A 64,682-nucleotide genomic window follows, 5' to 3' on the forward strand; every position below is an offset into this window, starting at 1 on the left:
TTCTGGAATCGGAGTATAAATGGTCTTGTTTGAATATAAGTTGTTTGCTAATTCACTTGAATCGAATTTGTATGATTACTAGAATGCCCTTTATTATAAATAAATATTTTATAAGAACTTATAGGAAATCAAGTCAATTGATATAAAATTAAAAATAAAAAACTAACCCAAACCCCAACCCAACCGTTCTCTCTATCTCTGCCTCAATCATCTTTCAACAATTTGAAATTCACAGTGGGTTTGAGGCATATGGGAAGTGCTGGCTGTGGTGATGTAGTTTCTTTGAAGTTTAGTTTACGGGGTATTTCATGTTGATTTGAATTTGCGGAGTTTGGTTTTTAGCATTGTGTTAAAAAGAAATAACTAAAATGGGTTCTTCTTCAGCTTTCGCTTGATCTTGTTTTCTGGTTGTCGTTGTTGTCTAGGAAGATGATGATGGGTATGTGGCCTTGGGAAGACAGGAAGGGGGCGGTAGTGAGGGAGAAGGAAACAAACTAGCACTAGGCACGGGTGCTGGTTTTATCATTGGAATTTCAGCAATTATGTGAGGGCATTATGGGTATGAAAAATGGATTCCCCATTCCCTCATTCTTCCGGAACTCAAATACCACTTACTATCAAGGGATCCAATTCCTCCAAAGTGAGGAATTGAATTCCAAACTTTGTGTGAGTCCCACCATATTTTTGATTCCTTAAAATTTAGTAAACACAGAAGTGGTCCGTAATCGGAATACGATTCCATGTTTTGATTCCCATTACGTGTACGTAAACGTGCTCTTATTGATTTAAAGAATGTTGTTTACAAAGGAAAACAAAATCGTATGTTATTGTGAGATTGGAACTCCCTTTCTGACTGTTAGGTGGATTCTCCTGTTCTATACATCAAGGCCAGTAGAATTATCCAGATTAAGTTTGCTCTTTAGGCCACGGAAGGGACCCTGGATAAGGAGCTGACCCACAATATCTGAAAAGACCTTCAATTTCAGGACACCCATTTGGATAGGGAACCGACCGGTGAAACGGATCGCGCCCTAGTTTTTTACGGTAAAGTGAACCTCGACATCCATATGGATCTTCTTGGAATTGAGTCCGCACGACTGCTTCTCCTTTCCGGGCTGCTTCTTTTGCAGTAGAAATTGCTGGGGTGCCCACGTAGAAGAACCTTGACTCGGGAAAGCCAATTGCAGCCCGGTGTAGATGCGCGAATCTCTCCTCCTTGAAATCATAACTTACAACCTGGTTTGAAAACAATCATGTTAGGTTATAAAGCAGGAGTCCTGAATTCGAATCCTTGCACTTGCAATGCAACCTCCCAATATGAACATGAATCCTACATGTTGGGTTCTAGGGGTGTAATGAGGCCAAACTGAGAAAATGAAGTGCTAGACTATAAAATATTTGTCGTAACAGCTTGAGCTTTCGGTAATAGTGGCAAACCATCAAATTCAATCAAATCGTAAAGATACTACGAAGCTTAAGAAAATCCCAAAAGGAGCTTAACATGCTTAACATATATTGTGTTTTCAAACCAATATGGATACAATGCTTAACATGCTTCATGGAATACTGATCATGCGGAGTGGTCCTTTATGTGATATTCAAAGTAACTCGTATAGAAATTATATATTTTGTTTCAAACCTAAGAGAAAAGAGTATGAATGAATGAGCAATCACAGTTTTGTTCTCCTCGGCAACATACCATAAGTATTGTCAGAGAGAGAGAGAGAGATGTCTTTTGCATATTTCTATTAGATGATGCATATACTGACTTGTTCTAGTGTGCAGCTGAATGAAAGTTGTATAGTACTCATAATCACATACATATATACGCTCAGCCTACGTTGTCGTTGTGCTCAACTGTTTCTCTATGACAAGAAACAAGCACACCATACTTGTATTTTAGATTCAAAGATGACGAATCAGATTGGGTAGAATGGGCTTACAGTTATATTTTGAGGATATTTGCCAGTAAGTTCTCGGAACCGGCACACACTGAAGAGAAGATTCTCAAAACTGTCCCTTGCATGCTCTTCTGTGAGTGTCCTCGATCGCAAATCTTCTTGGCCTAAACAAACCATCATGGCATAAGTTTTATATGAGTTAAAGGCCAGTAAAAGATAGTTCAGACCAACATGGATGTAAATTAATGCACAATCATGCTTTATTCTCCCTTACAAAAGAAACTAAGATTTTGACAATAAAGTGAGGGGAGAAGAGGTAAAGGCAAAAGGAAGAATAAAACATTACAATAAGTAGCAGACCAGAAACAATGTAAAAAGCATATGACATGAAGGAACATTTAAATGGTAGCATAAACACAATCAGCTTAGCATAAAACAAAAACGAATTTAAGTACTTCATGCATAAAAGATACTGAGAGAAGAGAAAGAGAAATATATCAGAGAGAAAGAAACAGAATAAAGAGGGAGCAAGATTACAGAAAAGAATATTCGGATGCACCAGATCACTCCACGATGGTATATGATTTGCCAAAAAAACAGGGGTATACCAGCTTCCTTATTTATATGCCACTAAAAACAGGAAAAGTACTTCCATTGAACACAGAATGATGAAATGGATGAAAGACTTGAAGAGATACCATTTTTTTTGTTATAGTAAATTCAAGAAGTGAGAATAGTGACAGGGAACAACGGTGGACCAAAGTGAAAATTGACTACCATTTAGATTAAACTACTTATACTTCCGATAAACTTACCCCTTGTGTAAACGACTTATACTTCAAGGATTTATCATTTCACAACTTGTGTAATTTGGTTTATCTTGTTAACAGCCTTGTCAACAAATAGAAATCTTATGTGCGGTTATTAGATTACCCAATTATGAAAAACAATCTTTAAAATAAATTCAAGTTCACCAAGGGTTTTAAGTGGAAGTGATATCTATGGTCAACATGGAGACTGTGTCATGAATCACCATGCTTCAGGAAATTCAGTCAATATATTTATATCTGTCAGCGGTAAACTTATCAATTTGACATTTAAATTGTGTGTGTATTGCAACAAACTACATTAGTCAACCTTTCTACTTGGGCACTTCAATAATAATAATTAAAAGTCAACACCACCAGAAAGAATTAATTTTCTTTTTTGTAAGAACTCTTCTAACGAAGGAGTACAAAAGCAGATCATCTTTTCTTTCTAGCAAAGTAATTATTGGCACAAATACTGTAGATTCAATGCAACCGCAGAGTGCAGAGAATGGCGTAAGACAAAATATTGTAAACAATCAAGTACATGAGAACTAAACAGCATCCTACATATCATTCTTCATATAATCGGCATTCAATCGAGTCTTATCTTAAAAATGAATCATATGTAAAACAAGGCAGGCCAAAACATGTCTAATGCAATAGAAATAACAGACTCACCAAACCATCCTTTTGATTCAGCAACTGCCCAGTAACTCTGTGCCTCACTGCGAGGACCGGCATCTCTTCGAGTCTCTCCACCACTAAACAGAAGGAGAGCTCTATTGTCTTTGGCCGCGACTTCAATTCCTTCTTGTATATGAGCCACGAAAGTAGCAGCCTGACCCGGATTCTTTTGGTAGGACTCCAAAAACCAAGAATCCTCCTTATCAACTTTTCCACAGCTACTACTAGTATAAACTGAATGCCCGGCAACCATGACTAGATTCTGGAGATTCGGGAGCGGATAACTAGAAGAACCCACGTCATACTTTTGGTAGTTGTTCGTCATTTGATACCGGCTCTCATACAGAGACAAAAGTATGAGAATTGAGACCCCAACTGACAAGGAGAGGATGAAAACTAAAAGGGGACGCAGCTTGCAATAATACTGCATTCGGTTTCCGATATACCTAATCATTTTGATGGGAAGCAATGGTGACCTCCTATGCTTTCGGGGTTTTCTAAATGTTCCAGATTCTAAATCAAACTCACCACTCGGGTAGGCTACGAAGGACTTAGGACTGCCGGGCCGAAACGGATTATTGCTCATTATAGTACAACAAATCCAGCTTACGCGGATTAAATTGAATGGAACTATTCATACCCAGATGAAAATTTACAGCAAAAAATCAATGGGGATCATAAATTCTACGATACAAATACAGAATAATATGAAATACGGAGATCAACCCACTTCTGTATACAAATTAACATACATAAAGTTTGCAGCTTTCAACGAGAATCAGACGGATTTCCGAACGAATTTACAATTGAATCGAAGCAAAAGGCTGAACCGGAGATAAAAAGCTCACCGAAACTCCGTGGAATTGCTGTGTGCGCACTCTGCTTGTAAGGGAGAAGAAGAACGCTTCAGGTGCAGAGGATCTTCTATTTTTTAATTTGATTTTCCCCAGATTTGATACATTTTTATTTTCTTTCTTTTTGACAATTCAGATTCGCTGTTATAAAAACCTCCGTCTAGTACCGTTTAGGGGCTAGACGGTTCATCGTCGTTACGATTAATGTCTAGACATTTGAAAATTAAGAAATAGTGCCTAGATTTGCTAAAGCTCCTACCTAGACAGTCTAAGTACCCATCTAGCCAGCCCAGATCCACCTAGGCACCCGCCTAGGTCACGGCTCACTCAGACAAAAAATAGATAACTTTCATTTTGCATTTTATTTTTTATTTTTTCAATAATTCGTAAAAAACTTGTTACATACTTAAATGAACACGCATTACATCCTTGTTCCCCAAGTTTTCATTATGTTCTAATACTTCATAATACATATGTCATTATATTTTGTAGTTTATGATGAAATATATATACTTTAAGTGCACACATACACTTATTTACACGAAATATAATCTATTTACTTAAATCTACCTAGTCCGTCTAAGCGCTCGCCTAGCCGCCTAGGTGCTAGGCCCCAGCCCGCCACCCGAGTAGCTTCTAACGTCTTTTAGAACCTTGTTTAAATTTGAGTCATTTGTTTACAGGTTGTGCAATCCACACATTCCTTTTTATTTCTCATACACACTTGTTAATTTGTGTCCTCTAAAGTCAAATGTTTGGTAATACATCATTTACTATGGCAAAGGTCTAAATTTTGTAATACTACTAAACCTTAGTAATATATTTCAAAAATATGGCACACACCGTATTGACTGCTCTTGCATGATGTGAGGTGCATGTTTACGGGTCAACAAACGCATCATGCATGATCCATTTTATGATTGTATTCCCCTTGTATGTCTCCATCCTTAAACTTTCTTTTATTTAATTGAAAGTTTTTATGATTTTTGTCGTCAAAATGTGTTAATTAACCCATCTGCAAGATCATGAATCTTGTACTCCAAAATCCGAGTGGTTGGGTTCACTGTACGGCATACAATGTGATTCCTAACAATCACATTATTCATTGATTTAAACGCATAATCCAACATACCTATATCTCCAATATGTAACCGAGCTGCATCTCACACATCTTGCCGGCAACTCATCCACTGCTGGGCTAGTTTTTTGTTCCGTAAAATTCTGCTAGGTTGGTTTAGGATAAATCAATGCAGCTATATTTTAAATATGACGGTGGAGATGAGACAGCCGGGTATTACATACCAGATGAATTACATTTTGGTATGATTATGGCTCAATCTCATGTTAAAATTGAGTCTTGAGCTCTTGTTTTTAGGTGAGCTATCCTAACCTTTCTTTTTTAACAATCGACATTACGAGAGCAAAAAAAATGTTCAAGAAATATTTTTCATGTTGTTTAATTTTTCCATTAAAGCGTAATTATTAATATTTTGACGATCATATTGGTTGCAAACATGTGTGGTATTTCTGTGTCCCGACATTTGGAGGGGATTGCAGCTTCAACCGACAGAATATTTGGATCCGGCCAAGGGAGAATGCATGTCATGTCACAGTTGTCCTCTTGAGGGGCAACTTCCATCTTCTAGTGTGTTCTCCATTGTTTTAAGGGAGAGGACAAAGGAGGTGGTATACTCATTCTTGTTCAAATTTTAGAGCCAACTATCGTTTGTACCACTTTTGTCCAGACAAAGTTTGTCTCTCACCTTAAAATTTATTTTATTTAATTGAAATTTGAGATTGGATGTTGTCAATAATCTATTGATTAGTCCACTTGTCTGCTTGTCACTACATGTCAATTAGTTGGTTTGTTAATCAACTATTTAGTTTATTAAGTAGTTGAATGGTTGCAGTATATCTACTTTGAGCAAGTGAAATATAATGATTCGTGTTATTTGTTGGTAAGCAATCGCACACTAAGTATAATCTACACGAGCACAACTGGCCGAAATAGATTAAAATTTCAATATTAAGTACAAGAAGTCGGATCGACCTAACTCAGCACGAGCACGATTGCCCTAAAGTCACAGTTGTAATCATGAGGGATAACTCAAAGTCAAAATGTGTTAGTTATTCCAGGTAATATATACATGTCACAGGTTCTGTTCAATTTCTACGATCATGCCAACTCATCTGCTACTCGGCTAATTTCTTGTTCTGAAAAATTCTGCGAAGTTGGTTTAGGAACCAAATGCTCACATCGGATAAATTAATGCATCTATAATCACATCGGAGAAAAGGAGGAACTGGAAAACGATTACCACGGTCGTGGAACTTCAGAAACAAGAAGAAACGACGAACAAAACACGTTTGTCATAAACAAAACGACGACAACATACTAGTCACACAACATATTATCCAAAGTAAATTGCCCAATTTCAGCAAAATTTCAACACCAGATTGCACAGGTTAACTATACAACTTGGTAAAACCAGAGCTAATACTATTTAAAAACTTTGACAAGAAAGAAAACAGGTAGCATCCATGAGTTTTACTAGCGCAGAGATTGTTTAGACATAGCTGTCAATCAATGATTTCCTCATTTCATCCACAATAGCACTGGGTTGAGCTTCCCTCAACTTGAAAACACTTTCAATAACTGAGAGTTCTGTGGCAGTGGTGTCTAACCCGCAGAATGCTGTCCAGTCGTTCACTATCATGCCTGCACCTATCACTTCACTACCACGGTTGACTGTTCCAGCAACAAGAGGGACCTGAAGGAGCGTTGACAGTTCATCCAGATCTTCAACAGATGTGTGGGGATGGACCTATACAAGTGTTTTTACAATTAGGATTGAGAATGGGACCAAAGGAACAAAAAAGATGAAACAATGACAGTAGAAATCTTTCAAAAAAGCCTCAGAAACAAAAACTCAAAAAGATGTATTCTTACCAAGCCACCTCTGTTGGTGAAGGCACAGAAGCTGCCAACAAGTATATTACCAGCAATCGTCTGCCTAAAAACTTCCACTCCAAGGACATCTGCAATCATCTCCTCAGTTTCCTGAAAAATAACAAATAAAAGGAAATGAACAAAATGCATGGATTCAAAGTTTAACGTCATCTGCGAAATGGAAAAGAGTAGTCTACGTTCATGTAAAAACTAAAGTTCTGCTTGCAACATGCACATTCGATTCCTCTTTAATTTCTGAATACAGTTACATATATATTATTCTGAAGTAAATTCAAACTATATGGTGAATAGTCATGTTATGCATGATAAAGTGACTCTTCCCAACCATTCAATTCCTGATTAATTTCTGAAAAAAGTTATATTACATATGTATCAATCTGAAGTAAATTCAAACAGTTTGGTGAACACTGAAAGTCATGTTATGCATAATAAAGTGACTGTCAACAATCAGATACGGGCGATATAACATGGAAAAGCAGGACAACCATGACGTGCATGTGTGGTATTGACCAAATCATCATTGAGTTATATTTTTCATTTAAAGCGGGTTTTAATATGTTCCGCAGTACAACCTGTGAATACTCTTACATGCTAAACCAGGCACATCTTGTGATAGATATATGATGTCTTCCTAATTTCCTAAGATTTCAAAGATGTTGGGCACTATTTGTGAAAATGAGCTTTATGGGTTACTGACATTGAATTCACATAACACAATTGTGCTTTTTTTCCAAGGGAAAACAAAGACTGCACAGGATACAATAAAAAAAGCAATTTCGAACAAGTATAAAAAGCATACCCTGTCAAGATCAGTGTGCGTAAGAGCAACATGATCATTGCAAGCGATGCAGTTACCAAGAGCCGATAGTCTCTCTTCGATACGCTGAACAACAACCTGATCAGGTAAGCTGTTCCTCAAGTGCTGGAGTTCTTAATTTTCAATGAATCGAAAACAGAAGCTCAATAAGTCAGAAAAACCGAAACGCAATAACCACAAACATAAAATACCCAAAAAGAAAAAGAAATCGGAAGAACAAAAATACCTTGGTCAGTGGTGGTGTGAGGCACAAGAAGCCCGTTTTTGTTTCCTGAAATCGAAATTTCAACAAATTTTTTTTATATTCCTAAAAACACATCGAAATTATAACCCTTGATTGATACCGCAAAGAAAAGAAATATCGAAGGATATCAAATTGAAAACAATACCAGCACAGAGGCGACCGATGATGCGAGTGCCGCCGATGGAGGTTTTCACAACGGGGATGACATCAGCCAACTCCCCCTCAAAGGTGCTGTAGAAGTTCTCAGAGCCGCCGATGGCGACCAAACAGTACGCGTTCGTCAGCTTCGAAAACACCCCAACCTCGCACGAGTTCTCGAATTGCAATCCTGCAAATCCCCAATTAATTTTTCAATTTAATTTGATTAGAAACAAATACGAGAACAATAATCGGAGAACGAAGAAGAAGAAAGCCTTACTGGTTGCCATGGATTGAGGGCGACGCCTGACTGCAAATTACGAGTCTGGGAAAAGCTAGGGTTTTGGAGGTTGAGGAAGAGGAGGCGATTAGGGTTTTGGATTTGTATGCAAACTGGTCAACAACAACCTTTTTCTCCCGTTCTTGTTTTTATACTTTTGAGGCGTCCGAATTAAATTCCAACAAAAGAAAAAACATTGTCCAAATTAAAACGATATAAATTGTAAATTAGAATTCTTATCGATAAAGATATATATTGACAAAAGAAATCGAAAAAGATATAAATTGTAAATTATAACTAATAAAATAAAACAAAATAGTATAATATAAAAAAGAAATAAATAACAACTAACCCTTAATCAAATGATATTTTGTTTCAAATCCGAATACTCATAAAATCGTACCATATCCAACAAAATAAGGCCAGACCTTGATTATAAAAAAAAAAATAAGATCACGCCTTGTTGATTAAGAGGAAAACATATACGATGGTTTCAATATTCATAGAAAAATTAAAAGAAACACTTAGGTAACAAACAGAAAAATTAAATTTAAAGTATATAATCTTATATTTTACGAAAGAGTTTTAGTTCAATAATTTTTTTTATATTAACAAAAGAGCAGTAGAATTTCTTCAAATTCTAACTTTTATTGTTTTACTTACACATAAAAGAATAAAGAAATAATTCATTTCATAGTTCAATATCTGAAATACAAAAATTACGTTAAATAGGAGCAATCTCCAAATTCATTGACTTCCCTTGACTATAAAAAAAATTAAAACAAATTTAAGATTTTTAGCCTTTTTATTCTCTTGGGCCTCGTATTTTCAGGCCGCTCAATGTTCGGTCAACAAACTTTGAAGTCTTTCGGGCTAAACATAACTTCAACTTCGGCATATCTACGATATATCAAAATTTGAGGGTTCATTTGCAAATGCATTTAAAATGACTAAAAATATTTTCGAGGGAAATATTTTTAGGACTAAACTTAGTGAAAACTCAAAAGAAATCTGAAAAAAGGTTTAAAGTGCTCTCTCAAAGAAGCACACACTGAAACTTCTTCTAAGAAATATTTCAAGAGGTTTTGAAATTTAAAAATATTTTCTTCAAAAACATTTTTAGTCATTTTAAATACTTCTAGAAGATCCTGAATCGTTTACTCATTAGTAAACTTAACACAAAATTACTCAGGCAAAAACAAGTGCGTGAGTAGAATTAGTTAACCATTGACACATACCTCATAATTCACCAAATATCTTCTCTTTTGCCACCGTTCTTTTCCTCTCTATCTATAATTTTTTAGTAAAATATACTTAGAATTCGTTTGAATATACTTTTAAAATGACTGAAAGCGTTTTTAAAGAAAATGTTTTTGGTTCCAAAAGCACTTAAAGTGCTTTATACAAGAAGCACTACTAGTTACGTGTTTCTTCCAATAAACACTTTAAGTGTTTTTCCATAATTTATTTGCATTTTTACTAAGGATTGATTCTAAAAATATTTTCACTAAAAACGTTTTCAATCATTTTAAAAGTACATCCAAATGAGCTATTATAACATAGTGTGTTTCTTATGTGTGTGCCATGTAGGCGTCAGGTGGGCAGAAAAATAATATTTTTTTAAAATATATTAACCACAAATTAACAATGAATTTCAACAGTAAACTGGGACACACAAACATACAAAGAGGGCAAAGTGAGAAAATATAACTATCATGGGGTAAAGTAATACTCAAAGACACTTTCAGGGCCACTAAAGTAATTAAGTCTTTTTGTTTTGACCCCGTACAAAAACGAGTTCTTCTGGTTGTGGTCCGAACACCAGTTTCTCAAACCCTTCGTCTCCTCTCTCTCTCTCTCTCTCTCTCTCTCTCTCCCCCGAGACATGGTGGCATCGTCCTCATCGTTGTCTGAGTACTCCTCGGACTCCTCCTTGTCATCTTCGTCTGCATCTCGCCGTCGACATCGTCGCCACAACCGCAGTCGCCGAGACAAAGACCAGGAGAAAGACAAAGATGCCCTCAAGATACGAAAAAAGATCAGTCGTTCCAACACCAAACGACGCCGCAGACACCGCCACCGCTACTCCTCGTCGGATTCTTACTCTTCCTCCTCTCCTTCCGATTCCAGGTCAATTGACAAAACCCTTCTTTTGTTTTCTGGGCTTAGATGTAAATATTTGTAATATACGATGGCTTTAATTTTGTTTTCAGTTTTATCCTCTGTTTGATTAGGGTTTTGAATTTTGTGAGTAGTTCTGAGAAACCCTAATTGGGTTATTTTATTCCGTGTTTAAGATGGTTTTTGTAATTTATTGCAATTTGTATGCAATTTGGTGCGTTGTGTAGTTCCTGTAGCTAACATGGAAAGTATCGAAACGACCCAGATGGGAAAATTCGTTTGTTTTCAGCTCAAAGTTAAGGTCCCTTACGTTTTAATTTAGAAAAAAAAAAATGCATCAGTTGATTAAAATCAATCATGTTAAATTGAAGCATGGTTTTCAATCCGGAACTTTAGTTGTCAAAGGGAAAGTAGTGGATTATATCGATGATGTGCGGACCTTGTGAGGTGCGTCGACTAAAGGAAATTGATAAGGGGTATATGGCAATTAGGCAAAGATTTTGAGTTGCTTAAGTGAATCATATGCTTTGTTATTGGTTTTTCTGCTTTTAAAATTTCAATTTGAAATTATTATGTTGCTGGGCAGTGCGGTTTAGACGCATGTTAGAAATATTAACGGGCGACGATTGATGGCTCTGCTTTTTGACATATTTCTTTGTTTGTTTAATGCAGAAGTGATAGTTCTTCGGACAGTGAGCTTGAAACATCTAGTAAGTCAAAGAAGCGCAAGAAGAGTGACAGACATAAGAAGGTGCTTGTTTGGCATTTCTTTGTGACATAATTATATTACTTTTACATTACACTTTCTGCTTGTCCTTTGGTCTCATTTAATTGATCCTTTCTATCTAGAGCAAGGAAAAGGACCAGAGCAAGAGTCATCGCCATAAACATCAAAGGAAACTCAAAGAGGTAGGCCAGTATGTTTTATGTTGCTCTCTTGCCTTCATATGATTGCTCTGTTAAATTGTCTTAAGGCTGTTATCATCGTCCTTTTCTAGCTTATTGCTTAAACAAATTATTTATTGTCAACTCTGCACCATTTGTTAAAATTGCTGTACATCCATTGTGCTCCAACTTCAGAGAGTAATAAAAAGATTTAGAGACAGTAAGACAAGACGTGGAAGTTGACCATGCATCTTGCCTCCATTTGATTTTTTGCTAAAATTTGTGATAATTTGATTCATTATATGTTCCGGACCATGGCTTAACTAAGATATATGCAGGAACTCTAATGCATTTATTTATATAGTTCTGGATGCATCTTATCCAGCTTCAGAGAGTAGTAGATAATTTTAGGACGACTAAACAAAAATTGCATGAGGAAGTTGTACATAGGAAATTTTCTTTTCAAACTTGCCTGTTCTGTTCTGCTAATTAAACTGTGACACGCACACACGGTTTCTTGCATTCAGTGTTGGGCACTGGATGCATATGATATTATGTTTCAATTGCTGAGGTGCTTATAGTACTTTCTGCCTGTTTTATGGATTGGCTCTTCCAAAATTGGAGCTGGGGTCTGTGGCATGGTGCTGGGTACTTATTGGCTTGCCTGGATAATGTGTCTGGATTGTGTTTTTTCCTGGCAATGGGAGCCATATATAGAAACAGAAGAATGAGAGAAGTAGCGGCCCTGTTCAGCTTTCAAAGGTTTTCATTTCACTCTCTTACAATTACGTCTTCGATATTCTTTTTTATTTTAATGTAGTTTGTTTTAATAATTTTTCTATCGTTGAAGTAACATTTTGCTTCCTACAGTTATTGGGGCGTGACAAAGATGATGGAGTTCGTCGCAGTGCTGTCTCTGGAAAAAAGGTAAGACTTGCTCGGTAATATATATGTTTACTGTTGATCAAAGATTTATTAGAGATCTTAGGGGCATCTACGCTGGTCTATCCCTTGTTCTTTTGTCGTGGCTAAAAATAGAAAGAGAAATCCGTGTTCTTTCTTTTTGCAGATTCTACTGAAACTTGAGAAGACAAAGGAGGACAAGGCGGCTGAAGACAAAAGGAATGAATTGCTGAAGTTCTTAAATGCTAGTTTTGATTGATGTTGTGGAGTCCATGCATGGAATCAACAAGTGAATGAAGGAGTTGAGTAAGTTCCAGCTACTCGCTTATATCTTAATGATTTTGAAATGATTTTCTCCGAGTTCGAAGCGCAGTCATATCTTGTACTTGTGTTTGCCAATTAGAGTGGTTGAAAAGCTGTGGTTTGGGCGTTGTATTAGTATTCATTTGGTACTTGTCATTATATATTATTTTATATCGAGGATTCACCGAAGTAAGCTTTCAAATTTGATCAATGTAGCAAACTTATTAACTCTCCTTGATGATTTGCCTGTGCAGCATGCTACCAACGAGATTAATTGATGTATTTGTAAGGAGTACTTTACCGACTTCTATTATTTCTAGCGATTTGCACTACCGGTTGGTGAAACTTTTCTGGTAGTTCGAATCGCTATGCTTTGCTTGTTTCTATATGATAATACTTGCCTTGGTTGCTGCGATCCCTGCGGATAATATAGAGAGTGAAGAATGAACGTCCTCTAAACAACAATGTGATTTGAGTGCGACTCTAGTGTGTGAGTGAAAGGCGTGACAAGAGCAAGTTGGACTTACGAACGATCGACAAGTGGATGACCGATCCGTTTGGGTCAATACCGAGAAAACTCAATGAAATTAGAGGTTTTTCAACTCATGCAACTATGTTTTAGTTTTAGTGATGTCAATGTTCAACAAACATTTATCATGTATTCAAAATATGTACTACCGTCTAATGGACGATTGTCACGCAAAGAAATAAGTGGTAGTCCACTTGGTTCGACGGTAGCACCCAAACTTCCAAACCGGCACTTCTATTTTTTCACTTTTGCTCTCTTCGACGTCTTGGGGAATCGTTCTTCGGGCTGTGAAACAACTTCATTCTGCATCTGCGACCAAAGAGATTCGAAGTACTTGGGGCTCCAGCTCTCAAGAAATCAGTCTAGGATTTCTGTTTTCAATTCGCCGGCGTTCTCTTTCCACACCTTTCTTAACATAGCACATCTGTCTATCTTTTTCATTCTCAGCTTAGCCAAAAGATTACTTACCCGTGCTTGACCTGCTGCCTCTGGCCTTAACATAATATGCACCTTGGTTGCTGCGATCCCAGCGGATAATATAGAGTGACCAACGAATGATCCACCAAACAAAAAAATGATCGAGTCTGACTCAAGCGAGTGAAAGGCGTGACAAGAGAGTGGGCTCGACTCACGAACGATGGACAAGTGAAGGATTGATCCTTTTGTGCCAGTATTGGGAAAACTCAATGTAGAGAGATTTCTCGTCTCATGCAACTATATTTTAGTCTTAGTGATGTTAACGTTCAATAAACGTTTGTCATGTATTTAAAATAAGGGTTTTAACGAAAAGCCCACGGTACTGTTCATTTTAACGAAAAACCATATTTTTACACTAAAAAGTCAAACCTGGTACTATTCATTTTACCCTTTATTTTGTCTTTATCGTTAAAACTCAAAGTTTTCAAACCATTTTCATTAGTTTTTTTTTTTTTTTAAATACGTGTTGTTTAAATATGTGGCACATAGTTCTTCTCGGAATTTTATTCTCAGTGAAAATTGGTTTCAGGATTTTATTTGTGCGTAAATCGAAATATCCTTTCTGCTAACCTTCTCCTTCCAATGGAGATGTGTTCCAATGTTTATTGGATTACAACTTTTATTCTTTCTACATTTTTATTTTTTTCCTTTTACCTTGAATTCTTCGTTGCTACCATGTTTTTTCCTTCTTTTTTTCGCAAAATATTCTGCTTCCAAGATTGTGTTTGCAAGAACTAAAATTATCATTATTTTTTATTGGGAGATTTCATATGAGCAACTACTAATTCATCTTGCAGTTTCTTGATAGGAGGATTTTTGTACGGTGAAACTAATATTTGGACCACAATTGTCCAGCCCAGGTTTAAAAAAGGTGAAAAAGAACAAATTTGGTTGGACGAGAGTTAAAGGAGATCCTGAACTAATTGTTATTTTTTCGAATCCCTCTGTCTGGATAGTAGAATAATTTGCATAAGAAAAATACTAACGAGAGACCCTCCGATATTTTGTTTTTTGCACAATATTTTATAATATTGGCACGAAAAACATGAGACGGCAAAGAGTTTATGAATTTTCTCTTTTGAGAATCTTCTTAGTATTTCTCTTTGCTTAATTCTAATCCAACCATCCCTAAATTATAATTTTCAATAGAGACGCTAGCTACCTTCCTCATTTGCCCTTCTATATCTATTTTTCCTACTCATCACTTAACACGTGTATTCCACTAATAAATTAAACTATATAATTCATGCTTTTAAGGTGGATAGAGTAAAACACAAGGTTTATTTTAACATTTAAGCCTTAATAGAATACACGTGTCAAGTGATTATTGGGAAGATAGATAGGGTGCATTAATTATGTTTTATTAATTGAATGTACGTGTGAAGTAATTAGTGAAGAAAGTAAATAGGAAAATGCATATGGAAAAGGTGACTAGCATTCAAAGAGAGTGAGGATGGGACGGGACGGTTGGATTAGAATTCAATACTAAAAAATGATAATTGCTAAAATAAATATTAAATAAACGTTAACACAAATAATTATTTACAATAATTATAATTTAAAATGTATAGTTTGAATATTTTAAGAACCGACTCAAATTATATTTAAATGAATTTAGAACGTATCAAACAAAATTTCGTATTGTTCATATCTAGTCTCTATCTAATGACTAGTGAATTTTGTACCCGAACCATATGTTACTAATTAACACTAATATAGGCTATTATATTAATGGAGATATTTTTCAATGTAATGAACACGGGAAGGTACGCTGTAGGCTATTATACAAGTGGAGATAAGTTTTTTTCTTTCGAGTATCACTTCACTTGTATAATGCCATAGAGTGTATGTACCAATTTTTCAAGCCCACTGAAAAATCTCTTCAATGTGAGAGCTCAGCAGAAATTAACACTAATATAAATTAATAATTGACTACTCGCTCCATAACATATCATGAGAAAAAAGTTTATTGTATTATATTAGTACTTATGTATATGCCTGCCATGGTATTCCTTTCCATGGCAATGTAACAGTACTAAACTTCTAACTACATAGGAACAAAAATTGTAAATTAAATGAAATTGACAACAAATAATTAATCAAATGCTTGTAAATTTGTATCCACTTAAGATCGTGAGAAAACTTCAAACCCTGAAAATTCAAAGGAGCTCCAATTATCGCCACACAAATTGGTTGATATCTTCATTTGATCATCGTCGGATGGTAGTGAACAGTCCAACTCTTGCAGATCCATCATAGGTTGCCATGTAAAACTAGCAGTGCTGCTCGTCAAAGACGTCGTTGCATCATCGGACCAAAACACATCTTGCACCACTTGTTCATCATCGCCTAGTAAACCCTGTAACTCAAATTCATGAATGTTCATATCATCATTGTGATTAATTCCCATAAAAGTTTGAACATTTTCTTCTTGTGATTGATGTCCTTCAAGTAAATAATGATGACCAACTGCTTCAACAAGATCATCAGCAGCCTTTGAAGAATTATGCGAGCCGTCACGATCGTTCAATGCTGAACTTGAAATTACCAAGTTGGGGTCATGGTCATGACCATCAGGGGTAGTGGAATTGTGGTTCAAGAATTTGGCAAACACCACAGCTAAATCAATATCTGGTACATTAGATCCACCTGGCTGAGTATTTCCGGCCAGATCATCTTCAGTAGTAGTTGATGAGTTGTGATGCTGAAAATAACTTAATGAACCGCGGTCAGCCTGTGAGAGCCTGGCTGCCTTACCACGGCGGTTCTTGCGGCAGCCACCACCAACGGGGACGTTGCGTAAGGAGCCGCCTTTAGTCCAATATCTCCTGCACCCTTTGCAGAAGTACCTTGGCTGTGAGAGGCTGTAGTTGTTGTAGTAGCAAAATTTTGTGTTGGAAGAGGCACATCGAGGGCAGTTTGGAGCAATCTCAATATGGGATTTGTTCCATGGTGTCTTCATCTCCATCATCATGAATTGCTCTTGCCCAGAGGGAGGGCATTGTAGTATTTGTTTAACGCTAGGAGCTATGAACATTTTGCATAACCAGTTGTGATCACAATTTGGAAGTGGGGTTATGAGGAGAGAGTTTTGGGGGTATATAAAATATAAGAGGGTTTTGGAGTTTGGAGGGTATGTGTTGGAGTTAGTGCAAAAGCATATGTGTGCGTGTGTGTGGGAGTGAAATTTGTATATGAATCTCTTACTAATTTGGAAGGTGGGGTTGGAGATGAACGTGGGCGGTTGGGGAAGCGTTACGACCAAGGAAGGGTGTGAGATTGAGATTGTCTCTAAAATCATGATCACAATCACAATCACAATCTCAATCTCACGTGATTAATATGTTATTTTTTTTAATATAGGAAGTATTTCATCATACATTGATAACCGAATAATTTCTCTTCCCATGTAATTCTGATACCATATAAAGTGATATCGTACTTTTGTTCTCCGAATCAAAATGATATGCAAAACAAAGCATGTGACCCAAAAAAAATGCATACCTTTAATTTGATCTATTTCCCACTAGATCAACTTCATGGCATTATGTAGTTATATGGCTCGTTTGGAAGTATTTTTAAAATAACTAAAACCGTTTTTGTCACATCTCGGCCCGGGTCCACCACATCCTGAGCCTGTTCCACCACCGTAGCACGATATTGTCCGCTTTGGGCTTACCATTCCCTCACGGTTTTGTTTTTGGAAAACTCACGAGCAACTTCCCAGTAGGTCACCCATCCTGGGAGTGCTCTGGCCTCTTTCTTGCTTAACTTCGGAGTTCCTACGGAACCCGAAGCCAGTGAGCTCCCAAAAGGCCTCGTGCTAGGTAAGGAGGTGAATATACATATAAGGATCACTCCCCTGAGCGACGTGGGATGTTACAGGTTTTGGTGGAAATGTTTTTGGAATTAATTCTTAATAAATATGCAAGTGCTTTTAGAACCCAATAACATTTTCTCTAAAAGCGTTTTCCATTATTTTAAAATCACTTCCAAGCAAGCTCACAATTCTATTGAAATTATAACACAAAGTTTATTGTGTATTGATAACCCTAGAAGTGAGGCAAATCAACTATGTTAATATCACATATTATAACACTTAAATAATACATTACATTACAAAGTATTCCTTATACACATAACAAATTATCATGATTTTGATATTGTGAAGTGAGTTAATTATCTTCATGTTTACATGCATGTTATGGTATGCTCTTTACTAGGCGGGTTAGTCGTGGTTCTTTTGGACCCATGTGTTATATCTTCATTGGGGAGTTCATATGAGGGTGATTGAGGTTGATGAGTCAAAGCTTCTTCTTAGTTGTCATAGTTAGCTGTGTCTCCAAATTATAAAAATGGCCTTGCCTTGCCTCAATAACGTATAGAGAAATGCTAAAGAGACTTTCTGTGAACTCTTCACCACCTTATGTTTTTGGCACAAATTTGTGCCAAAATTATAAAACATGAGGTTGTAAATAGTCCATAAAGAGTCTCACTTTGAGAAAGTCTCCTTAGCATTCTCTAACATTTATTATATGGTCCCTAGGGATTAGAGAACTTGGAATTAGGGCAATGAGTTTGAGGAATAAATGCTTAAGTATAACTTAAGAGGGTGAAGGTTATTAGAAGCATGATTAACATGAGGAGCAAAATTACAAGTATACCTAATTAGCTTAATTAATTAAAAAGGATGAGGGTTATCACTAGCTTTAATGATAGGAATAAAGTTACAAGTATACCTAATTTGGCAGTGTATTTTGTTAGCATCATGTGGACCATGACATAAACACAGTAATTGAATTCAATGGAGGCAATATGATTATGGTTATTACGCATATTCAAACTCAAAGCATTTGATTCCTATATTTGTATATAAATCAAATTCACTGTGAAAGACCTCCTTCAGCAACGTATAAACTATAAACAGGGTGACTAAACTAAATAGTCATGATTTTTTTTATTTGTATTTTATCCCTCTGAGTTTGTAAAATCAATAAAAATAATTCAAATAATATATATATACATATATATATATATATCAATCTTAATAACATATGTGTGTGTTTTTTTTTAACAAACGATATTATTTACACTAAGGAAAAGAGGGTGAACTTAGCTTCACAATGTGGTAACAATAATATGGTTCAAAATAGCATGCATGCTTAAATGTAAGAAAATGTTGCAAATGGTGAAATGCTCTGATCTGATGATTATGGCCTTTTTCTTTAATTATTGTGTTTCAGGTTCAAGCTTTTTCTTAATTAGATTAGTGCATATTATTGCTTGTATTTAAAAAACAAATTGTAAAAAAAGTTAAAATTAAAGTTAATATGTATTAAAGAAATCTTCATCAAAGTCAACAAATTAATTGTCTGCATGAAATGCATGTATGGATTATGCAGTGTACGTTGCTTTGCTTCTCGTGATTAACGAGGAATGAGTGCAACTGTGCAAGGAGATTTCCCTTTCATTGATCAAATCATAATTCATAAGGCTAACGTCGCGGGTGCGTATCTTGCACATACGTTGCATTTCACGTCCCATAACCCACATGCCCCACTCTGTTAAGTGGCACCATTTCATTTCCTCTCAAATTTTTAATTTTACGTTAATTAATTAAAAGCATTAATATATTAGGTCATCTGTATGTGTTGGTCCACAACTTTATTTACGATTAATCTTTTAATTTCATAATCTTAATCACAGTCAACGTATCTGCTGCTCTTTATATATACCAGCCATGCATTTCCTTAAGTAATCTAACTACCTTTAGTTGCTACTGCTGATAGTTGTTTGTATATTAGCTAGGTGTGCTTCATAAATTTCAAGTAAACATATTATATAAAGGGAAAATAATGAAATTTACGAGTTTTTGTTAATGCAATGGAAGAGAAACGATCAATTTTGTGAGTTTTTAATAATGCAAGGGAAGAGAGAAATCGAATTTTGTATCTCTTCCAATATTTGGAACTGAAATATAACCAAGAATTAGTTGGTAACATTTTTTTGAACAAATTTGTAATTAAGTATCACTAGGTAAGAGCTAATTTTAATTAGGATATCAAATTGCACTCATCATGCATCTAAACTTGCAATTCTTTTGCTAAGTTAGAAATCAACCTTGAACTTATATATCATTCTCATTACCCCATCCTCCCTCGCCAATACTTGAAATTAATATCAAAGACTTACGCATTCCTTTCCAGTGTTCGGTGCCAACAATACTTCTAATTCAAACTAACAGTGTTATAACATAACTTTTGTGCACATAATCAGAATATAAAAGAACATTACATAATTTAGGTACATATATATATATATATATTTCAATATATAATCTCAATTCTTTTTTTGTTAAGTTTTTAGTACCTACGTGGAGAAGGCCATTGGCCCAAACCTCCATATATAATGTTCCAAAAAATTTATACATGTAGAAATATAGAGAAAGTTTTAGAAACCTACACTGGTCCCCCAAATATGACAGTATCTGCATTATAGGCATCCCTAAACGTATAATGCAAAGACTTTCAAGAACTTACATCATTTGACAGCATATGCCTGCCAATGTTCACACGCGCGCGCATATATATGTGTGTGTGTATATAACATAAGAACACAACTTCACATCCTTCGATCGCCTTTAATTTCCTCATTTGAATTTTTCACAAATGCTATTTCTAATTTGAGTTGTCCAATTTCCTATCAAGCACATTCATTTCATTTTCATGGCCATATACATAACATGCTGTATTATAATATTTTGGGTAGTGTTATCCACATACCCATTTTTACTTCTTACACACTCCTCTCAACTTTTGGTCCTCAGATCGAATGAATTAAAGAAGATCAATGACCAAAAATTTAACAAAGAATGTGTGAAAGGTAAAAATGAGTTTGTGAATAGCACTATGATAATATTTTACGTTTAATTTCATTAAAGTAAAGATTTGACGGGGTTTCATTTGAGAAGAGATTTAAAACTTTTTACGGTATTCATGCATGTATCACATGATAATTATACTTTGTTGATGCACAAAACCGGAGGTCTTGGAACAACGTAAATCCGACCGTGAATCTGCAAGAAATGTAAATAACACAAGATGTATCGTGGTTCACCCCAAGGTTTAGGCTACGTCCACACTGATTATGTATTTATCTGAGAAGTGAGGGAGAGAGATTCAGAGCCTCTGAGGGAGAGAGTGAGGTCTCTGATGGCCTAGGAATTGGCCTCCCCTAATTGTGAGGGTGAAGAGTCCTTTTATAGAATAAGGGCTCCTCACTTATTACATATTTGCCACTTCCTTTATTATATAATTACATTTAAGTCCCCCGAGTATTTGTACGAGATCTAAATACAAAGGCCCTAAATATGGTATAAACAGTAGTCCCCCAAGTCTTCAGTCAAGAGAGTCTTTTGGCTGGAGACTTGAAATTCAGTCCATGTGTGGGTCGAAGTAACTAGATGTTGTCTTGAACTGACGCTCGATATTAGGCGGTGCTTAATCTGAAATGATGCTCAACTAGAAGTAGCACATGCTGCGAGGCTGCTCGGCTCGTGGCTTATGTTGCCTTGGTTGGCTTGGCTTGTGGCGTTGAAGGTGAGGGAGTCCCTTTTATAGAATAAGGGCTCGCTTCTCAATACATGAATGATGGGCTAGAGTTGAGGCTCTCTAATGATGGTGTGGGAGTCCCTTTTATAGAATAAGGGCTCGCTACTCATGAGTGATGATCAGTACATGAATAATGGGTTAGAGTGATGCTCGCGGCTGATGCGATTGCTCAGCAGGCGGCGGTGCTCTCTAATGATGGTGAGGGAGTCCCTTTTATAAAATAAGGGCTCGCTCCTCAATACATAAGTGATGGGCTAAGTCCCCCAAGTATTTTTCATGAGGCCCAGTTGAGGCCCAATATATGGTACCTAATGTAGTCCCACAAGTATTCGGTCAATAAAGGCTGTTGGCTGGAGACTTCAAATTGAATCCATGTATTGGTCGAAGTGGCGGTTGTTCGGATGCGGTATATGTATACCCTGCACTGAAGTTTTGCAAGTGAAGCTTTGAAGCTGGAGCTCTGTAAATGAAGATTTTGAAGCTAGAGCTTTGTAAACGAAGCTTTTGAAGCTAGAGCTTTTGTAAATGAAGCTTTTGAAGCTGGAGCTCTGTAAATGAAGCTTTTGAAGCTAGAGCCCTGTAAATGAAGCTTTTGAAGCTGATTGACATAAGTGATGCTCATGAATGTTTATGTTGATTGACATGAGTGATGCTTATGGATGTTGACATGAGTGATGCTCATGAATGTTGGCATGAGTGGTGCTTATGAATGTTGTCATGAGTGATGCTCATGAATGTTTATGTATGATTGAATGAGTGATGCTCATGAATGTTTATGTATGATTGACATGAGTAATGCTCATGTATGATTTGGGAGTACTGGACGTACTTTTGATCACCTGGTTGGTGGTAATAGCGGTAGGTTGCTGAATAATTGTGGAGTACTGGGCGTACTTTTGATCACCTGGTTGGTGATAATAGCGGCAGGTTGCCGAATTTTGGGCTTATGGGCCTTCACCTTCTACACAACATTCCACCCCATTTATTTTGGACTTTGCCGTTTTTTTTAAACCCTCTGATGGGGTTTATACAGATGTCTCCGAAAGATACGAAAAATAAATTACATGTTTTTAGCACGTTGATGGGCATCTTCCGGTCCAACAGAAAGTGGAGACGGGAAACCTTGGTGGGCATCTTCTTACCTTTAATCATGTTATCCCGTGGGATAGTAGAGTAGTGGAATAGGGGAGCATTTTCTTTTCGGTTTTTCCTTTTCTGCTTTCTGCTTTTCTTTCTGATTTTCTTTTTGTCTCTTGACCCTGATGAATATGGCAGACAAGAAATGATAATAGATTTAATAATAAGAAAATAATCTTATCTTCGCTTTTGCTTTGCAAAAGCGCTTCTTTTCACTTTCCTCTCTTTCTGTCTATGAGCTGTCATGCATGTGCACCCTTGAATCTGCAGGTTGGCCACGATGGTGATGCTTCATATTTTAGGGACAAATCTGCAGACTTCTCACTAGATTTTCTGATGAGTTCGTTCCTTTTCTCGGAAGTTGATGCTGGCAGATTAATCAGTTTTTCCATGCTCTTTTCCATATCATATTCGCAACCATCAAGAACTTGCCGAATCTGATCCCTCTTTAGCTTGAACCCAACTCCAACCATACTGAACAGAAAATCCTCCATGCCCTGGTAGAGCCGTTCATCCCTTGAGGAACAAGAATGAGCATGGCATCGGGAAGGGCGCCGAGGATAGGAAGGAACAAGCCTCCGATGATACCGGGGCCGAGAATCTCGAGCAAGAGCTCGCTGCCAATTCCTAATGCTAAACCAAGTAGAGCTCCAATAACGACAAGTGACTTGAGCAGCATTTGAGCCTTAGGCAAACTACGCTTTACTCCATATATTAACTCATGCATAAATGATTGTGTAGTTTGAGAGATAGGTTCACCCCCCACTGTGCAAATGAAGAATGTTTGAATCATGACCTGATGAGCAGCAATGATGTTTGTTTATACCACCTGTAGATAGGATTCTAAGTTCTGGTAACTCGAAGCAATGGTAGCAACAGATGCATCAGTGATTTCACACCCAAGGACAAGAGAAAGTATTCTCAACCCCCTTAGCTTTGTCGTTGTAAGAGCAAGCACAACAGCGTTGGAAAGCCGGATTGATGCAATGTGTATGTTTTGTAACCTTGGGCAATTCCTTCCCAGCACATCAGCCATGGTAACAAGTTCAGTATTAGCATTTTCTTCGTGAGAAAAGTCATATGTTCCACCTGAGGTTGTTGCTCTGCGGGTGCTATTGCATCATGAAAAAACCATGGATCCCGAAATGGGATTTGAAAGTAGGCAAGCTTAAAACTGGGAGAAGATGCACCTGATTTCCATCTTTTGCACACTGAAGTAAGGCGGAAGAAGGCAAATGTTGGTAGTCTCGACAGCACCCTTTCGAGAAGGTCTTAACCCATCCTCGCCATGGCCCCTCCGCAGTGTTAACATTAGTAGACATTGCGCCACCTGTCTAACTCATTGACACCGTCGTTTAGCTGGAGAGATGAGATTCCTTCGTCGACCTAATTGACAGTGACACCATTGGAGTGCAGCTGGGAGTGGATCGGGACAGCTTCTTTTTCGATCTGGTCTTCGTTGTCTTCAGAGTCGACGGCGGAGACTGGCTGGTAGAACTCGACGGCAGGTGCATTGTCGTTGTCGTCGATGTTGGTGTCAGAATCGCTCCCGTTCTGGTAATCTGTGACTTGGATGACGTCAGGCGGAGCTGTGGCGTTCATCGTTGTGGTTCCAACTTCCAGCGGTGAAGAGAACCAAAAATCTGAGAAGAGTGAGAGCGTTTTGGGGGAAATGGATTGGAAACAAAGCCTTTTTTCCTTTTCCCCCATTGCAGTGAGTAGCGGATGCTCTGAAGCTCAGATCTGAACCAGAACCTCTCAACTAAAACGACTGAATGGGACTCCTCTCACTGAACCAACTTTTATATCTATACATAAATATATAATTCGGTGGAACAAACTACAAAGCAAAGGGAAAGAGAAGAAGAGAGGAATATTTGGTTAAAGAATTATGACAAATTGCTTCTTAAGAAAGAGTGAGTAAGAAAGAGGAGAGAGAGCTCTGTGAGGATGAGAGCTCTCTGAATGTGAGTTCTCTATGTCTGTGTCTCTGTGTGGGTTTTTGCAGATTCACGGTGGAAGTGAAAAAATGAAAGAGAACCGACACAACTTTTCTTATCGATTCCCACAGACGGCGCCAAATGTTGATGCACAAAATCGGAGGTCTTGGAACAACGTAAATCCGACTATGAATCTACAAGAAATGTAAATAACACAAGATGTATCGTGGTTCACCCCAAGGTTTAGGCTACGTCCACATTGATTATGTATTTATCTGAGAAGTGAGGGAGAGAGATTCAGAGCCTCTGAGGGAGAGAGTGAGGTCTCTGATGGCCTAGGAATTGGCCTCCCCTAATTGTGAGGGTGAGGAGTCCTTTTATAGAATAAGGGCTCCTCACTTATTACATATTTGCCCCTTCCTTTATTATATAATTACATTTAAGTCCCCCAAGTATTTATACAAGATCTAAATATGGAGGCCCTAAATATGGTATAAACATACTTCACACAAAACTGGCACTCTAACAATTGGCATTTTTGTGTTAGACAACACTATTACGCACTGGTGAGGCTAGAAATTGTTAGGCAGAGGGGCGGGATTTTAAAGGGTTGGCCTAAAAAAATTTAGACAACCAAATATTTTTAGATAATAGACAATATTAATGTCTATTATAACTCATACCTAAAATAAATGTTTTTAGTGTGAAGTGACCAAAATACGCCTGGTGAGAGTGTCTTGAATAAATATAGGTTGAGTTGTGATTTTTGGGAAGAGCAAAGGGGCGGACCGTCACTCATGGGCTTGATTTCCGGCGTAGCTTCGCCACACCTATTACATGAAATTAAAAATTAGCATTTTCATGTTATCTAAACAGCATTATTCTTTATGTACATATATCAAACTAAATCTTAAATGGGTTTTCATCATATGTGATAATATATGAAATAAATAATATGTTTGGGACTCTGATGAATAAAATATTAATTCAGGGTTTAATGATTTTATTGCGATACGTGTGTCATAGCTGACAGAGAGAGTGATGAACCCGTCCATTTACCAGCTACAACTTTGTTTGGCTAATAGATAGTGATCAACCGGTCCATATACTGCCTAGATTTTTGTTTATAAGCCATGGAAAATCCTAAATAAAGACCCGCAAATGCAAGTAGAAAAATTGGATTAAAATTTTTCAAAACAACAATGCTAGCCAAGAAAACAAACAAAGTCAATTCAGATGACGTCCTCGTGAAACATTCTGCATTTCCTTTGCATATTTTAATATTCCCCTCCCTCCCCCCCCCCAAAAAAAAAAATCAATACAGTTGAATGTCACTATTACTGCAAAACTTAAGTTTAATTGTGGGCAGCTATCAATCTCACACGATCAGGAATTGCAATATATCAATCAATTCTATGGGATTCAAACCTTTGATCGTGGGTTAAATCACGTGGGGGGTTTGGCGTCGCTTTCACGATATAGATGCGAAGTAGAGGATCAATAGCTTCCACGTCTCTACCTCTCCTTAGTTTTTTTATTTTTCAGATACACAATATCACAAATGATCACGAAACAGAGTGCTTCATATCTTCCTCGTTGCAAGTTGCCAAGGCTGAGGGGAAGGATTTATATATCGTGAGCAATACCATTATCATGATGTTCCGGACTAATAACATAATAATAATATACATAAATTTTTATTTATATGTCTTTACATTATTAATACGGAACACGTGCATGCATATCATGAAAGTTGTTGTCGATCCTTCTTTTAAATTAATAAGAGATCATGATCAATGTGCCTTAAACTAAACGCAGCTACAACCGGCGGAGTAGCACGTGCACAATATAACAATCTGTTGCATGCATGACCCGTATGACTACAGTTCAAGTAACCTGTGTGATGATGATTCATTATCTTCTATATATGAAAAAGTAGCTAGACATGTATGCATGCTTAACGCAAGCCAGATATGTTAGCCTTATAAGGTTATACAATTAAAACACAAATGAATGAGTGACTGACCTGATTCCAATGGTAGTTATCGAAGATGCAGTAGCCATGCAAGCAAGACGTGATCGATAAAACTCCAATCTTTATGTTTGCCGTGACAAACAGAAAACACCAACTCTTCTGTAAACTCCTAGCTTTATGACAATGCTCTATGGGAAGCCTTAATTGTTGTGTCTAGGGTTAGCAGGGACCGGTGTTTATATACTAGCCAAAAAGTCTTAGATTCCGTCCATAAGGGAAAACTAAAACTCTCCTTTCTTGGCTCTCAAGTAAAATATCATAATCATATATTATTAAGGATTCCATCAATCCTATTTCCAATATAAGACACCTTATATAGAATTAATATCTTTAAGAGATTAAATCACAATTAACATTATTCTCCAATATTACATTCCTATTACATGTAGTAGACCACTTAAGGTTGATTTATATTGGATAAATCCAACATTCTCCCACTTGGTCTACAAAATGTAACATTCATGTTTATACTTGAGATTGGAGATTAATGTTACTTTAGTGGCCATGTAACTGTGATTACATCTCGTCCTTAATGCAGCTTCTGTCAAATGCATTTCTTAACATGGAACTAACAAGGTTGTAGGATTGACACAACCCAGAACCTTCATAATCACACATGCTAAGATCCTCATTCACATGAAACACAAATTATGATCAAGAGATGAAACTTTAAACTAAACTTTAAATTAATCAAAATGTCTTACTTTATATCATCTCAGGTCCACCTTATTGTAACTCACAAGTTACACTTTATGCTTCTTCGAAGCCTTAAATCTGCCAATGCAGATATCCTTCATCTAATGAAACCACCATAACCTGCAGGAGTGAATACATCTCCAAAACAATCATGCATCACTTTCATTAGATCAATAATAATACAAACGATGTTTGTAGCCAACAGACACAACTGAAAATACCAAATAGGCACATGTCCAAGTAAAATATCCCAAAAACTTCATAAAACAAATTAATTCAACACTTGTGAGCAAGATGAATTAATATGTTTTTTACACTGATCTATGCACCATACTAGTTACTTTCATAATGATTTCCAACACCTGCGGGCAAGATGGAAATCCTCACAACTGAGGTAGTGCACAAACCATGCCATGACATTTAATATGCAATTTGATAACAACTTGAAATCTGATATATATTTCATCAGATGATTGACTAGCACACGAAAAATGTGACTTAATGAATCCAATTGGAGATTAATATGAATACATGGATTTTATACATACTTTATAGGTCATCTACAAATGTAAGGCATTACTAACACGAAACTCAAACTCCCACTGATCTGCAACATCGTTACTTAATTGGCAAATCAAAAGTCACTTAAATCATACTGCCTTTGGGAATAGCCTTACTTAGTCAATGAATGCATATTACCTCAATGAAAGGTACAACTAAGCATGAAAGCATTCACTGCTGTTTACACAAAAAATGTGCATCCAACAATCATCTTATATGTATTAATAAGTCCACATTTATGCTAAGTCCTTATGAGCCCCAAAACAATATGATCAATCAAGAAATCTAAATGATTGCAAGTAATAGAAAATGTACGCATATACCAAGTATCCATTTGTGCAACTTAAACATATTATAGACATTCAAGTAACACAAATTCGTGGAAGATAGAATAATGCTTTAATAGATTCATGCAAGTCCACTTAGTGCTCAAAATTTTAGAACAACTCCCACTAAGTTATCAAAGTTTATACTTGCAAATAAGTTAATGAGTGTGAAGCCCAATTTTCGTTCACTAATTCTCCCACTTGGGCAAACACTCATTAATATATTCTTTCAAAGATGTACCTAAAGAAAATGTCTTTATATATTAGACATAATAAAATAGACATCACAACCAACATAAAGTTGTCAAACAGAATTTCAGCAATGAGTTACACTTACTTTAGAATTTATCATAATTAATTTACAAGCTTGATTGCTACCAAATTTATATTGATCAAAATAGACATACTAATCTTCATAAAATATAAATACAGAGCCATTTTGGGTCAAAATAGTAGTCTAAAGTCACGTCTCAAAAAACATCACAATCTGCCAGTAAAAACTGTCTATACGAGCATGGGTTACTAGTAAATTCACCATAATTAACATACATGGCATAAAATTACGAAAATTTTCAGACACATAGTAGACATTTATATGTTGAACATATCCAAAATTCAGGTCATTTGGTGACCATTAGACGTGTCATTCACCCGATTTAAATCAAGACACGCAATCTGCCAGAAACAATTATGTGCATCTATCATGAATTTATGCATCCATAACAAATTCAATTTCACATTATTTCAATTTCGATGTCCAAAGGAAAATTTAGTAGTCAAATTTCATCCTCTAAACCGACATCATAATTCAAATTGAAAAGATTTACAAGCATAAGACTTAAACAATGCGTACCTTAGCAATCCTTGATTAACCTTCATGGGTCCAATACTTTGCATCAACAAGTCTCATGAAGAGATACAAAATACATTATGATGCAACCGATTTCCATGCCTTCAAACCACAACCTTTTATGAGGCTCATTGTGGAAATATTTGTCACTAATGGCATGGAACTTTATCCCAATAAACTTCATGAAACTAAATTAATTTACACCTGTAGGCAAGAAAATTAACTAGTTTCTAGTACTAGATTTTATGTCACAAAAGTTCCTTCATGAAAAACTTCAACACCTATAGGCAAGATGAAGGTTTTCACAACTTCTGTGAAATAAAACCCATACTATGCCATCTTAATTAAACTAAAAGAAGTAATCCACACCTGTAGGCAAGAAGATTATCTCTTTTATTCTAATTAAGATGCACAATTGACCGAAAGAACTCAAAAACACAGTCTCATTGTCAACTAAGCCGTTGCGGCTTGCTTAGTTGAACAGTTTTTACTGGCAGATTGTGATGTTTTTTGAGACGTGACTTTAGACTACTATTTTGACCCAAAATGGCTAATGTTGGATTTATCCAATATAAATCAACCTTTAAGTGGTCTACTATATGTAATAGGAATGTAATATTGGAGAATAATGTTAATTGTGATTTGATCTCTTAAAGATATCAATCCTATATAAGGTGTCTTATATTGGAAATAGGATTGATGGAATCCTTAATAATATATGATTATGATATTTTACTTGAGAGCCAAGAAATGAGAGTTTTAGTTTTCCCTTATGGACGGAATCTAAGACTTTTTGGCTAGTATATAAACAACGGTCCCTGCTAACCCTAGACACGACAACTAAGGCTTCCCATAGAGCATTGTCATAAAGTTAGGAGTTTACAGAAGAGTTGGTGTTTCTGTTTGTCACGGCAAACATAAAGATTGGAGTTTTATCGATGACGTCTTGCTTGCATGGCTACTGCATCTTCGGTAACTACCATTGGAATCAGGTCAGTCACTCTTCATTTGTGTTTTAATTGTATAACCTTATAAGGCTTACAGTTGGTATCAGAACCATTGGTTATATGATTAAAACCTATTAGGTTTGAAGTTTGATTCTATAATATTATTCTTTTTGGACTGCGATTTTGATCTTAAATCCAAATTGTGATTCTATTCGGCAACATCACCATGTTGGACCTGCTTGAAAACTGCATATTGTACGTTTCCGCATATAATTGCATATACATGGCATATTAGTATGATATGCACAGCACAAGTTTTACATCAGTTCCTATTTGGTCTTAGAGACCGAAATTATCAGTTAAATAAAACGATTACAGAATTGGATAATCTGTTTCTATGAGTGGTGTCTGTCGAGTTCAAGTTTTCTTCCACCGTCACCACCCTTCAAATCCATACGTGGGCTTTTCTAATTGAAGCACTTAATGATGATATTGAATTAACTATAATAAAGGAAGATTGATATAGTTGGTTCATTATTTTATGAAATTGTATAATTGGAATACCATGATGCTTAACGTTTTCTATTTCACATATGCATCGCATATGAGATCTTGATGGAGGTGGGTTAAGGAGCGGATAAAGCCAACGAACCATGTCGAGGCATAAAGACACCGTCGTCCAACATAAGACAAGTCATGGACGTCACCTCCCAAGACATGTGTAGCCTTGCAGGAAATCACATATTTTGCTATCGGATATATCACTCATAAATTGGTAAACTAATAATTGTTGCATGGTAGGTTTTCAAGCACTTCAAGCTTTCTTTCTTGTATTCAGTTCTCATAAAGAAAGATTGGAACAGTTTGCTCATCTTTACTAAATTAATTATGACTGGAAGAAGATGGCATGCTTTAAGCTTTCTATTTCGATATTCATGCCAATGTTTTGGTTGAATTGATTTAGTGGTAGATACAACTATTTTGGCTAACGTTGTTGTCAATTTTGTAAGCATATAGAAATATGTACTTTTGTACTAATCTTGCCAAGAAAGACTATGAAGCATCTCAAGTCAGCAAGATCGGTAAAGTCTCCTATCAAAGCAAACAATATTGATCATTATATGTGTCAATTGCGAATTAATTAGTTGATCATGCATATGGTTATTTTTTATTATTAAGTTTTTAAACTTGGTTATCAAAACAAAGAGAAAATATATGTTTTGAACATGATAAATTCTACTATGCATATAAAAGGCATACCGAGAAGCATATGTAAATATGCATAAATTATTTTACTTGTTTTTTAGACTTTATTCTGTCAAGATAGTCTGGATGTTTCGGCACTAGTAGTCTATTGCACTGTTTTTCATGGGTAACATAAATTCATGGAAATAAATTTTGAATCAGTTTTGTTACATGATAATGTGTAGACCGAATGTAATTGCCATGTCATTGGTTGCTATGGGAAGTAATCAATATGGATTAAAATTTTAAGTTTTGCAAACATGTAGCAAAATTGACATATGGCGTGTTTTAAAGGGATTGGGTTGTCCTATATTGCTTTAAGCTTGAGATGATCTTATGTAAAGATACAAATGTGTTGATTAGTAATGCAGCATACTAGCACTTAAGTATGATTGAGGATTCATTCAAGTACGGTTTATAATGATATTAACTCCATAAGGAATTTGCATGACTAATCAAATTAGTTTTGTTTACAATTTTGCTTTTCTATCTCAGTATAGTCATTTAATTGTACATGACTAGTTAACTATGAAATTGATGCATAACTTGTGGATTGACTGAGAGTGACAGAAAGCATCTGGTGGCAAGAACAAGGACATTATACATATGAATGAGGTTTGCAGTAATTATGTGACACTTCTCATTTGTATTATATTTATTCTTATATGAGAATTATGGTGGTCATGTGATTATATATATGTTTACAAAGAAGTGGTGAACATATGAAGGCATGAGGTATGTAATCCATTCAAAGTATGTAGCTTAATTGATAAGCATGAATTTTCAAACATGTATTATTGTTTGTGGTTTTTCCTATGCCTAAAGAATTTAAACAGTGCTTTGATTAGTAAATTTTATGTGTCATAAGGGGAGAAGAAAAACAAGTTTTCAAGGCTAATGTAGGGCACATATTGGAGATGTTTTCTATGGAAGAAAATAATTTTGGTTGTTCCTTTTATTTAATTTGGTATTTACAAAGCTAATGCATGATTTTAATGCTATGTTTAGTAGTTTTGTACTACGGAAAGAAATATATAAAAGGAAAGGAACCCGTTTGATATATATTTGAGCAATTTAGTTTTTAAATTAAAGGAATGTATTGTTCTTTCCCATTACATAAAGTATTTCTATTGAGTAATTGACTCCATAATGATAAGTTTTGACATTCTTGTGGTGGAATAAAACTTGTTCTATATGTGATTAATCTCTTTCAAGTATGCTGTCAGGTATTTTTGAGATTAATTTGATGTCAAAGGGAGTCATGAAGGAATTAGTGCCATTTGTTGGCAAAAACTCAAAGCTCGAATCAGGTTATCATAATTTTGTCACTTACAGTTAATTAATCCATGTGACTTCTTGTATTGTTTCAGGGCGGAGTTGACCAATGCCTTTTCAACTAAGCAAGACACAACGGCTTAGTTTGCAATGGGACTATGTTTTTGAGTTACTTCGGTCAACTTTGCATCTTAATTAGAATAAAAGGGATAATCTTCTTGCCTACAGGTGTGGATTACTTCTTTTAGTTTAATTAAGATGGCATAGTATGAGTTTTATTTCACAGAAGTTGTGAAAACCTTCATCTTGCCTACAGGTGTTGAAGTTTTTCATGAAGGAACTTTTGTGACATAAAATCTAGTACTAGAAACTAGTTAATTTTCTTGCCTACAGGTGTAAATTAATTTAGTTTCATGAAGTTTATTGGGATAAAGTTTCATACCATTAGTGACAAATATTTCCACAATGAGCCCCATAAAAGGTTGTGGTTTGAAGGCATGGAAATCGGTTGCATCATGATGTATTTTGTATCTCTTTATGAGACTTGTTGATGCAAAGTATTGGACCCATGAAGGTTAATCAATGATTGCTAAGGAACGCATTGTTTAAGTCTTATGCTTGTAAATCTTTTCAATTTGAATTATGATGTCGGTTTAGAGGATGAAATTTGACTACTAAGGTTTCTTTTGGACATCGAAATTGAAATGAAATGAAATTGAATTTGTTATGGATATATAAATTCATGATAGATGCACATAATTGTTTCTGGCAGATTGCGTGTCTTGATTTAAATCGGGTGAATGACACGTCTAATGATCACCAAATGACCTGAATTTTGGATATGTTCAACATATAAATGTCTACTATGTGTCTGAAAATTTTCGTAATTTTCTGCCATGTATGTTAATTATGGTGAATTTACTAGTAACCCATGCTCGTATAGACAGTTTTTACTGGCAGATTGTGATGTTTTTTGAGACGTGACTTTAGACTACTATTTTGACCCAAAATGGCTCTGTATTTCTATTTTATGAAGATTAGTATGTCTATTTTGATCAATATAAATTTGGTAGCAATTAAGCTTGTAAATTAATTATGATAAATTCTAAAGTAAGTGTAACTCATTGCTGAAATTCTGTTTGACAACTTTATGTTGGTTGTGATGTCTATTTTATTATGTCTAATATATAAAGACATTTTCTTTAGGTACATCTTTGAAAGAATATATTAACGAGTGTTTGCCCAAGTGGGAGAATTAGTGAACGAAAATTGGGCTTCACACTCATTAACTTATTTGCAAGTATAAACTCTGAAAACTTAGTGAGAGTTGTTCTAAAATTTTGAGCACTAAGTGGACTTGCATGAATCTATTAAAGTATTATTCTATCTTCCATGAAATTGGGTTACTCGAATATCCATAATATGTTTAAGTTGCACGAGTGGATACTTGGTATATGCGTACATTTTTCTGTTACTTGCAATCATTTGGATTTCTCAGTTGATCATTTGTTTTGGGGCTCATAAGGACTTAGCATAAATGTGGACTTATTAATACATATAAGATGGTTGTTGGATGCATGTTTTGTGTAATAGCAGTGAATGCTTTCATGCTTAGTTGTACCTTTCTTATGGAGGTAATATGCATCCATTGACTAAGTAAGGCTATTCCCAAAGGCATATTTTCAAAAGTATGATTTATGTATTGATTTGCAAATTAAGCAATGATGTTGCAGATCAATGGGAGTTTGGGTTTCGTGTTAGTAATGCCTTACATTTGCAGATGACCTATAAGGTATGTATAGAATCCATGTATTCAATTTAATCTCCAGTTGGATTCATTAAGTCACATTTTTTGTGTGCTAGTCAATTATCTGATGAAATATATATCAGATATCAAGTTGTTATCCAATTGCATATTAAATGGCATGGCATGGTTTGTGCACTACCTCAGTTATGAGGATTTCCATCTTGCCCGCAGGTGTTGGAAATCATTATGAAAGTAACTGGTATGGTACATAGATCAGTGTCAAAAACATATTAATTCATCTTGCTCACAAGTGTTGAATTAATTTGTTTTATGAAGTTTTTTGGGATATTTTACTTGGACATGTGCCTATTTGGTATTTTCAGTTGTGTCCGTTGGCTACAAACATTGTTTGTATTATTATTGATCTAATGAAAGTGATGCATGATTGTTTTGGAGATGTATTCACACATGCAAGTTATTGTGGTTTCATTAGATGAAGGATATCTGCATTGGCAGATTTAAGGCTTCGAAGAAGCATAAAGTGTAACTTGTGAGTTACAATAAGGTGGACCTGAGATGATATAAAGTAAGACATTTTGATTAATTTAAAGTTTAATTTTAAAGTTTCATCTCTTGATCATAATTTGTGTTTCATGTGAATGAGGATCTTAGCATGTGTGATTATGAAGGTTCTGGGTTGTGTCAACTCTACAACCTTGTTAGTTCCATGTTAAGAAATGCATTTGACAGAAGCTGCATTAAGGACGAGATGTAATCACTGTTACATGGCCACTAAAGTGACATTAGTCTCCAATCTCAAGTATAAACATGAATATTACATTTTGTAGACCAAGTGGGAGAATGTTGGATTTATCCAATATAAATCAACCTTTAAGTGGTCTACTATATGTAATAGGAATGTAATATTGGAGAATAATGTTAATTGTGATTTGATCTCTTAAAGATATCAATCCTATATAAGGTGTCTTATATTGGAAATAGGATTGATGGAATCCTTAATAATATATGATTATGATATTTTACTTGAGAGCCAAGAAATGAGAGTTTTAGTTTTCCCTTATGGACGGAATCTAAGACTTTTTGGCTAGTATATAAACACCGGTCCCTGCTAACCCTAGACACGACAACTAAGGCTTCCCATAGAGCATTGTCATAAAGTTAGGAGTTTACAGAAGAGTTGGTGTTTCTGTTTGTCACGGCAAACATAAAGATTGGAGTTTTATCGATGACGTCTTGCTTGCATGGCTACTGCATCTTCGGTAACTACCATTGGAATCAGGTCAGTCACTCTTCATTTGTGTTTTAATTGTATAACCTTATAAGGTCGACTTCATTTGTGTCTGATACCATGTTGGAATTGTTGGATCGCCGGGCCCGTCCCACTCTAACAACACCGATACTGTCCCCACTTAACCACCTGCACAATCCTCAGGTGTGGGGTTTTATCACAAAAGGCCTCGGTATTAGTTAGAGTGGGGTAATACTATTTAAACTTCTTTAGTTTTCTTCACCCCACCGATGTGGAACAATTTAACACTCCCCCTCACGTGTAACCTCATTTAGTGGTTCACACGTGGAGATCCACATCAGTAATTGAAACTCAGAGGTCGACTCACGTTGGGCCCACTTGTTTTCAATTGGAACTCAGCGGTCGTTTCTATATTAAGAGTTTAGACTTATTTCCTTCCGGGTGGTGACAAGCTCATTGGCTTGCACACAAGCTCGTTGGCTTGCACGGGCCCGCAACCGTGGGCTCTGATACCAATTGTTAGCCTTATAAGGTTATACAATTAAAACACAAATGAATGAGTGACTGACCTGATTCCAATGGTAGTTATCGAAGATGCAGTAGCCATGCAAGCAAGACGTGATCGATAAAACTCCAATCTTTATGTTTGCCGTGACAAACAGAAAACACCAACTCTTCTGTAAACTCCTAGCTTTATGACAATGCTCTATGGGAAGCCTTAATTGTTGTGTCTAGGGTTAGCAGGGACCGGTGTTTATATACTAGCCAAAAAGTCTTAGATTCCGTCCATAAGGGAAAACTAAAACTCTCCTTTCTTGGCTCTCAAGTAAAATATCATAATCATATATTATTAAGGATTCCATCAATCCTATTTCCAATATAAGACACCTTATATAGAATTAATATCTTTAAGAGATTAAATCACAATTAACATTATTCTCCAATATTACATTCCTATTACATGTAGTAGACCACTTAAGGTTGATTTATATTGGATAAATCCAACAAGATAAGGTTTTGGGTAGGACATTATATATGTATTACTATATGACCTGGACCAACCTGGTGAAATGAGTAGTTATGTCTTTCAATGTCACCACTTGATGGTTGCCTAAACGCATGCAGTTGATGTATTCCGATTGAGATATCAATTAAGCTCTTGGTGCAAAATCCTTTACAAGTTTTTCATGTTGGATTATTTATTATAAGAACAATATTTGCATCCATTCCATGAGGTGCACTATCTTGTCCACTTCTTTGTATTAATGTATTTTCACCGCAATTTTAATAATAGAAACTGTAGATCAATTTCAATTTCATAATTATAAACAATTAATCAAACCAAAGTTCCTTTAATTATCTATATGTAATAGTAAATGGATAGTTCATCGTGAATATCTTACTCGGTGTCAACATTGTCTATTTGTACAACACATATGGATGATTAAACAATATATCTCCGATTTGATTAAGTTTTTGTAAAGATGATATTTTCATGATAACTAAAAAAAAAAAATTCGATTTGAATTTGATATGGTGAAAATATGCTAATCATAAGTGGTAAACAGGATGAATCACCCCCATTGGATTGTTGCAAGTATTTTATTATGAATAGTTGTTATGTAAAAAGTATAAGTCTAAATAACAAGCTTTGAAACGTCAAAATTAAGATTTTAGGAAAAAGAAACTCCCACATCACGGATGTGACACTAATTTATAAGTTGTAGCCTCGAAAATCAATAACCATGCATGCAACTTTTTCTACTTCTCCATTGCCTCCTGGTTAATCTTGACAACTGATTTTCAATTCCAGTTAGCATTCACATTTGCACTTGCCCCTGCAACAGTGGTGGCTTTTGATATGTCAGGTTCGTTACTTACAATAGTTCTTACTTCACCGGGATCAACTTCATGGTGTTTTTCTCTGGTCAACGAGGACAAATGGCATTCACCGTGTTGACTGAAATATCATGAAAAAGATCAATGTCAATGCCCATGAGGAATTGGATTTTTTTAGCATCAAACTGTCCATTGTTATAGGGCTCGCTTAAAAAATTGAAAACATTTTGAATGAAAATATTTTTAGAACCAATTTTTAGTAAAAATGCAAATGAATATTGGAAAAGCATTTGGAGTGATTTTTGCAAGAAGCACATAACTGGACCCACTTCACGTGCTTTTGGAACTAAGATTTTTTTTTCCTTTCTAAAAGCGTTTTCAGTCATTTGAAAGCATTTCCCAAACAAACCCTAATCACCATGTAAATTCGGGGAGAGTGCTAGCAACCTTTGTACTAACCTTTGCATTTGGACTTTTTAACTTTATCAAAGTCATGTGAGTCTTCCCAGAAGAGGCTAAAATTTCTCTATGAGTCTTCCCAGCCCCTGGAATGGTGGACTGCCGTGGCAAAACCACCGGCTGGTCCACTTTTTTTATTAAAAAAAAATCATGTGTCAATTTTTATTGAAAATATGCCCCAAGGGCCATTAATGAGATGATACATTGCATATGTTTCACATATTAAACTAATTTATTTTAACCTAATCAGGGCAAATATTATTGTTTTAAGCTATCTCGCTAAGTGTTGTATGCCTAAACAATAAGTTCAAGGAATATGTAATAAAGAGAATGTAATATAAAGAAATTAGATTCAAGAGACCTTTCCCTTCCATACACATACCCCAAATGTCCTTGACCATAGAAGTTAATTGGGTATTAACAATCTGGTAAGATCAGTACATACTATGTCATTTCTTTTCAGAAAGTGACTGGTCTTGTCATACTCCAATCCCGAGAATACGTTCAAAATTGACATATGACACCAAAACGTTCATGTTCCACTAGCATATCTTGCTTCCGAGACATGAGAAAGAAAACAGAGACCAACAATTCAAAAGCTTAATAACTTTTATTTTTATTTCATGGCTGCATCTAATCCTTAGATTAGACTGCCTACGTACCCTAAACGGGAACCATTCGTAGTTCATCTTTTTATTTTATTTTTTTATTTAGGGTTAATCCCATGAACCATAGTCAACCCAATTTTCATATCCAACAACTATTGAAGGTTTAATTCTAATTCTACACAAGAGTGTTAATGGTCACAGACATATAACATAATAAAAATGATTGAGTGAAATTCCAAGTTCAATTATATATTATAAACCATAAGCAATGGTAGAAGAAGGCACACGGATTTAATCAATTATAAATTAAGCTCAATGTAAAGAGAAATTGATGGTCATGATCAGTGATAGCTGATCATCAAAAGCCACGAACTTCAAGTAAGTTCAGCTTACATTCTGATGAACAGTGAGTCTTAGCTCAGACAATGAAGATCTACGTAGTCACATTCTGATGAACAGTGAGTTGCCTTCTTTCTCAAGTATATGTGCCATTATTCAACGTGAAGAAACTCGAAGGAAAGTGATGAACCTTGAAACCAAAAACAGCTTGCCTGAATCTAGGGCATATGTTTCCAATCACAAGTTCTCAGATGATAGAAGAGACAAGGGTACAAGGTTTGACCTGAAGTGCAAACATTGCAACTATGGTGGACATACCATTGACAAATGTTAGATTCTCCATCCAGAGCTCAAGCCAAACTTCCAGAAGAACAAGAGGTTCTAGAGAAACTCACAACCATCATTGTACAAGGCTAATCATGCAGCTTTAGCTGCTCCTTCTTCCTTAAGCGAAAGCTTGCTTGACTTCACTTTAAATCCAATAAGTTTGATCAACGAGTTTGCTGTTTATTTACAAGGAAAACAAAGAACTGGAGATCTATAGAATACAACTGAGACTGGAATCGAAAACCTTACTGCATTACTGAGCAAATTTGTTGGGTTTCTTGCTGATTCTAATCATGGAGGCTAAAGTAACCAGATTCCAAGTATATTGAAAGCTTTCTCCACTGCTTTAAATGCTAGTCTTGTGCATGATTATTGGATAATAGACTCAGGAGCCACATACCATATGACAAACAAATCTTCACATTTACATAACTTCGAAAAAATGAGAAACTCTTCACAAGTGTCAATAGCAAATGGTAAGGGTGTTTGAATTGTTGGAAAAAGGGAAAATTAAGTTAATCTCCAATAAATAGAGTCAACAGCCTTGTATGTTCCTTCTTTTCCATTTCAGCTTTTGTCAGTAGGAAAAATCACAAGACAACTAAATTGTCATGCTATTTTTTGTCCTGATCAGGTCGCCTTTCTGGACATAGTCACCAAGAGGAAGATTGGTCTAAATGGGTTGTACTATCTTTCAAAGGATCCCCCAAAACCTAAGAGTCTTTAAGTCAGCTCAAGCCTTTCTCAGGAACAACTACTTTGGCATCACCGATATTCTCATCCTTCAAATCATGTTTTGTCCATTTTGTTTCCCACAATGTGTAAAAGTAGTTTGGAGTGTGATACTTGTCACTTCTCAAAATCTACTAGATTACCTTTCAATTCCTCAGTGTCGAGCTAGTAAATTGTTTGAACTTGTTCATTCAGACATCTGGGGACCTACATTTGAATCTTTTGATGGTTATAAGTACTTTGTAACATTTGTGGATGATTATTCAAGAATTACTTGGTTATACCTTTTAAAGTGCAAGACATGACTGTTTTTAAAGATTTCCATAAACTTGTAACAACTCATTTTGGTTGTCATATTCACACTTTAAGGTCTGACAATGGCACTTTGTACATGTCAAATAACATGTCTCAGTACTTAAGTTCCCATGGGATTTTTCATCAAACAAGTTGTGTTGGCACTCCTTAACAAAATGGAGTGGCCTAGAGGAAAAATAGGGATTTGCTTGAGAAGACTAGAGCCTTAATGTTGCATATGAATGTTCCCAAGAAGTTTTGGTCCCAAGGTGTGCTTTCTTCTACCTATTTGATCAATAGATTGCCTAGTAGGGTGCTGAATCAAAAATCATCCTACGAAGTAATGAAAGGAAGAAATATTGACTTGTCTTATTTGAAAGTGTTTGGTTGTACTTGTTATGTTCATATTGCTTCAATACATCGTGACAAACCTGATCCAAGAGCTAGCAAATGTGTTTCCTTCGGATATTATTCAACACAAAAAGGTTACAAGTGCTACAATCCTTCTTCAAGGAAAATCATTGTCTCAAGGGATGTGAAGTTTGATGAAACTACACCTTTCTTTAAACAATCAGTGGAAGATTTAAATCAATGGAAAACTAATGAAAAGGGCTTGAAAACTTTGAGTTTTAATGATAAGGACAAAATAAAGGGTAAAGTGAATAGTACCAGGATTGACTTTTTAGTGTAAAAATGTGGTTTTTCATTAAAGTGAACAGTACCGGGTGCTTTTCGTTAAAGTTCCCTTAAATCAAGGGGAGAATGTTTTTGAAAACTTCCCTTTACCAAGTTCAACAACCAGTGATGAAAGTATATCCGTGTCCACTAACAGAGAATATGGGAATCCTCTAAGTGATGAAAAGGAAACTTTGCTAGAGTCATCAATTCAATCACCTACATCTCATTCACCTTATAAGGATCCAGAACCATCACTTGTCTTTCCTTAAGGAAGAAGAAATCATTCTCATGATCTTCACCCTCCTTCAAGGCTGCTGGATTATGTGACTTACAATGCAAGGTATCCAGTTGCTGGGTACTTTTCATACCAAAGAATGACACCTAAGCATGCAGCATTTCTCAATTCCATATCCAATGCTTCTGAACCAAGAAACTTTCAAGAGGCAGTACAACAAGATGAGTGGAAGAATGTTATTGAGGAAAAGTTGGAGGCTTTGGATGACAAGAAAACTTGGAGTGTTACCAAACTACCACCAGGAAAAAAGGTAGTGGGAAGTCGATGGGTGTACAAAAACAAGTTTCACTCTGATGGCACCTTGGAAAGACATAAGGCTAGACTGGTAGCTGGTGGTTTTACTCAAACTTTTGGGGTGGATTACAAGGAAACATTTGCTCTTGTAGCTAAGATGAACATAATCCGAGTATTGTTATTTGTTGCTATTAACCATGCATGGCCTTTATATCAAATGGATGTAAAAAATGCATTCTTGAATGGTGAACTTGAAGAAGAAGTTTACATCAAACTCTCTTCTGGCCATCCTCAATCCAGTGACTCTGAGTTGGTCTGCAAATATAGCATCTAATCCTGTTTTCCATGAGAAGACCAAACACATCAAGGTTGACTGCCATTACATCCATGAAAAGGTCCATCAAAGTTCATACAAACTCCTTACACCTCGAGCTCTCGACAGTTTGTTGATCTCTTCACCAAGCCATTGGCAATTGTTGTGTTTCAAGGCCCTTTGTCTAAACTTGGATCAATCCATCTCCTCGATCCAAGCTTGAGGGGGAGTGTTGGAATAGATCAAATCACAAGTATGGGTTGTAATTATCACTATAGCTAAGTTATGGGTTAAAGTGATGACTACAACCTTCCAACTTGTCATCTCATTTCTTATTCAACCATACTTCTCATTTGTCAATGTTTCTTTCCCTAAAATCTGGGATTTCCTTACTTGTATATTATTTTTGTTTAGTCCTCGTTTTGTCTGGTTGTTAGGGAAAAAATCATGGGATTGTGTAATGGTTGAAGCCAACTGTTTGTAGTCAGTTTCTTTGGCTCTTTAAAGAGCTTGGATCTCTCTTTGTAAAAGTTTATGATCAATTTACAAACCATTGAAATTCAATATCATCAATTATCAAAATATAGCAGATCAAGGTGGAGAGTGAAGAGGAAAAAGAACCTTGCAAATTGGACAGCGGATTATGAGAGCAACGACTTCGGCCTCAAACTGAGACCCTTTTTTTCCTTTTGATTATTCTCCGCATTTCGTTCTGGCTTCCCTCCTCTGTTTTTTTTTCCGTGCCTCCCTTTTCTTCCTTTCGCCTTTCTTTCTTTCCTTTCTTTCCTCATTTCCCGTTACTTCCAGAAGCCTCCCTTTATTTTATTTTTTTCTTCATACTGATCAATGCTTGTCGAGTTCTACAAAGTCGTTCTGAAACTCTATTTTTTTCTTGCTAGATAGCCATGAAGGGTTTTAAAACCTAGCTATAAAGTGTACACTTCGAGCCAATGGTGCCTTCATAGCCTTATAATTTTATACTGAAAACTCTTCTGTTTCCTCTTGAATTTGGGTTGAGTCTTTGTTTGGGCACACTACTAGACTTTGAATTTCTTGGTTAAGAATTGTTTTGAGTGCATGTATACAAATTTCTGCCTTTTAATTGTTAATTTCTCTTTGTATGTTGCTCAAATGATCTTAGTTTTGCCAAAATTTGCCTTCAATTTTGTACCCAAAAAAGGACCTTTCAATGATTTTAGCTAGGGATTGAAGATGAAAAACATAAAATATAATTTCAAATGCAAAGGCTAGTGCAAAGAGGATGCTAACATTTTTCTAAATTTAATTCTTGAATTGGACACCTTTTTAGTGGAATGTGCCTAGAAACTATGCCAATTGAAGTATTTTCTTTTAATTTCTTAGAGCTTAGGCACCTTTTGGTTTGAATCAGGTTTAATCACTTTATGGGCCGTTTGGTAATTATCTTATTTTCGTTTTTTTTTTTTTTTGAAAACTGAACTCTTCTTTGATAACTACCTTTTATTTTCAATTAAAAATATAATAAAAACTCAAAACCAAAAAGTGAAAACTCAATGCTAAATTTAAAAAACACAAAAGAGTAATTTTAGAATTTTGCTTTTCAATTTTCATTTTCTTGAAAACTAAAAAGTGAAAGTGGACACACCCCGACCTGGGAAGTTCGAAGCATGTTGGCCATCACTGTGAGGTGACATAATCATAAGGGTAAGTGATGTAAATAAGTGAATAATTTCAAGACTAATTGAAACTAATTATACTAAATAGTGAAAGAGTGCGCAATCGTGGGAAGAACCCACTTCAATTATTCAGAGCGTAATAGATAGTGAGACTACAGAAGAGTAGTCAAAGTAACTAAAGTACACTTATTACATAACATTGATAAGGTCGTACATCTAAACAGAAGAGAATGTCAGAACTGCCGAGATTCCTCGAGTGCCACAAAGAGTACAACTATCTAGGTCCTGGAGGGGCGAAAAACAAAGTTGAGTGGGTCAGCAAAGCAATGCTTATATGAAATCCTATATTTTCGAATATACTAACCCCTCGCCGTAAAACAAGTATAGTTTCCTTAAAACATACTACGTAGGTATGTAAACAATAAATCAACAACATTATAGTAGTATTATAACCAGAAATATGCCAAGTCATGATGTATCAAATGCCACAATAATATAATCATGTGATAATCAAGTATAGCTAAGTGCTCATCCATCTAGGCTAACACACGAGTTCGAACAAATAATTTATGACACAAACAGGACTGGATGTAATCAATATGCTCTAGTACTACGATCATGTGAAGGCTGGTGCAGGAGCACGGTCACATACAAGTCGGATTGCCTAATGTTATCTACCCGACATGACTGGCACCTAACTTGGATCAAAGGAGAGCGAATGGTGCGATGTGAACATACACGTGAAGGACTGGCCCTGGCCCTGGGGCTAGTATTAACACCGGTGCAGCAAGATGAGCATGTACAAATATGTATGAATGTCATGACTGTAATATCTCAACCATATAGCAGCATTTATCACAATTATATCGCAGTCATCAATTATTTGGCAATATATACGTAAAGTGATGTATTTATGCAATTCTAGAAACTATAAATACGTATAGATATAAAAATAAACTGCTCACTCACAAGTACGTCACTGGGTGGTAGCCCCCGAGCCTAGCTTGGCCTCGAACGTCCTCGGGACACGTTTCCCTTATATGTGAAATAACTAATTTCGAATTAATTAAAGCACATATACGTAAACCTAAATAAAACCCTCATAGTTTGCTCAAACCTAGGGTTTAAATATACCATCGTGACCTACTCGACTCCCTAAATTTTGAAAATAATTTTTGGGCAGCTCACGCGGCCCCACGCTCCAGCAATGGCATGGCCAGACGTGCCCCCACGCGCAGGCACGTGTCGTCAGTGTGACTGACGCCATTAGGATTATTCCATGAAATATTCCATTAAATGCTAACAAAGATTAACGATGTTACCTGATGTCGTCAGGAATATTTCATCAACTATAACGGAATATTCCGTCACCTTCTCCGATTGTCCTCACCGTCCACGCCGCCGTTTGCAACTAAATTTTCGTCGAATTTCTGGGGAAATTTCAAATTAACCTAACTTCTTCATTTCTCATCCATTTTTAATCCACTTTATATGGAGTTGAAGCTAATGAAGTGTAGAATGGCGTTATACCTGTTTAGAGTGCAAAAGTGGATGGAGGTAGCCGAAAAAGCCTAAACAATTCCAGCCAAAAGTGAACTCCTTGAAACTCGGTCGTTTCACGTCGACCTTCTTCCAAAACAAGCCTAGGACCCTTAGAATGTTATGTAGAAGCCTTCCCAAGCTTCAAAACATCCTAACTCGTTCGAAAACACGTCGAACCTTCCGAGTTAACGAGTCAAAACTCGTCTAAACCAGGTTTTAAGGACATAGTTGTGATCGTGGGACTGAGATGAGTACAATGGAGTAGTTTTTAGGTTCGATCTAAGAAGTTTAGGGTTCACTCAAGGGGGTTTGCAAAGAGGAAGAGTATACGGAAGAGAGAGAAAATGAAGAGAGTGTCCATTTTTCTCTTTTTCTGATTGGTGGACAAAATGAGGGAGATATGAGATTTGGTTGGTTTGAGAATGAATTGAGGAGATTGATTGGTGAGTATAATAAAGGGGGATAGGGCGCACGAGTAAGTTTAGGGAATCTAAAGATACGGTTTTGGATGTTCTCCAGTAAAAGGAAATCGAAGTATATTCGAAACGGGTATTGCTACACTGGTAAAATCTACGCAGTCTTGTAATAACGTGCACAATTTATTTACGAAGACGATAAAATAAAGAAGGAGGAAAATAAACACGTCCACTTCATTCGCCACTAAGGGCATAACCGTCAATACATATACTCGGGGAGAAATTACATAGGAAAATTAGGGACGGGTTGTCACAATCTACCCCTTTTATAGAAATTTCGTCCCCGAAATTTCATCCTTGATTACAGATCAAAACCATAGAACAGATGTGGATACATATCTCGCATGTGCTCTTCTGTCTCCCAAGTAGCTTCCTCAACTGAGTGGTTCATCCACAAAACTTTCACCATCCGCACGGTCTTGTTCCTAAGAACCTTATCCTTCCAATCAAGGATAGTCACTGGAACCTCATCATAGGTCAAATCTGGATTGATCTCTAGCGGTTAAGGAGGGATCACGTGTGACGGATCAAATACTTACCTCCATAGCATCGATACATGAAACACATTGTGCACTCTAGCCAACTCTGGTGGCAAAGCGAGGCGATAAGCAACTTCACCAACTTATTCAACTATCTGGTACGGTCCGATGTACCTAGGGCTGAGTTTCCCTTTCTTTCTAAACCGCACAACACCTTTCCATGGAAATAATTTCAAGAATACCCAATCACCGACCTTATAAACTCTGTTGGTAGAATGTTTGTCGACGATACTCTTCTTCCGATCTTGTGTCGTTTTTAGGTTAGCCTTTATCACCTGAATGTTCTGTATCGTTTCATCCACGATCTCCGGGCCCACCAAAACTCATTCACCTACCTCGGACCAACAAAGTGGAGTACGACATGGTTTCTTATACAACGCTTCAAATGGTGTCATACCAATACTAGAATGGAAGTTATTGTTGTACGCGAACTCTATCAACAGTAAGCGTTTCTGCCAAGCGTCTCCAAACTGTAAAACTCACGATCTCAACATATCTTCCAATGTCTGGATAATTCTCTCTAACTGCCTATCAGTTTGAGAATGATAGGCAGTGCTGTAGAGTAATCTCGATCCCAAAGCTTCTTGAAAAGCTACCCATAACTTCGAAGTAAATTGGGGGTCCCAATAAAAAATGATACTAACTAGAACTTCGTGGTACTTAACCACTTTAGAGATGAACTGTTCGGCCAACTGACTTAACGAGTAATTCTCACGAACGGGTATGAAGTGTGCTGACTTGGTAAGCCGATCAACTATCACCCAGATACCATCAGAACCATTTTACGTACGAGGTAATTTGTACACGAAATCCATCATAATATCTTCCCATTTCCATTGGGGTATCAGGAGTGGTTGTAACAATCCAAATGGCTTTTTCCTTTCCGTCTTAACCTGCTGGCAAACTGCACAACGACTAACATACTTTGCAATTTCTCTTTTCATACCTAGCCAATAATAGAAGTGTCGGATGGTATGACACATCTTGGTACTCCCTGGATGCATTGCATAAGCAGAAATATGCACTTCATCCAATATGTCTCTCTTTAATTCCTCAACATTTTGTACATACATCCTCTCACCTTTCATAAGCATGCCATTAGGATCTCTAATCCTGAAGTCTTTCTTTTTCTAGTCTGACACAGCTTGTATCAATTCTTGAGATTCTGTATCATTCATCTGGTATTCGAGAACATGATCTAGCAGAACCTGTCTGACTTGAAAACTAGCAATTAGGGTTCCTCGTCGCTCGCTTTCAACGCTACTCCAGTGGATCTTAGATCAGTCAAAAAAGGAATGCGATTTGTATAAAGAGCATTAAGTTGGCCATGAGACTTTCTACTAAGAGCATCAGCTACCGAATTGGCACAACTTGGGTGATACTCAATGGTGCAGTCATAATCACTGAGCATCTCTACCCACCTCTGTTGCCAGAGATTAAGATCTGGCTGAGTGAAGATATACTTAAGGATCTTATAATCAGTGAAGTTCTTACACTTTTCCCCATAAAGATAGTGCCTCAAGATATTTAAAGCAAAAATGATTGCTGCCAATTCGAGATCATGAGTATGATAGTTCTTCTCATGGGGCTTTAATTACTGCGATGTATAAGCAATCACCTTATCATGCTGCATTTACACACATCCAAGACTATTCAGAGACGCATCACTATAGATCTCGAAGTTTCCACCATCATTGGGAAGTGCTAAGATAAGTGAATGAGTGGGAAGGTACTTCAATTACTGGAAACTTTGTTCACACTCATCACTCCACACAAATGGAACATCTTTTCTAGTCAATTTTGTCAGAGGTAGTGCTATTGTTGAAAAGTCTTTCACGAAGCTTCAAACTTCCATAACTGTCTGAGGTTGTTCCCAATTCTCCACAGTTGCTACTTTCTGAGGATCCACAAGCACATCCTGAGCTGATACCACGTGCCCTAAGAATGACACTTGATCCAGCCAAAACTGACATTTGCTGAACTTAGCATACAACTGATTTGCCTTTAACGTCTTTAGAACCAAACGTAGATGCCTGGCATGATCAATTTCATTCTTCGAATGCACCAAAATGTCATCTATGAAAACAATGGTGAACCTGTCAAGGTATGGATGAAATACTCGATTCATCAGGTTCATGAAAGGCGCTGGTGCATTAGTCAATCCAAATGGCATCATAAGAAACTCGTAAGGACCATATCGAGTTCTAAAAGCTGTCTTCGGAATGTCGTTGCTTCTAATCTTCAATTGGTAGTAACCAGACCTTAGGTCAATCTTCAAGAACACACAAGAACCTTTAAGCTGGTCAAAGAGATCATCAATACGAGGTAACAGATAACAGTTTTTAATCGTCACCCAATTCAACTGCCTATAGTCGATGTATAACCTCAAAGTTCCATTTTTCTTCCTTACAAACAGAATTGGAGCTCCTCATGGGGAAGTGCTTGGCTGAATGAAACCCTTATCAACCAACTTTTGTAACTGAGTTTTAAGTTCCCTTAACTTTGCAGGAGTCATACGGTAAGGTGTAAGGGAAACAGGATTAGTACCTGGAAGTAGATCGATGGTGAACTCCACTTCCCGATCTGGGGGTAAGCTAGGTATTTTTTTGGGAAAAACATCGGGAAAGTGTCTAACTACTCTGACGTCTTCCACAGATGCAGTAGTTTATTCCGTTAGCACAACATGAGCTAAGTAACCTTGACAACCCTTACTCAACGGTCGCTTCACCCTCATGGTAGTGATAACTCCATGCTTTAGACCACCATGTTCATCAACAAAAGTGATAGTTGGCATGCCGGGTCGGTGAAAAGTAACAACCTTTTCATAACAATCCAACTTGGCACAATTGTAGTGTAACCAGTCCATGCCTAAGATAATGTCAAAATCAACGATATCCAAAGGAACAAGATTTAGCCAACATGACTACATCTTCGATAAGGATGGGACATCCTTGATATTCCCAACCAACATAACAGATTTCACCCCTAGGCATCGATAATTCTAATTCGTAGCCGAGTGAAGTAGGGTATGGTTGAGTCGTTTGAGCAAACTTATGGGAAATAACTGAATGTGTAGCACCATAATCAATTAAAACTTTAGCAAAATGGCCTAGAACATTCAGCGTACCCACGATCAAGTCCGAATTAGACTGAGCATCTTGTAAGGTGATGTTGTTGACTTTTCCCTGAACTTGTTGCTTGCCTCTACGACCCATGTTTGCTTGAGTCTGATTACCTCGGACCTGATGGGGTAGGTCTGCCTGTCTGTCTAAACCTCCACTGCTAGACGCTACGTCTAGATTCCGATATTGTCCTCCAATATACATATGTGCTCCACCACCCTGATACGGTGTATAGTCTCCTTGAAACTATGGATAACCTCACTGAGTCTGCTGATAACCTCCCTGATAGTAAGGAACCTCAGGTGTGTACTGGTATGGTCCTCCTTGATACGGGGCTATGTCTCTTTGGTAGTGGAAAGCTCCACCGTAACCTGTCTGCTGACGATTGCCAAGTGTTGGAAACTGCTGTAAGGGGACTGCAAGTGGTAGAATAGTAGGCTGATTCTTCCGATTCTGAGGACAATTATAGGCCATATGCCCTGTCTGTCCGCAAGTGAAACATCTTCTGTTTTCTCTCTTACACTCGCCTTAGTGACATGTGTTACACCTGTGACAAAATTGAACACCTGAACTGCTGGAGTTTCCTTGATTCTGAAAATGAGAACCACCAGCGGATCTATCTCCTCTCTGAGGTGTACCGGAGGTAGAACCCCCGCTTGACGATCCAGAGCTATTTCCACTCTTTTTAAAATTCTAAGCCCTTTTTAGACTAAGTGATGATTGCCCTTTTGGGCATTCCTACCAACATCCTTATCCTTATAGTCATGAGCATTCTCCGAATCTTCAACCTGAAGCAAGACCTCGAAGAATTCCTGATACGTAGCATAGGGAGTAGTGGTTGCCATAGAACGTCATTTCTTACAAGTTCATCTCTTAAACAGACGAAGCATTTCCTGGGGATTAGCAGCAATCTCAGGGTAATAACGAGATAAGTCTATGAACTTTCGATGATACTCAGTAGCTAGCCGTTTTGACCCATCTCTTTATGGGAAGATTACCGTGTCGATGCATGACTCGAAAAGTCTTCTCAACATGATCGAACCATATCTCTGGTTTCTCCAGCCCCTCATTACCAAAGAAGTCATTAATCTTCAACGAGATACAATGTCCAGAGTATTCCTTGGGGCAAGATGGAATGAAGACTGAATAGCATTGGCAATATCCTCACCAAACTATTCAAGGTCCGAAAAATTATTCTCAGCTGAAGTACGTGGCTCTCTACGAGATGGGCATGGTTCTGACATAAGAAAAAAAGAGTTAAAACACACTAGGAAGTGCAAGACTGTCTAAACGTATGCTATGATACCAAGTTGACACACCCTGACCTGGGAAGGTCAAAGATGTTGGTCATCACTGAGAGGTGACATAACCATAAGGGTAAGTGATGTAAAAAAGTGAATAATTTCAAGACTAATTGAAACTAATCATACTAAATAGTGAAAAAGTGTGCAATCGTGGGAAGAACCCACTATAATTATTCAGAGCGTAATAGACAGTGAGACTACAGAAGAGTAGTCAAAGTAACTAAAGTACACTTATTACATAACATTGATAATTTTGTACGTCTAAACAGAAGAGAATGTCTGAACTGCCGAGATTCCTCGAGTGCCACAAAGAGTGTAGCTATCTAGGTCCTGAATGGGCAAAAAACAAAGTTGAGTGGGTCAGCAAAACAATGCCTATACGAAATCCTTTATTTTTGAATATACTAACCCCTTGCCATAAAACAAGTATAGTTTCCTTAAAACATACTACGTAGGTATGTAAACAATAAATCAACAACATTATAATAGTATTATAACCAGAAATATGCCAAGTCATGATGTATCAAATGCCACAATAATATAATCATGTGATAATCAAGTATAGCTAAGTGCTCATCCATCTAGGCTAACACACGAGTTCGAACAGATAATTTATGACACGAACAAGACTGGGTGTAATTAATATGCTCTAGTACTACGATCACGTGAAGGTTGGTGCAGGAGCACGGTCACATACAAGTCGGATTGCCTAATGCAATCTACCCGACAGGACTGGCACCTAACTTGGATCCAAGAAGAGCGAACGGTACGATGTGAACATACACGTGAAGGACTGGCCCTGGCCCTGGGGCGAGTACTAACATCGGTGCAGCAAGATGAGCATGTACAAATATGTATGAATGTCATGACAGTAATATCTCAACCATATAGCAGTATTTATCACAATTATATCGCCGTCATCAATTATTTGGCAATATATACGTAAAGTGATGTATTTATGCAATTCTAGAAACTTTAAATATGTATAGATATAAAAATAAACTGTCCGCTCACAAGTACGTCACTGGGTCGTAGCCCTCGAGCCTAGCTTGGCCTCGAACGTCCTCGGGATACGTTTCCTTTATATGTGAAATAACTAATTTCGAATTAATTAAAGCACATATACGTAAACCTAAATAAAACCCTCATAGTTTGCTCAAACCTAGAGATTAAATATACCATCGTGACCTACTTGATGTCACGAACATCCCTAAATTTTGAAAATAATTTTTGGGCAGCGAGCAATGGCACGGCCAGACGTGCCCTCACGCGCAGGAACGTGCCGTCAGCGTGACTGACGCCATTAGGAATATTCCACGGAATATTTCGTTAAATGATAACAAAGTTTAATAGCGTTACCTGACGTCGTCAAGAATATTTCGTCAACTCTGACGGAATATTTCGTCACCTTCTCCGATTGTCCTTGTCGTCGCCGCCGTTTGCAACTAAATTTTCGTCGGATTTTTTGGGAAATTTCAAATTAACATAACTTCTTCATTTCTCATCCATTTTTAACCTACTTTATATGGATTTGAAGCTAATGAAGTGTAGAATGGTGTTATACTTGTTTGGAGTCCAAAAAGTGGACGGAGGTCCCCGGAAAAAGCCTAAAAAATTCTGGCCAAAAGTGAACTCCTTGAAACTCGGTCATTTCATGTTGACCTTCTTCCAAAACAAGCTTAGGACCCTTAGAATGTTGTGGAGTATCCTTCACAAGCTTCAAAACATCCTAACTCATTCGAAAACATGTCAAACTCAGTTTGCCCGAGTTCGGACCTTCCGAGTTAATGAGTCAAAACTCGTCTAAACTAGGTTTCAAGGATATGGTTGCGAATGTGGGACTGAGATGCGTACAATGGGGTAGTTTTTAGGTTTGATCTGAGAAGTTTAGGGTTTGCTCAAGGGGGTTTGCAGAGAGGGAGAGTATACGAAAGAGAGAGAGAAGGAAGAGAGAGAGAGTCCATTTTTCTCTTTTTCTGATTGGTGGACAGAAATTAGGGAGAGATGTGATTGGTTGGTTTAAGAGTGAATTGAGGAGATTGATTGGTAAGTATAATAAAAGGGGATGGGGCACACGGGTAGGCTTAGGGAATCCAAGGATAGGGTTTTGGATTTTCTCCAGTAAAAGGAAATCGAAGTATATCCGAAACAGGTATTGCTACAGTGGTAAAATCTACCCAATTTTATAATAAGCGCACAATTTATTTATGAAGACGATAAAATAAATAAGGAGGAAAATAAACACGTCCACGTCATTCGCCACTAAGGGCATAACTGTCAATACACATACTCGGGGAGAAATTACATAGGAAAATTAGGGATGGGTTGTCACAAAAGTAGTTATCGAACAAGAATTCAGTTTTCAGTTTTCGAAAAAATGAAAACAAAAACTTAAAAATGAAAAGGTGTTGCAATCCTATTAGATTAGGAATGTGATTGTGTAAATCCTAGTAGATATGAGAATTTATCTTATATTACTATTAGGAGTTGATTACCTATTAAATGTTGTAATCCAAAAGGGAAAGGTTTTTACCTATCCTACTACTATACATAAAGGCACAATGGGGTGGAATATAACACACCCACAATTACAATCTCTCTCTCTTTCTCTCTACTATTGCAACACCTTTCTCTCTCTTTCTATGGCCTCCATAATTGTTCAGTAAATTATGCCTACAGTACGTTATCAGTACACTCTTGATGCTACGCTAACAAGAAAGTTTGATCTTCAATCAGTGGAGTATTACGTTTTTAATCATTCTTTTTGTGATTAATTTATTATTTTATTATATTGATCTACATGCTATTGATTCAATTTAATTTTTCTATGTTGAACATGGTACAACGCATTGGAGATGCAATTATGGCTTTCCGAGCTGGATCTTCTACAAATTCAAAGGCTTTTATTGTTTTCTGCCAATCAGGTACGCTTAAAATAAAGTAAGATATTTGAAACGACCTTGAAAGATGAAAACATTCCCCATGATGCATGAACCCCCTATGTTTATATTTTTCTTCTGATATATATTGTATATGTTTCATATATATATATATATATATATATATATTTGTTCATGCAATACGCAATTATGCTATGTGGAATTTGTGAGTCAAAGAATCGAAAGAAATTAGAAGCAATTAGGGTTGTTCAAATCCTTGAAATTTCGAGGAAAAAAAAAGAATGGGAAATTTTTTGGGCTTGGCCACAGCCTGAGTTTTTGAAGTTACTGAACCTGCATGCTTGGGTTCCACACGGTTGGGCATGCAGCCTCAATCTGTGCCCTAACCCATCTCAGCCTTAATGAAGCTTCTACTTCTTGGCCTAACATCAAAGCCAGCGATAGCTGGGCCTCCTCTCGCGTGACTGCCCAAAATCGACAACCCATGGGCTTCCTTCATGCCCTTACCAGCAAGCCTAGCACTGCTAGGCTCTGTCTTTTTCCCTGGCCCGCTGCACTGCATGGGCTTGTAGTCATTTGCTACAAAGCTTGTAGCTTGTATTCATATATGGGCTGCCCAATGCAGCTGACCTGAGCCTAAAGGCTTGCAATTTTTGCAGGGCCGTGTATTGCAGCCAACCATAGTGTGTTGGGTGTGTTGGGTTGCATTCTTTTTTTGACCCAATGCTAATTTTTGGCATTCTAAATAATTTCAACCCAAATGTTATAATTATTTTTTGCTTCTACGATCAACCTTGTTTGGTCCCGATCTATTGAATTAATTAAATGTGACATCCAGTCTATTAATCTGATAAGGAATCCAAAGTTATTGACCTAAATATCATTTTTGGACATTAACGATTCAATATTTTATTTTTATACTTTGAACCGTTGACATACTTTCGTAGTAACGAAGCTCTAACACTTGAGTTCCTGAAGAAACTCAAATCCACTACACTTAGTTGTATACTGCATTTTATGTTCTCACAGAAACCTCTCTTTTATGAACTCAACGTTCATAAACTAAATTGAACTTGTAGTTCCAAATTTAGTGTCTTTGAAACCCAAAGTTTTCATAAAACAATACACCCATGAAAACCCGACACTTTTCATGAAAACCATGTCTTAGAACTCAAATGTTCTAACTTTGATGATTATGGATGATTCATTCCTTTAGCATCAATCACAATCTTGTTCCCTCCAATTTAGTGGATTGTCGAACCGTCACAAGTTTGATTTTCCCTGATTTAGATGTTTCTAATAAAAATCACCTAATGTGGGGTACAAGACGTGAATCTCCACTTGACTATCAAGAAGCTGAGAAACCATTGAAGCCAACAATGGCAAGGAAGAGCTGAATAAGCATCTGCCATGATCTTTATTCGAAGACTTATGCCGAAACCATTACAAACGGAAGCACCTCCTAAACAAGGATTCCATGGCTCTTTAGCTCACCCCTACGGACCATCTAATCATGAAAGACATTGCCTGAAGCACACCATGATTACATCCATGAATGAGTACAATTCTGAAGTTTATAAATCCGATCGAATTTTGATTGGAGAATACTTTTCTTGTCCTTCCATGTTTCTAACTCGCCCCTGAAGTAGTAGTGTAGAAAGTGAAAGTTTACCAAATCCTCGAATCTCATTACTACCACAACATATGGTAGAATCAGGGCCTGCCAAGGTGTGGCATCATGCCCGGAGCATGATCCTTGGCACCTAAGACCTAAAACTTCAAGAATAAGGGATAGTATTCCCAAACCTTAACCCTGCAGAATCTACTTCGTATCGATGTAATAGACCATTGGTTATGCACATGTTCGTGCCCCTACCAATTTTGTTAAAGAGTATCATTCTAGTAGTCAATAAGTGAGATTAATTTTGCTCTACCGAACACCGTTGGAAGAGCAGAATTTTGACATGAATGACCGTGTTGGCCGAATCCACCTTAGTAACTTTGGTTTACTTTGTGAACATTTTCCATGTTCTTGGATTCAAGTTTGGTGTATGTTTTTACTTATAGATAATCTTATTGATATTTTCCTCGAATTTGAGTTAATTGAATCATGTTTCTTAATACATGTGACTGATTCAATTAAACATGTGATTAGGTAGGAATGTGGAAAGGTTAGTTGTTTGGACGAATCCGTACTACGCACACAAACTTTACACCTAAATCACATCTCTCACAACGACTTCAGGTCTATCCAACCTGATTAAGAGCATTGACACACTCCTCGTTGTATGAATGGTACTAAATTATCATTTAAGGGACCTTAAATTATCCCTGTTGTTGAGTTTTTAAGGATATTCGAGATGACAATGATCATAAATGAAACCACTGAATAAAATAGAGTGAAATATGTTTGCACCACCTCCAAGAATGAGCCTCAAGCTTTGATTTGGGGCTAATGGGTTGTTTCCAACTGGGAATATGCCACATGTGTCTGGCTTGGAGCTAGGTGATTGATCAATTTACTTGTTTTGGCACGACCATTTGGGACACTTAGGTCAAACAATGATGTTACAACGCATCTTCTTACCCGAAGTAAGGATCTTGTGCCTACAAGCACACTTTGCCAAAGCCTACTCATTAGGGAAATTGATTTTCTAAATCATCTCTCACAAAGATACGAAACGACTCTCTTTTCACAATGGATTCAAGGGAATATATGTGGACTAATCCAACCAAAATGCGGACCATATAAATACTTATGGTTTTGGTTGATGAATCGCCAAACTGGTCACATGTTTGTCCACACACATTGCTGCTAAACCTCCTGGCCGATTAAAGGTTCACCACCATACTTATCCCTTAAGGTCCAGAAGATTGGATAATGCCGGATAGTTTATATCAAAGGTTTTCGATAAAGTATTGCATGTATTTTGGGTTTATAATTGAACATTGAATTCCCATGTTCACCCCAAATAGCCTCGCCTAGTGATCATAAAGTGCAATTTAAATGATCGCCCAAATTTTGGTAAACGTACCAAGTTTTAGGTTTCTGCCTAAGGCTATGCAATCTTGTACGCAATTATGTCAATCCGCATTGAGGCCCATTGCCACCCAACCTATATGACGTTACAGTTGGTTACTGGGTACGAACTTGATGATTTTCGTATTACGCATTTGGGTGTGCATTCCATGTGCCAAGTTGTGCCGCCGCAACGTACCAATATAAGTCCTCAAAGAAGGATGTGAATATATGTCAATTATGATTCTCCTTCACACTAGCTCTCTTTGATCCCTTGTACACGATCTCTTTACCGCTCATTTGTGGGTTGTCACTTTAATGAAACAGTTTTCCCACCGTTAGGTGGAGATAAGAACGTCAATGTTCCTGTAGAAGGCGTAAAGTTGCATCGACGTTGCCCACTATGTCTCATCTCGATCCCCGTACCGCACAAGTGTGATAAACAAGTGTGATGAATTCTAGCTTTCAGAATGTTGCCCCAGATGCATTCCTCTGATCTAGCTAAAGTGACAAGATCATATACCAGCTGCAAACATGCCTGCAAGGATAGACGTACTTAACGGACGTCAAGTCAACATCCCTGGAGGGTGTACCGCCCTTGTTGGACGGTTTGGATGCCCCTGTTGGACAGTCCGGTTACCCGACGAATAGTCAATCAATCTGTCTTGGCTTGAAGCACGATAGATCACTTAGTTCGTAGGATTCACTTTCCTAGAAGAGGAAGACACGGCACAACAATGGATCCATTCTTGATCGTTGTCTCAAATCATTTCCATCTCATGAGATTAATCCGGATTACTCTCGATACTTGAAGTTCTTTGTCCAGTATACTAGTTTGGATGAGCTAAATGGAATTGAAATGAGATTATCATCGATAATGTTTTCACTTATATGGTATCCACCGACATAAATGAAAAGTGACGATATCAAACCGTGTTCCGTTGATTAAATGACAACGTATAACTAATTGGACAACCGAAATTACAATCTAGGTCAAATTCCTTACCAAAGTGTGTTTGGACCTGTCGTTCCTACACTGCCCAAGGTAACACTATTATGTTACAAGTGGGAAAGGAAGCGTTATGAGATGAATGAAATAATGCGATATGATGCACACCTTACGACACAAGGTTTCTCTCAAACGTCCTGTGATTAACAGCAACATTATGAAATGTGGTTAGTGTTTTCTCCATGGGGATATAGATACAGAGATTTACATGTAAGTTCTCGAAGAATTACATGGACTGTTTCAAATAGTTCCAAAACCACATAACACTCTCTTAACTCGTTTTGAGGTGTTCACTTATGGATTGAAAAAGCCGATGGATGTGGTATACCCATCTACGTGATTATTTGATCAGTCAAGGATATGAATTATGCCCTTGCGTGTTAAACTATGAAGTCTTATTCCGAATTGCTAGAGTTACAGTTTATGTCGTTGACAAGAATCTCACTAAGACTCCGGAAGAGCTTGAGAAACCTGTCTCGCACCTAAAGACGAAATTTGAGATGAAGGAACTTGGGAAAACTCGTTTATGCCTTGACCTGAAGTTTAAGCGTTGTTCTGACGGTATTTTGGTCTACCAGCCAAACTACACCCCGAATGTGTTGCTTTTGAGTATACCTTTGATCGTCCATATGTTATATGCAAATAAGACCCTTGAAGAGGTTATGGAATCTGAAATTTCATATCTAAAGTTCAACTTTGCGCTTCGTTGTACTTAGCTTATTGTATTTAGACAGGACATTTCTTTCGCTGTTGATCTTGGTAAAGATGCAGCACCGCACCTACGCGCATCAATTGAATTGATATTAAAGACTACTCTGAAGGTACTACGAATTTGGGCAAATCCCAACACATCTCAAGCGGATCCAACCCCCCTAATCCTCGAACTAATGCTTGCCTTATTTGTTATGCTGACGCTGGTTACTTATCAAACCCACACAAGGAAAAATCCCTGAATGGTTATGTCTTTATTGTTAGGGATATCGCAATATCTTGAAGGTCCACAATATGACCTTAGTTGCAAAATCTTTGAATCGTTCCAAGATTCACCTTACTTCACTATGTCACAAGTGAGACATGGTTAGGAGTTCTTGTTGAGCATATTTGAAGTACTTGCTGTTTTTCATCCATCGTTAAAGTCCCAACAACAATCCATGAAGATTATGTCATATGTATCAACCCAACCAAGCCATGATACAACAACGAAGTCAACGTCAAGACATATTGCGTCTACATCTACATCAGCAAAGCATCAGGAGATTGAAGTTATGCAAGCCGATCCCAGACAACCTTACTAACCTCTACACCACGTCACTGTCGAAGCCAACCTTCCAGAAGCTTGTCCGAGGAATTGGTATGCCTAACTATCATATGCAATGCTTGTAGTTCTCATTTGGAAGTTATGTCAAACTTAGGGAGAGTATCCAGAAGTATATTCACTTGATCTTAATGTTCTCTTTTTCCCTACAATTAGTAGCATTTTTCCCACTGGGGTTTTGCTATCTAACTAGGTTTTAACAAGGCACCTATCCTAGGCTGATCATACCCTTGTGAGCTCTTCTACTTGCCTCTAAAAGACGTATAGTATTGATTTAATGCAACTTCTCACCTTTCTCCTTAGTTATGGGTTTTTCTCCCACCTTGGGTTTTACCATAACGATGTTTTGTGAGTTTTACTTCTTGTGCATTCTTCCGTTGATTTGAGACTCGCATTCACTCATTGTGCCGACGACTTCATCAACTGTACTTACTTCATCGCTGAAGACCTAATGCGCCATTTACTTGAGTATTTACAGACTTAAGGAGGAGTGTTGAAGTCCTATTAAATTAGGAATGTGATTGTGTAAATCCTAGTAGATATGAGAATGTATCTTATATTTCTATTAGGAGCTGATTACCTATTAAATGTTGTAATTCTAAAGGGAAAGATTTTTACCTATCCTACTACTATAAATAAAGGTACAATAGGGTGGAATAGAACACACCCACAATTACCCATCTCTCTCTTTCTCTCTACTATTGCCGCACATTTCTCTCTCTCTATGGCCTCCATAATTGTTCAGTAAATTATACCTACAACAAAACATTATATCTAATGGTCCCTTACATTTCACCAATCCATCAGATTACCTTTCGTCAAATCAAATGGAGTAGTTCTTGAACGTTGCGGCTTCTTAGGAACGTAGCCTCCTAAATGTTGGACCGGTTTATACTATTTCACTGGCTTCGTTAAGGTCTTGACTTTCACCGGATTCTTCATATTGTTGATTGCAGCAGCAGAGATTGAAACTTCTCATCTTTTTGTTCGCTGTCCATAAAAAGTATCTTCTATTTGTTGTCAACTGTCGATCGATTTGGGTAGTAGATTAGAATACCAATGAAAAGCCTTGATTGATAAAGAATTGTCGAAAAGCCTAAGTTTGAAGAATTGGTTATCCTCAGTTGCGATGCACTGAGCTAAGAAGTGAAGGTAGGCTATTATACCACACGAATTAAAAACATGAAAAAGTGCTCAAGTTACTTTTATCATGTCGAGTCTTATAGTATGGGATTGTAACTAAATAGGGCATTAAAATACTTCATTGTGTGGCTGAGGTAGATTCGGTCTGTGAGGTTATTCTAGTCTATCCACCGTTGCCTCGTGTTATGATTGCTATAAGCATATGCCTTAAGTCCTCCGGTTAGAAGGACACCCCACCCATTACAAATTAGAAGGGAACTTCAGAAATTTTAAATCATAATTAATAAAATAAAAACATCAATTAAAGTATCTTATTGTCCATAATACAAAACGAGAACTGGAAATTGAAATACATAATTCATAAAATAATTCTCCTTTTCTGAATCAGATTCTTCAACATGAGCAAACTTGAAGATAATAACTTAGTTCCTAGTTTATTGGAAGGACAAAGTACTCACATGGCCTCAAATGTCGAGAAGACACTTAAACTACATGCAAGCTGACAGTTTTATTTTTTATTTTTGGAACGAAACTCAACTAATACTTTTATATTGAATGGAACATATTAGCAATGGAACTTTCTTCCGTGGACAGAAACATTCGGAGAATCTAATTTTTCAAGTAGATATCGTCTAGAATGGGAGACTATATCATAGTCCTGAATTTCATTGCCCTGAGAAATAAATAGGCTAGTAACCTGTACCCAATGATCATCACAATCATAGCTCCAACTTCCATCACACCTGAATCCAGTCTTAATTCTTTGATTAATTGAGACTCACATGTTTCATTTCCAGAGGTACCTGAACCTGATGGGCAACCATACTGAATTTTCAGGAGTAGCCTGTAAGTGTGGTAGTTGAACGAGATATAGCGTATCCACGAAACATTTGATGGAACTTTCTGCAACCACATATAGTTTATAATGTACTTGTCACGCTATATTTAACAAATCCACAGTGAGCTTATTGGTTTAGGTTATATATTTATCTGACCTTGATAAAGAATCCACCAGATAACATAAAGGTCATAACGACGATGGAAGCTAGCGTTGATGCCTTTTTCACATCGACAAATGCTGCACCTATGGTCAATCCAAGACCCTGTAATTTTGATGTTTACAGTGTCATACAATATTGTTTTCATTTTGCTTCAAGGAGAAGAACAATTATTTACCAGAAAATATCCATAATTTTTACCTGAGAGGCGACGATGCTGAGGAAAATTGTTAGCATTGTTTGGATAAATGCAGTAAAGGTCAGCTTCAAGCCTGTCATTAAGTAAACAATGACGAGGAAGGCTAACGGCAGCAGGAGATCCAGAGGAACATCACTAGTGTTTCTAGCTAAAAAGTATGCACTGAGTTTGTACATCTCCACTGATCTCTCTTTAGCAAGTATTGCTCTTTCTTGCGGAAATGTGAAAACTGCAGTGAATAAAGGGAAGAAGGTCCAAAATACTGAAATGAAGAATAACAATCCTGCCTGATCTTGAAGCTGTCTTCGGGAAGAAGTATCAGACTGCCACCATAGGAGTCCTATTATTATAGCAGTTGAGACAACTTGAAATACACGCAAACAACTTAAGTATTCGTGGCGTCTCTCCCTAAGGCCCCTCCTAAAAAGAATTGAAAACTGTTCGCACCAAGTTGCATTTGATTCCCTCAAGTATCTCATCCCCTTGCCTTGCAACATATTCTCCCCCTCTGTCTGCACAGAACTTAGGAGCTTTGTTTTTTTCATTTCTGCAAGTCTGACTTGATTGGCCTCTACCAGAAACTGCAAAATTATGTAAAATGAGATTCTGCGCTGTGATAGCTATTAGAAATTTATAATTGGGTTTTGAAAGTTCAGTTTTTATTAGCAACCTCGTGGACATCAACCGCGGAAGGCCTTTCATCCTCCAGTTCTGTTGGAAGTGATTTGTCATTTGTGTTACCATTTGCAAGATCAACGAGAAACTCTGCGGGGTTCATAGCTATAAGCGGTGCACAACCGATTGAGGAGAAGTATGTCATCGATTCAGAGGCTTTTCCAAAGTACAAGGAGCTTCCTCTACCCAAGAGGATGAGTTTATCAAACTTGTTAAATATTCTACTAGACGGTTGATGTATTGTAGTCACCACTGTCTTGCCAGCCTACATTTATATAAACACAATCTAACTTGATTTTTTTCTTTTTGATATGATATTCATATGATAAAGTAAGATTGTTCATATTACAAAGTATTCAATCAATAATTCCAGTACCTTTGCAATAATGTGGAGCATCTGAAGTATTCGAAGTGCTGCGGTTGAATCAAGACCGGAAGTTGGTTCGTCTAAGAACAGAAGTGATGGATTGAGCAGGATTTCATTTCCAATGCACACTCTTTTCCTCTCACCACCAGAAACTCCTTTAACAAATGGGCCACCAATAAGTGTATCCTGGCACCTGAAAAATTAGTGAATCTTGCTATATGAGTAACAAATAGCTTCATAGTGACTGAGTTAGCTTGGAAGTTAACTAAGAAGATGATTTCAACAGTGTTGACGAATACAAGAATCTTACACCGGATCACTGACATGATCAAATATGACGTAAATTGAGGGGTTTTTAATTATACCGATGTCTTTTGTGATAAAACTCATACACTTGCCGTGCTGTGTAGGTAGTAAAATGCAAGGTGGGAGGCAGTATCGGCGAGTTAATCTTGACAAATAGATGGATACTTAATGTTAGATGGAATTATATATATATATATATATACCTTTCGAGGCCTAGCTCATTAATCACATTCATGGCCCTTTCTTTTTTCTGATTTCTGGTTAAGGTAAGTGGAAGACGGAGTAGAGCAGCATAAGTTAGAGTTTCTTTGACTGTAAGATGGGAGAACAGAAGATCATCTTGCATTACAAATCCAATCCTGTTCCATGAAAACCAATATCAGAAAAACAAAATTCCCATATTTAATATGTTAAAATAAATATGCAAACTTTTAGAGTATATCAATTATCAACTCCATCAACTCTTAATATCAATTATGTTTTTTCAAACCCCAACTCACGCGACAACATTTCATTTGTTTACATATATGTAATGAAAATTTTGGGTAATGGTCAGTGTATTACATAGTAAGCAACTGTCGTGTTATGTATCATGTTATATACCTCTGTTTGAGAAACTTGGTGTATGGTTGGTCATTGTAAGTGATGGTACCAGTTTTGAGTTTTACTCTTCCACTGAGGAGATTCAGCAAAGTGGTTTTGCCTCCTCCAGAAGGTCCCATTAGAGCAAGAACCTCTCCTGGAAGCACTGAGCCAGTGATTCCATGCAGTATGTACTCTGCATTTGAGCTTTTCATACCCTTTGCAGCAGCAACCTTATGCTTGACATCTTGGAACTACAACACAATTAATAATTTACACACACACACACACATTCTGAGACAATTAAATAAGTTAAATTTCCTTTGCTTGATATATATATTTAAGCATCTAGGGTTAATAATGTGTTACCTTGAGATAAATTGGTAAGCTGGGTTCCACATGGAGTTTTCTCCCTTTGTCTGCATCTGGACCTCCTTCTTCAGTTGACATAGACTTAGCTGTTGGAATATTTTCTTTTAGTATAAAGATCATAACAATTAGTCATTGAAAGTAATACAAAAATTAACTTGATTTGAATGTAAACTGTAATAGTAAATATATGATGGATGAAATCGGGACGGAAAAACAAGAAGAGAATATGTTTCGGGATAAATCCTTACCATTACAACCTTCTCATGTGATGAAATAATTCGGGCAAACATGAGACTTTTGCACAAATGAGGGGTTGTGGTTTTAATGGTTAACTATTGTAGTATTTTTTTCAGAAATGGGAAACTTGAGACATTATACAAAGAGAAGCATGACTGCACAAGAGCTAGTTGGTTTCTAATGGTAATTAAGCATGTAGTTTTAGAGAAATTTTTATATATACCCGAAACAAATGTAATATTTCATAAATAAGTTAGTTATGCTTTGTTTCAAGACAAGTCTATTAAATATAACTTGAGATTGGCATCAGTTTCGTACTGCGTTTTGGACTCTGCACTCTCAAGGCAATATTGTCTGAGATGTCTCCTTCAGCAAGAGAGAAAGAATTGCCCAAGCCAGTGCTAGAAGTCCTGCTTAATATGGAACCTCTCTTGTCAAAGCTTTCAGTAACAGTATTGCTAATAACTTCATCCATATTGATTAGTAGGTGGGAGCCAAATGACTCTGTTTTGTGAATCATTTTCCCACTTGGTGGTTCCATTTTCTTCTCAAAACTTCGTCTTCCAAGTTTGCGCAATATTCCATCTTCATTATTTTTCTTTTCTTCATGCTGAGTTATACAAGTTGAAGTTGTCATACAGCAGCCAACGTTTTCTTGGATTACACTCATGTCGTTGTTTCCGGTACTTTTGGGTGTTTTTGTAGCTTCATTCAAACCCTCCTCAACAAAAGGAGAGTCACAGTCGAACTCACGATGATCTCTACCAACCTCCATGGGTAGCGCAACTGCATGAAAAAATATAAAACGTTGTACAATTAGTCTCAAACACAGAACGGGACTTGGCTGCTGAAAAATCAGCAGCAGCAAAGTCTGCTGATGACCAATCACAGCTGAACACGTGTTCAAGTTAGTGATTAAACACGTGTCCAGTTGTGATTGGTCATCAGCAGGGGTTGTTGCTAATTTTTTCAGCAGCGAAGTTCTTTCCTCAAATATATTAGCAAACCAATAAATCTTAAAAAAAAATTAAAAAAATATTCTAGTAATAATTAAAATCATAATTATCGGTGGTACTCTTTGTCCATGTAGTTTACTGATTACTCCATTTTTTTCACTTTCTTCTTTCTCACAAATTCGAATTCTTTGAATGATAAACTAACATCAAAACAATTAGTAACAAGAAATTGAGTGAACTAGAGAAAGTTGGGAAGAAGAAGGTTAATTACTTGAGAGCTGGAGAACTTACAA

At 36.8% G+C, this 64,682-nt stretch overlaps 5 protein-coding genes across 7 annotated transcripts in view; 1 reads left to right on the forward strand and 4 right to left on the reverse strand.

The window, feature by feature from the left end:
• Positions 1-760: 760 nt before the first annotated feature.
• LOC103436542 (uncharacterized protein C57A10.07-like) lies at positions 761-4,490 on the reverse strand. Its single transcript, XM_029109155.2, has 3 exons — positions 3,389-4,490; positions 1,944-2,065; positions 761-1,236 (listed from the first exon to the last, which is right to left on the reverse strand). The coding sequence occupies exons 1-3, from the start codon at positions 3,978-3,980 to the stop codon at positions 907-909; spliced, it is 1,044 nt and encodes a 347-aa protein (XP_028964988.1). The 5' UTR covers positions 3,981-4,490; the 3' UTR covers positions 761-906.
• A 2,106-nt stretch (positions 4,491-6,596) lies between these two features.
• On the reverse strand, positions 6,597-9,004 carry LOC103436884 (eukaryotic translation initiation factor 6-2-like). Its single transcript, XM_017331377.3, has 6 exons — positions 8,699-9,004; positions 8,426-8,608; positions 8,263-8,307; positions 8,019-8,149; positions 7,199-7,309; positions 6,597-7,073 (listed from the first exon to the last, which is right to left on the reverse strand). Exons 1-6 carry the CDS (start codon positions 8,706-8,708, stop codon positions 6,816-6,818), a joined length of 738 nt encoding a protein of 245 aa, XP_017186866.2. The 5' UTR covers positions 8,709-9,004; the 3' UTR covers positions 6,597-6,815.
• Positions 9,005-10,508: 1,504 nt separating this feature from the next.
• On the forward strand, positions 10,509-13,205 carry LOC103436569 (uncharacterized). 2 transcript variants are annotated; one of them, XR_529562.4, is made up of 6 exons: positions 10,509-10,828; positions 11,492-11,570; positions 11,669-11,728; positions 12,286-12,466; positions 12,575-12,631; positions 12,774-13,205. XR_529562.4 is itself a non-coding variant. In XM_008375012.4 (6 exons), the coding sequence occupies exons 1-6, from the start codon at positions 10,584-10,586 to the stop codon at positions 12,864-12,866; spliced, it is 579 nt and encodes a 192-aa protein (XP_008373234.1). In that variant the 5' UTR covers positions 10,509-10,583; the 3' UTR covers positions 12,867-13,205. The 2 variants fall into 2 exon arrangements, 1 of the variants encoding a protein (XP_008373234.1); XM_008375012.4 differs by having other exon boundaries at positions 12,422-12,466.
• A 2,664-nt stretch (positions 13,206-15,869) lies between these two features.
• LOC103436559 (dof zinc finger protein DOF1.2-like) lies at positions 15,870-17,070 on the reverse strand. The gene has a single exon (XM_008375000.4). It carries the CDS (start codon positions 16,951-16,953, stop codon positions 16,042-16,044), a length of 912 nt encoding a protein of 303 aa, XP_008373222.1. The 5' UTR covers positions 16,954-17,070; the 3' UTR covers positions 15,870-16,041.
• A 42,907-nt stretch (positions 17,071-59,977) lies between these two features.
• Positions 59,978-64,682, reverse strand: part of LOC103436893 (ABC transporter G family member 22-like) — a 4,755-nt gene continuing 50 nt past the window's right edge. The window contains exons 1-10 of one of the 2 annotated variants that reach the window (XM_070807076.1): positions 64,661-64,682; positions 63,752-64,219; positions 63,194-63,282; positions 62,846-63,078; positions 62,446-62,601; positions 61,946-62,129; positions 61,565-61,834; positions 60,897-61,475; positions 60,693-60,800; positions 59,978-60,600 (exon numbers count right to left, since the gene is read on the reverse strand). The exon at positions 64,661-64,682 is cut by the window's right edge and continues 50 nt beyond it. In XM_070807076.1, coding sequence (XP_070663177.1) covers positions 60,343-60,600; positions 60,693-60,800; positions 60,897-61,475; positions 61,565-61,834; positions 61,946-62,129; positions 62,446-62,601; positions 62,846-63,078; positions 63,194-63,282; positions 63,752-64,208 — 2,334 coding nt within the window. In that variant the 5' untranslated portion in view covers positions 64,209-64,219; positions 64,661-64,682 and the 3' untranslated portion in view covers positions 59,978-60,342. The remainder of the gene's footprint in view (positions 60,601-60,692; positions 60,801-60,896; positions 61,476-61,564; positions 61,835-61,945; positions 62,130-62,445; positions 62,602-62,845; positions 63,079-63,193; positions 63,283-63,751; positions 64,220-64,660) is intronic. The other variant, XM_029109179.2, reaches the window with a different exon arrangement.

Source organism: Malus domestica, chromosome 10 (assembly GCF_042453785.1).
Source record: "Malus domestica chromosome 10, GDT2T_hap1".
Classification (NCBI taxonomy): Eukaryota; Viridiplantae; Streptophyta; class Magnoliopsida; order Rosales; family Rosaceae; genus Malus; species Malus domestica.

What these genes read in the sequence shown, in the direction of transcription:
- LOC103436569 (XM_008375012.4), top strand. Translation starts at nt 10,584, where the DNA reads ATGGTGGCATCGTCCTCATCGTTGTCTGAGTACTCCTCGGACTCCTCC. An exon ending in TCCTCTCCTTCCGATTCCAG is followed by an intron (nt 10,829 to 11,491) that starts GTCAATTGACAA and finishes TGTTTAATGCAG; the next exon opens with AAGTGATAGTTCTTCGGACA. An exon ending in AGAGTGACAGACATAAGAAG is followed by an intron (nt 11,571 to 11,668) that starts GTGCTTGTTTGG and finishes CTTTCTATCTAG; the next exon opens with AGCAAGGAAAAGGACCAGAG.
- LOC103436884 (XM_017331377.3), bottom strand. An exon ending in TCACACCACCACTGACCAAG is followed by an intron (nt 8,150 to 8,262) that starts GTATTTTTGTTC and finishes TTGAAAATTAAG; the next exon opens with AACTCCAGCACTTGAGGAAC. An exon ending in CGCACACTGATCTTGACAGG is followed by an intron (nt 7,310 to 8,018) that starts GTATGCTTTTTA and finishes GTTATTTTTCAG; the next exon opens with GAAACTGAGGAGATGATTGC.
- LOC103436542 (XM_029109155.2), bottom strand. Translation starts at nt 3,980, where the DNA reads ATGAGCAATAATCCGTTTCGGCCCGGCAGTCCTAAGTCCTTCGTAGCC. An exon ending in TGAATCAAAAGGATGGTTTG is followed by an intron (nt 2,066 to 3,388) that starts GTGAGTCTGTTA and finishes TGGTTTGTTTAG; the next exon opens with GCCAAGAAGATTTGCGATCG. An exon ending in AATATCCTCAAAATATAACT is followed by an intron (nt 1,237 to 1,943) that starts GTAAGCCCATTC and finishes TTTTCAAACCAG; the next exon opens with GTTGTAAGTTATGATTTCAA.
- LOC103436559 (XM_008375000.4), bottom strand. Translation starts at nt 16,953, where the DNA reads ATGTTCATAGCTCCTAGCGTTAAACAAATACTACAATGCCCTCCCTCT.